We start from the raw sequence: 72089 nt of genomic DNA on the forward strand, positions 1-72089 counted from the left end.
CGAAATTTTTAAATAATATTTTCCATTTTGACTTAATTTATGTATGTAAACTTGCAATTTGAGTAGGTCAAGTTCTCCATAACACTTGGATGACCGCAATGTGTATCTATAGGATGCATTATAGGATGCATTATGTAAACTTGCGATTTAAGAAGAATTAATTATGATATCAAGAAGAGCATTATAATAGTAGAAATATTTGAAATACAATACAATATTTTATAAGAGTAACAATACATGAAATTTTATGTAGTATACTTAAAAGTAGTTATTATTGAATTTGTTTTAAATGGAGTTATATATACTAAAAACATGACGTATTTAAAAGCATTTTTAAATAATAGTTCATACATGAAATATTTTTTGAGTTTTGGAAAAAATTAGTAATGTTTTGAAAATGAAAAAAATTGAGTAATAAATGCTATGAATTAAGAGTCCTTCAATACTATGACTTTACTATAGTTTTAAATAGGAAGTGCCATGGGTTTGGTTTTCATAGCATATTTTAGAAGGTAATATGATAGGCCTGTGTTGGTTATTTTTTGAATTTTCATATGTGCTTGGCACAAGAGTAATATTCCTGCATGGTATGGAACGACATTACGATGTTCTAGGGATGGACGGAAGTAGATTCATCTTTGTGTGAGAGGATCTAAAGTAGGTTTAGTTTCTAAATGTATAGGATATGGAAATCTGTATTTGCATTTGTGGTTTGTGCTTGAGTCAAATAGATTGCATGTTGTCCTACATGTGTGGATTTGTTTTCTCTTTATCATATAGTTAAGCTTTCTTTGAATTGAATTCTCTGGCCATTTATTAAAATCATTCATGTAAGGGATATATGCATCTATCTAGTTTGATACGATCTCTATGTCTTGTTCATCTACCCATAGCATTATGTGTGCATGCATAGATCCTTGATTTTGTATCTCATATCTTATGATGTGATGGTTGACTCTACCTAGTAGTCCTTTATCACACAGAATATATCTTGCTAAGAATTGTTGCAGTCTAACATGGAAGAGCACTGCGCATTCAATTGGACAATCTCTCCATGTGAAGTTCTTATTGAATTGTTTAGCAATGGTTTAATTATAAGACCAAGGAACGTGCCCTTCCTTGGGTTCATATCATTTTGTATTTTGCATATAGTATGTAGCAATTTGAGTTTGGGATATAGAACATAGCACTTTGCATTTTGCACATGGTACTTTGTTTTTTGAACTGTATGATTTTGTATTTTGTACATAGTATTTTTCATTTAGTACATAGCATTGAGCAACCAACATTTTTGCATTTAGCACATAGCACTTTTTATCGAACACATAAATTAATAAACTTAACCACACATTCATGTGGGGGGAGAGTTGGCACATTTCCTCTCCAAAAATTATAAGACCAAGGAATGTGTCCTTCCTTGGGTTCATATCATTTTGCATTTTGCATTTAGTATTTTGCATTTTGCAGTTACTGAGTTTGGGACATAGAACATAGCACTTTGCATTTTGCACATGGTACTTTGCATTTAGGAATGTATGATTTTGTATTTTGCACATAGTATTTTACATATAGCATGTAGCAATTTGAGTTTGGTATATAGAACTTTGCATTTAGTATATAGCAATTTTCATTTAGGTATTAGTGTTAAAATAGCTAACATGCCATATCAACATCTTGGGTCTGTTTGAAGCACTGATTTGGTCCAGATCATGATTGCAAGGGGCAGGCGAAAACAAGGAAAAGAGGACCTTCTTTTGCAGATCGTTTTGTACAATCTTTTAGAGAAAGAGCTTCCATTGTACTTGGACAAGGTTCAACTTCGTCAGTAGATGCTGTCCGAACAGGGTTGCAATCAGCAGCCTCAACCATTCGATCTTCTGCAGAGGCTGGTGTAAGTAAATTTAATACTCTTACCACTAGCATGCTAAATGCAGTGGGAGGGATGACCAATAAAGGCCAATCAAAGAAACCTGGACAAGGATCCAAAGCAATTAGACCACCCATATCCAAATCCATAGAGGTGTGTCCTCAGTGTGGGGCACAATTTTCCAGGGTATCACTTTTGATTCAACACGTTGAAAGTGCTCATAGCTCAGCCAAGAGTGGTATCAATCGGCAAATTGTTGATTTATGTCCAAAGTGTGGGAGGGGTTTTCAAGATCCTATCTCCTTGGTTGATCACGTTGAAAGAGATCATGGTGGCACATCAATGGATCATTTGGAGCAATGACTTTTAACCTTTACATGGTTGAATATCTCAACTCTTTGTCCTGTTGGGGATATTGATACCCCTGTCGGGCATGAAGCATGTGGGTGAGTGGGGAAACCTAGAAAAAAAGGAAAAGGTTTGACGTATGGGCATTCCAATTCATTTATTATTTAAAGGAAATTTTAAACTTAAATGACACTTTGGTCTTTTAAAGTATCTGATAAAATGCTATGGATAACCCCTCAGCATTTTGAGTTCTTGTTTTTTTATTGGATTTGTGCCGTATTATTCATTTACATGAGTAATCGAAAATGTGTATTAACAACTTGGTAAGGATTGACCTAGTTATACGTGTTCACGCATGGGGGCGATCTCTCTTAAGAATCTGAGCTTTAAGTCATCATTTGGATATATTTATACATAGGAAGCACAATAATATTGATTCTTTTCCTACAAGTGCTATTCAAGGATGAACAAGAAGGGGAAAGAGAAGAATAGTTCTGCACACTATGCTAAAATTAGACTTCCTAGGTGGCAAGGGGGGGATGCTATACTGCTTAGGGAGATGGGTTCGTAGGATTCGAATTCTTAGTTTGTCCCATTGGCCTACTGAAGAGCCTTTGGCAGAGCTTGATAATCTTGTGTGTGCATATGTCTATGGATGAACGATGCTGGAAGATGAGAATCTGATTAGCATCGTTATTAAACAAGTATTTGTTTCCCATGCTCATGAACAGTGACTTCTCTTGTATGCAACTTATCTCAAAAGCATGCAGACTACATTTGATTCTAGACACTTGTGCATGTTTGTATAGCGGGATTGCAGAATCCAGAATGAACTTAATCGAACAATCAAAGCTTAATAGTGTATCAAAGTGACATGAGCTTTCACCCCAACACTGGCCACATTTGGAGACTTTGGTTGGTTGTGAAATGCTGAAGTTAAAAGGTTTTGTCCAAAGTTCCATTGAAGGGCAAGTTGCTCCCTCCAAACTGACTGATGTGAAGACCTTGCTGCATAGCTGTTGTCTGAACTGAGGAAAGAAGGGTCAATCTCTCACATGTGAGCCCCCAAACTAGGAGGACAAAGAGGCTCGACCCCTGGCAAATCCTAGCTAAGAGTTTGGGGCTGCCAATTGGGAAGCACATGGACTGCCACGTAGTAGACATGGGCAGATCTACATGCACGGGTGCCTGCCATATGTGCAGCTCCATAGGCGGCCATGGGGAGGGAGACCTATTACAGATCTGGCTACCACATAGGCATATCTGCCAGCCTTGTGTGAGCAGAGAAGAACTGCCACTCCACCTGACCCTGGCACTCTTCCATCTATGTAGGCTCTAACCAGTATGTTGACATCCAAGTGTACCCATGTATAATGGATAGCCTTCTCTCTAGGCTCTGGTGTATCTCAATATATATTACCAGTCCTTCCCCTAGAAAGTCTCAACAAAGTTGCTTGATGAGGATGAGAAGGTACGAGTTCCATTCTAGAAGGGGAAAGACGAAGCAATTGTACGCCTATTTGGAAGGGGATGTGTGCATGCAAGGGCCAAATGGGGCTTAAGTAGGGCATCGAAGCCCTTGTGGAAGAGCCACTTTGGGTCGGCCATGTCCAGGTCGGTCTGGGGGAGCAGGTAGGTTGGCATATGGGGACAAAGGTTGGCCCAGCTAGAGGCCTGGTTGGCCCTGTTTGGAGGACCACGTGGCCAAATACAGGATGAGAAGGTTCCTCACTTACAAAGGGGCCGATTTCTCCCATTCACTTCATCTATTATGGAGGCTCAAGCCACTGAAGCCCTCTAGAGGCACGTGGAAAAGGGAGGAAACATGTTACATAGGGGTTGGACCATATTCCACTTTTGGTGCTCAATTAGAACAGAAATTTTGGCTGTCCACTTGGAGCTCAACATTGATGTTTCACACATTCAAGATTATAGTCATGAAGTTCTGCTGCATACATTACTGAGTGCTCCAAATTTGTGTCTTCATCTACAACTGCGTATGTGTGTTTGAGGGAGATTTGAGAGTCTTGTGATCAATGGGAACCTTTCATTCCATTTCAGGGACAGCGTTGGTATATGCTGACCTAGTATCTCTGACATGATATTTGTAGCCCAAGGGATGTATGTTAGTTATTTACTACACTTGAAGGAAGGAGGTGCTTTGCAAAAAGAAAGCCGATTCCAATTCAGTCAGGTGTGACTTGTTGAGTTTGGTTACAGTGTGTGGTGTCATTTTAATTTGTTACTCCCAGTTTCTTCAGATCCATGGCTTCATGATTTGAATTGCCAACTTCGCCAGGGAGGCAAGTTAGATGGGAGTAATTATTTGCTATGTAAGGTGAAGATTGGGAGCCACTTGGTAGATAGATAATTACTGGTATGGAGCTCAAAACAACATTCCACTCCGATTTATCCACCATTGAATTTTTTTTTCCCTTTGTGTGTCTTGGATCTTCATAGGAAAGAGGTGATAGGTGATACACTGTAAATCACATTTTAACAAACACGACTTTATCACTTTCCATATTAACTCCATCTTTTGTCATTCTGGTCATTGCACCTACATCTTGGAATGTTGTAGTACCAGCTCACAAATAGATGGATCTTCTTATATTATCTACCACTTCTCAAGGTACGACTGCCATTTTGGGACTTTGCATCTATTGAACACTTCTTTAGTGGCTTTACTTTTTTTGTTGGATGTGCTATGACCACCACCACTTGAAGTCACTCTCTTGCCTTTTGCAACATCTATAGTGTACTTTTGAGATTTTAGTATCGGCACTTGAAGCCTTTGTCTTGCTTTGCAATATCTATTCCAAAAAAACCACAATGTCAAAACCACTAGATCATAACTCAAATGTAAGCCCGACATTATATGTCTAAACACAACATGAATATGTTGGAAAGGTGTACTTCCCACTCGTAGATCGTGTACTTCCCACTCGGTGTCCAAAATCCTATATTCTTCTTGTGACACATGCTTATTGCTTGACATTTCAAAATTGTTCTTTGAGAATATGTAGGATCCGTCTTAAATGTTTTCTCGTGTGAGGGTGAGGTTAAGCTCATTGGGTTGACCCATCATTGTAGACAGAGGTGGAACATAAGCAATTGTTTTAGATCAACAAGGATAACCAATTTAACTTTTTTCAAGATATGACTAGCAGCTAACTTTTTCTATTTTTATGTTTGTCTATTGCCTCTATTCTATCTGTTTTCATGGTTTGGATCTTGTAATTTAATCTTTATGTGAATTGAATGTAGGTATTGGACTGCGACAGGCTTAATGGGGTCTCCATATCATGGCCTCACTTCTGATGGAAGCTACCCAGCCCAAGTACGAGATGATACTTGCACACTCAATTCTAAAAGTGTTTTCCCGAGTGCAGACCATAGGGCATATACAAAGACAGACTTATGCTTAGATGATAAATCTGGGTAGTGGGCTGTAAAGCTCTATGAATTTATTGTAGAAGTAAGTATAAAGTATATTGAGGTTACAATCAATTGCATTAAAACAATTGGAGAACATACCATATTTGATAATATCTACCTTATATGCCATTTACTATACTCTTTTGTTGATATGTTTTGGGCGATGTTGTTTAAAGTGTGAGATAGACGACTTATTTTGGACAAGGTCGGTCATTTTTGGGAGTCAAAAGCATCCACGTAAATTGATGGACACCTCAAGGTCTCATGAAGAGGAAAAAAGCACCTTTTGGACGAAATGAAGAGGCCCAAATTAGAACCACATGCCACCCTCTTTCACCGTTTTCCCCCTCTTTGGAAGGCTAACCCTATCTAGGTTGCAAAGATGCACCTTAGAGAAGGGGATAGTGGAAGTGCACATATATAATTTGAAGAGCTAATGAGGCAATTAAAATTTAGAACTAGGGTCCTAATACTCATATCTTGGTAGTGCTTAAAAGGAACATAAAGGCGCATGTTTGGCATACGTTATCTTACCGGCTTGCCATCTTTAGGTATATCAGTAATCAAACATGAATACATAATCTTGTAGGAGGAATCAACCTAAACTTGATCACAACTTCGGTGAGAGGCAAATTAGTTTTAAATGATCTCACATGAGAGGAAGTAATTAGGAGCCAAATATAGCTCTTTGGATGAAACTATCTTGATTTATAGTCTTGCCTAATCAACTAGGGAGCACATTACAAATTGGGATGGGATACCATCTTTCAATGACGCTTTCATCATGAGATTCCATCTTAGTACATGAAATTCAGTTTTCATAACTTTTTAGTTCGTTCCATTTTATTTAGGAGCTAGAAACTAAGTGCTTCCAAACTTACTATGATAATAGATAATGGAAGGTGCTCAAGTAGAATTTAGCTATAGTAGAGGCAATTTATGGAGACTGCCTCTATAGGGCTAGTGTTTATGTAGCAAAACTCCCTAGTGGAACTAGTTAATGGCAAGGATAAGGTTAGGTATGCTGCTTGCTGTGAGCTGATATGTTGAGTGTTCAAAAGGTTAGGTATGTTGCTTGATTGGATATTAGTGTTGGCTTGCCACAATGCTAAGACCGTTACGTTGAAGTTGTTTGTGTAAGTGTCTTTGGGCTGATGACACAGGAAAAGTGTTGGGTGTACAACGGTGGTTCAATGTAGTCTTCCTCTATTAGCTACTAATAGTGACGACAAGGCCTGCAAGAGTCCATCAAAGTCGAGTTTCTCTAAGTCATTGTTACTCAAGAAAGTGTGTATTTTGCGGTAGTTGTGTTTGTGTATGCTTGATTGTGCACTTAGCTGTAGGGGCGTCAATACTGTTGTTGATTTCATAGGTGGCCATGGAAAGTGGAAGCGACATACGTTGCCCTTCTTCTTGCAAGTTTTCTTGTGTTTGTGTTTTTGGATGTCCTTGTTGTTCAATGAAAATTTTGCAAAGTTAGTACAAAAGTATTGATCGACAAACATCATGACATTGACATCGGGAGATTTACAATACGTAGGCGCACCTTCAATCCATAGAAGACCATGGTCGTGTTGGCTGCCCTTGTTCTAGAATCCAGTCATGAAGAAAAAGTCAACCACTTTACCTAGTGTTGAGTGATCTTGTTTCAGAAATCATTTCATTGCTTGGAACTTGTGAACGTAATACCTTGCAGTCATGATTGGGTCGCCACGCACAATTGATTGCAGTGCTTTTGCTGGTGGAAGGGAGTTTTGTTCGGCGTGTGATGGGTTGAGTTTGTGCAAAAACTCTATAAGTGGCTGCCAGTTCTTCTTCGTTGCAGAAAAAGTCAAGAAGAAGGTAGGTGGTCCTAGTTGTCTAACCATCGCGAATAGGTTTTTTTTGAGTTTGTGTTTGTAGTCAGCAGATGTGCAAAGGCATGCAAAGTCACGAAACCCAATGTGTGATTGCAGGAGTCATTTAATGTTTGTGTCTTCAATTGCATATTTTGCTAATATTCTTTGTCCTCGCAATTGTCCTTTACTCATGCGAACCCAAGAGGACGACAACACTTGTGTGACTAGCACTTTCATCGTCTTGAAAAATAAGTTTTCTATGGATAGTGCAAACCGCCTATCTTTGTTGAGGAGCTCCCACCTTGCAATCTCTTGGTAAGAAGTACGGGTTGGTAACTTGTATTGTCGTGGGTGGCCGTAGAAAATCTTTGGTAATGCAGGCTCTTTGTAGTACTTATCTTTGAAGATGCTCAATAGGTTAAAACCCTTAGCAGGTGCGAGATTGATTGCTTTGTCTTGGAAGTCAACCACTTGCTGAGTTGTGTAAATTTTGTGTATGAGCGTGTCTGTTTGGTTCTCTTCTTCTCTTGGATCAATAGAATCTCCTTCGTTTGTGTCCACTACAGCGATGTTTGCACTCTGGCTAATGTGCAAGGTCCAGTGCGGGTCCATTGCCACGTTAGATTCTTTGTACAGTGGTAGGTCTAGCAATTCAACAAGCACTCTGAGTGTCAGTGTTGGACGCGGACCAGACCAGTCGTTTAACTATGTGTGAACTCAAGCTTTTGCTTTAGGGCAACAAAAGCTGTCGAACTATCATTTAAGAAACATGGCAGGATGCATTGAACTCGATCAACATCAGCAAACACGTTGACTATTGCGCCACAAAGGTCAAATTGTCCTTTGTATGTAAGCTCGGATATTTGCACGAATGGAATTCTGATGGAAATCAATCGTGCTTCAAGTGTGTTGAGTTTGTTTGTGAGTTCTTGGTGCTACATTAAAGGAATATTGCTAGAAGCATACTTGGGAACCTTGCTCTTCCTAAGTTGATTGTGATAAAGTTTGCAAAGAAGGCTTCTGGACATGTTGGTTGTTGGAATAATGCCTTGTGCGCACATGGACGTGTTTGTGGCTCTACGGTAGTGTGCTGCATTTTTTTCATGAACTCTAAAAACCCACAGCAAAGGAAGGAGAGTGATGGTGTGTCCGCAACACTTCTAATAAACTTTTTGGCTGCTGGGGATTGGTGTCCAAGGCATTCCCTTGTGGGCCCACTTCGTGGTTTGGAACTTGCCTAGCAATTGTCGTGCTAGGCACATTGTTGTGAGGGTGTGTAAACATTAATGATTTTCATGCTTTGTATATTCTTGCTATTATAGCTTGTATTGAATGTGCGGTGCTAGGGAAAGCAGCCAGGTAACATAAAGCAATGTCCTTCACAGTTGCTTGCAGCATTGTTTGAACGAGCAAGAGCAAAGTAATCTGATGCTCTTCACTCCAGTGATTGTAAGGGCGCTTCCGCTTATGTGTGTGGAGTGGTGATATCTTTGGTGGACTTGCTAGTTCATTTATAAGTAGCGTGATCACCTGCATTGAACCATTCAACAATTGCATTGCAGTATGTGTTCCCGATGCATCTTGTACAAGGACTTTGAAAGAGCATTGCAGGAACGAGGTGGTGCAGACTAGGCAATCATGTATGATCACATAAGAGTTTGAGTTGGATTTGAGAACATGAATGACACGTTCAAGTTCGGAAGTGCTCGAAGGTAGTGACATGGAGTCCGTGATAAAGTCCTTCCATGGAGGAGTTGTACATGCTGCACTAGCAAATGTGATCACAAAGTTCTTGCAACAATGTTTGGTACGTGTGAGTTGTGGAAAATTCAACCAGACATACCATGACATCATAGTTTTGTGGGTGCATTCTCATCAACTTTGTGTGTCTCTCTGTGTTGTACTTTTTTATGTCAACATGTGAAGATATGTTGATTGCTATTACAACATACAAAGTGTAGAAACAAAAGAAGAACAAATGAAACTATGAACCAAAGCCACAAACTAGGCAAACTTTATTGCAAGAAAGGTCGAGCAGATACAATGGCACTCCTCAAGTGTTTGCTTCAAACGCCACCAAGTGACCAGAACTGTTGATAGTGAAACTTCCAATTGGTTTTATGGCTGTGAGCATGGATCGAATAGACAAACACTCTCTGCATACAAATCCAAGAAAGGTGTCTGGAACTGGAGCAAAGCTTCGACCTACGCTTCTTGAATGGTCACAGATACATTGTTTCAATCATGGCAGTAGATTCGCCCCTTCAAGACAATGACCTTCAAAATGAATTGAATTGACTTGCAAGTGTAGCAGTAAGGGTGTTTTGGATCACAGCTAACACACATACTGGCGCAGTTACCACAGTGGAACTCCACTAGTTGGGCATTCAGATTCATGAAGTGTAGAATGCCTGAGACTTGTTCAAAGACAATTTTAAAGGTCAGAAATTTGATTGCATGAACTTTGGAAGGAGAGGGCAATTTGAGATTACTCTTTGGCCATAGCCAAGCTTTGACACTTGAGCCATGAACACTTGTTGAAGGTTTGCTTTCTTGTTGTTGTCATGGATCTTAGCTAAGATGGAGAAGTTGTAGAAGCCCAAAGTGTTCTTTGCTGTCATGTATGAAACAACTCTGAGGGTGTACATGACAATCCCATGTTCATTGTACTCTTGGATGAGGCATGTCAAGATGCTCTTCCGCTCCTTGACAAATGCAAGATGCAACAAATGAGTAGTTTTAGGACTTTGTGTTGAGAGGTTCTAAAGTAAACTCAATGTTTTTGGTCAAAACTTACAGTAGCATAATCTTGGTCATGTGGACTGCCAGCCACAATGATTTGGTCAATTGCGCCTCCTTCGCTATCTACCTTTATGATGACCACACTTATAGTGCCTGTAACAGTTGAAATCGACCCTTCCTTCATCTTCAGTGTCCAGGATGCAATAGGTGAGAAATCGACTATTGTTGTTTTGTTCACAAAGTGGATGGTCCCTTCAAATTCTTCTTCTTTCACCACTAGTGTGGTTGCATCAACATACAATGAGTAGTACGAGCTCCCTCCCTCTCCCAAACCTTTCTTTGTTGGAATAGCACCCTCAATCTTGTAAAAGGAATCTGGCAAGAGAATGTCCTTGTATTGTTGGACAAAGGAATGAGGCACAACTAAGGTAATAGTCTCACAATTGTGGCGATTAGTGAAATTAGCGCACAAGTGTGTCTCGCACTTGGCGTTCTTCACTTTGAAGGTGCCGTATTTGACCAAAAGTTTGCCCTCAAAAGCAAACCTATGTGTGATGTCATCTGTTATTTCACTGATGCATAGCAAGGGCAAACCATTCCCACCCCCTACAAAGTTATTATATGAAGTCACTATAGCTTTGTGCTCTATGGGAAAGTCCTTGCGCTCGACTGAAATTGCTTCATTAGGGTCCAAAGGTTGCACCAAATCATTCTGTGGTGTTTTCTTCAGAGACGATGCTTTGCTTGCTGCAACAATTCATGTAGTGTATGAATTTAAAAGAACGAGGTTGTAGTGTGCCAAATGACACATATTCATAAAGATTTCTTAATGTATTTCAATCAAGATATATTTGACTTGCATGTTGTATTGCTCTTTGTTGGTTTACTTATTAGCATAAAATGTCTTTACTTATTAGCATATGTTACATTTAAACACCTAGGCAACACACACTCAACAACACAAAATTAAAACACAGGAAATAGAAATTCTTGAAACTTTACTAAGTTTAAACAACATCAAAGTCAAACAGCTAGAGTTAATCAATAATAGGAGCAACAACAAGGCTTTTTTGCCCAAAACTATGCAACGAGAGAAGACAGATATTTAGGCTACGGGTGCTCACATCTTCAAGTTCAACTTGACGATTGCACCTATGCAGTCAGATGCATCTGTAGACACTCTGCACTATCTTCATATCGACGTGAATTTCAATGTGGAGGCAGAGAATCCCAATAAGAAGATTGCAATCTACTACGATGAGATTGACATCTCTCTTTATTGGGACAGGCTCCTACCATCTTTCTATCTGGGTCATGAAGATGCGACGGAGCTATAGTTGGAGATGAAGGGGTAGGATACGCCCTTGATAGAGGCCATTACGACAGGCCTGCAAGAGGCAATGAGTAGCGGTAGCAGCCTTTGGCTACAAGTCAACACTGTAACGCATGCTGGGATCAAGATTTGGAGCTGGAAGTCGGGAGATTCAAAGTTCAAAGTGAATTGCGATGTGGAGATCAACAATCCAGTAGCTCAGAGGGGTACCTGACTTCTCTCGAAGAGTTGCAAACTCAAGGTTGTGAAAATATCCCTCTAGAGTTCATCAAGACGATGGCAGTAAGCCCCTATGTGCTGCTACGATTGCAGAGACGAAGAAGCGGTTGGAACGTTGGACCCGTCACCGAATGTCATTATGCATGGCTGGGTAATATCTTAAATGCACACTTGGACACAGAGAATTCACGAATTAACACAGAAAAATTAATGAACTAGAGAATTGAGCCGCACAACATGTGCTCAAGAATTCTCAGTATATGTTCAAACAAACACAGTGAACACTACCTTCTGCAAACGCTTCGTGAGCTGCTGCCTGAAATTGTTTGCGCAAAGAACGTTTAGTATCTTTGCTAATTGGAGAGTTTTTCAATAGGTCGGACTGCTTTGGAGGTCGACCAACACATGACATCATAATCGGGGAACTGAACGTTGGCGGTGACCTTTTGTACTCCGATTTATTCTCAACCGAAGGCACCAAACGGGCTCACGCGGTTGGCTCTAAACATGCATGCACACATATTACTAAGACACAAAGTAGGTAATCCTACACAATAGCTTTAAATATCATCGTATGCGCCAGTACCGTTCATGACGGATATCACGTCTTTGTCGGTTTCTACAGGAGCTTTACCCAATGCATGCTTCTCCATTTTTACACAAAACAACCAACAGTGAATAAATATTTAATCACGAAAAGAAAATGAAAGCGAAGAAATAAAAAATGAAACCACAGGAGGCGTAAATCAACCCCTGTGGAAGGTATTATCTCCCGTGTCCATCGATTGTGGAGAACCGTGTCCTCCATGGGTCGAATTGGTACAAACTTGGTGTCCAGCACTGCCTTCGTCGCTCAATTCACGCGCTCAATTCACGCGCAGCCATAGCCTCAACAACTAACAGTGCATGCAAGATCGTTGCAGTGGATTCATAGTGCATGCATAAACTGGTTATCTTGTAGGCAGCAATGACGAGCCAGATTAGGAAGCGTATCTTCACCCATACCGTCTCGCGTGACTGCTCCATGATCCGCTCCCCCGCCATAGAACCTATCAAAGACCTCGCAGAATCCGCTGCCATCCGCGCCCATACGCTGTCAGAAGAATGGTCGACGAAAAACCCACACAAAATAGGCTGCATGCACAGCCCCAAGCTATTTGTAAGGACGTATGCAAACAAGAGACCACGTGTCAGAACCCTGCCAACCAAGAATTTACATGTACTAACGAATCCAAAAAACACGAAAGAAATTGATATTGACTTGAAAGCCAACCTTCACTAAGGCCTCCCATGGCAGGCCAAAAATTACAAGTGGAAATTCAGAAAAGAGTAGTTAGTAATTCTAACTACTCGTTTAATTCAGAAAAGAGTAGTTAATAGTGCCAACTTAACTAATTAAAAAAAATTACAATTGGAAATTCAGAAAAGAGTAATAACGAGCGAATGCTAACAAATACCAATATTCAAAATTATGATATTTAATGCAATCTATATACACTACGATGAAGGTAGAAACTTGGCTCCTTACGATCAATTGCCAATAGATAGAACCAGCAGCAGCAGCTGGGGTCACGCACGTTCTTCAGCTATGGTCGCCACATCTTCGGAGCGCGCCCCTCAGGTCACTCTGGAAACGTCGATGGGGGCGGTGACAGTCGAGGTTTGTGTAGTTTTTTTTATGTGATACAAATGAATGAGAGAGAGAGAGAGAGAGAGAGAGAGAGAGAGAGAGAATTTAGTAAAATTAAAGTGTTTAGCTTGTCTAGCGTGCTGCAAACATAACTCACTGCTCGTAATTACTCTTCAGCTCTACACAAAGCATGCCCCCAAGACTTGCCGCAATTTTATTGAACTATCAAGAAGAGGTTACTACAATGAAGTGAAGTTCCACCGAATTATAAAGGTGCGTCCCTTTTCAAAGGAGCATGTGCATTTAAAACCTAAAGTGTGATGGGGAACACGACAATTATTTGTTCTCAATTAGAGTTTAGCTTCCATGTTTCGTTGTCTTCATCGAAGCTCTTCCATTCTGCGAGATTCAAACGGTTGCACATTACCATGCTTTTTCGGCACAGAAAACAAGTCTTACATCTAAATATTAAATGTTTGCACATTTATTTTTCTCCTTTCAATGTCCCACTGAATCACTGCCTCATTGCTAGGCTTATAAAGGCTTACTTGTCTTTTTGCATGGCACACTTAAATTACAATATTAGATAGCCAGCTTCAGATAATTTGGCACCTGCAAAGTCCCAAAACAAATTAAAAGCTCTCATTAGGTGTATATAAGCAACTTGCATCTGTAAAAGCGATAGTATTTTCTTTGAGGTCCCAACAAATCTGGGGGAGGTCCCAACATTGGCGCATGTAATTTTTCGGAAGTTCACCATTCAAATTAGTAACGATGCTTTTTGCAAAAAAAAAAAGTAACTATGTATGTGTACAGAACACCACATCCGTATTTGTTTGCAAGTTAACCACCTCTCCTTCCCATGATCCCTCCTGCCCATCAATGCATTGGATTTTCCTTCCCTTCTCCCTCCTAGATGGTCTCTTTTGATGAGCATTGTCTCCCCTCCTGCCAGCCTGGACGTGTCCTCTCCTTCCAGCCTGTGCCCTTGTATCTCCCCTGCCCCCCCTTCAAACTCCTCTTTCTGCGCGGCCAGCCTGGACTTGTACTCTCCTTGTCTTTGTACTTCCTTACCCAACCTGTGTGTCCTGCTAGCACCTTTTGTCCGGGTGTATTCTTGAAGAGAAGGCCAGAAACTATGGTGAATTCAAAAGCATGGCAATCGATGAGAAAGAGAAGAATGCGAATCATGTTTGGGAAGAGGCACTGAACACTTCATCGTATGTCATAAATAGAATCCTGACAAAGGAAGGGGGAGATATGGTGCCTCAATGTATGGTGTGGACACACACGCAAAGTTGCATACTTGACAGTGTATGTGTGACCCTCCATGTGAATTTGCTGGATCTACATCAGGAAGAGAGAGCAAAAGTGCGACTAGATGGATGCAGATGAGCAAGAACCTCCAAGATGATTCAGGGGGTATACAGTTAGATAAAATGGAGCAGCTTAAACTCGATTGTGAGCAGCTAGCTTATGTTCGGGGAGACTCAGAAGGAAAGGATGCCTAAATGGTTTTCATAGACACTTGAGGAGGTCAGAATTGAAAAGTTACTTGAAAGAAGCCATGGGAAGATGATGGTCGAAGTCATTCTGTAACCTGAAGCAATTTGTGAGTGATGTTCGGAAATTCTCTCTCACCATGTGTTCCTTTAGGGAGTGGTACAGAAAATGTTAACAGAGCTTTTATGTGCAAGATCATGGATGGGAGAGAGCCGAAGGGTTGCCTGGATGCTTCAAAATAAAAAATCGTAGCATGCCATGAAGACAAAATATGAGTACCTGGAAGTAATATTGTTTGCATAGGGTTTTTGTAAATCCAGAGACAAATGGTATCATGGACAAGCAGAAATTAAGGAGGTATAAGCTATTTTGAGACTGCAGTAGTGGCTGAAGGTTACTCACAGGAGGAACGCCTGGACTATTTTGAGACTTTGGACCAGTGGCTAGGCATAGTAAATGCAAGATGGCCATTGCATTAATCACCCTGTGTTGGTGGAGTCATCATCAGATGGATGTGAAGTATTGTCTTCTTGATCTTCCACCACCAAGCTAGCTGGCTGCTCCATGTATATCTCGCCCTCAAGGTCACCATTAAAAAGATAAGTTCTGCAAGCCCATCAATTGTATGGACTGAAGTAGGCACCTAGATGATGATAAGCTAAGATAGATGATTTCTTTCAAAGCATTACTGAAGAGCAAATTTGAACAAAACAATTAGTCAATGAAAGGCAAGCCGAGGAAAAATCTTACTAAATTAGATCATTTCCTAGAAACAGGTTCAAGGTTTGCTTACCAAACTTTTCAGATACTGGCAAAATTTCATAAATATATTGTGTGTACAGGTACACACAGTTTTCAACTTGTGTAAATAAGCATACTGTGGTGTTTAAATGGTCATCACATGTGGTTGCAATGTGTGTCATTCCACTGGGGAGAGAAAGGAAAGGAGAAGGCTTCATTCTGTACAAAGTGGCAGCTTTGTCCTCATTCATGGAAAGCTTTGGCTCCTCCTCAAGTAAGTCATAGAAAATTTGTGGATATAGGAGTTGAGTGGGGAAAGGGCGGGTGTGGGGACCTCAAATTCTTTGCAAGAAGCCTTCAAGGGGGAAGAGGGAAGGAGGGGGGGGGGAGCTCAAAGGAGGGAGAGAAAACACAATCAATGAGGGGGGGGTAGCTGAAACCAGCAAGAGCGGAGGAGAAAAATGAGCAATTGTGGAATGTTTTACATCTTACAGTGTGTCGGATGCTTGACTTATTGCAGCAAAACCTTTTGTCAAGAAACATGTCAAGGGTTGCTCAACAGCTAAAACATGTTTTTGGTGACTTGTTAGTTGATTACCTCTTGGACATTATGGTGTGAGAGAGAAAGAAAAAGAGAGAGAGATTTATTCACATCTGCTGAGGGCCAAGACGAAGGAAATTGGATCCAACATGGGGGTGTCTTATCACACCTCCTGGAAAGTACTGATGCAAAATGAAATGAAATGAAATTAGGAAAGCGAAAGGGAGCTCCGAGTGTTCGGAGGATGATCCATCAAGTCCTGGCCTGTCGTGTTCTGTCCTACGTCGGTGGACATGAGTAGTCTAAGCTGTGTGGGCCTGACGAGGGTCTTATCGATCTTTGGTGTCTATAAAACATATTGGAGATCAGTTCGTTGGAATCCTCGGCTCCTCTTTGTGGGCTGTACTTGTGGGTGACATGACACGGCATGGCGTTGAAATGTTGCAACGATGGTACCCTAGATGGGATGGATACTTGTGGTAGTCTTTGTTGGCCTGCATCTATGTAGCCAAATTGCGTGACTTGGTCCAGATAAGTAATGATTTGGAATAAAGCGTCTGTGTGAAGCACTCTCACTACAAACTTTGCTAGAATAATATTGTGTTGGGTGCATCTCCTCCCCTGAATCATGCCTGACAACATCATGACGTGCAATCACTAAAATCACCCTTGGAGAGATCCACTACCCAAAATGCACCCACATATAGAGCTGCTGGTTGAACTAGTGAGTAAAGTTGAGGGAAGATGTGTGGTGATATTCACCAATATGATTGGCCTCAAAGTACCATTAAAATATCCACATGGAGATTGACTTTGTGTTCACATGCTAGAATTGTGCCTGGAAACACTGTCCCTCCAGCATAGTTGCTAGCCGAAACAGAAACGGGAAAAACCGGGGAAACGGAGTTTCCGGCCCCCCCGTAATGGAAACGGAAGAAACGGCAATATGGTACAATTTATGTATAAAAATGTATTTTTTATACATAATACAATTATCAATAGAGTGCAAATTATACATAATACAATTATCTATGCTGGAAGCATCATTCATGCTTCTATGATTCTAAATTCCTATGATGATTGATCTATCTAGTATCATCTATTATCCATGAATGATGCTTCAACAATCAACATGCGTCATGAACTAAGTTCTAAGTTCTAACTTCTAACAAGTTTGAAGTTTCAACAATCTGAAGTTTGAGAGGGAAAATGGAGAGGTGAGAAAGGATGGAGAGGTAGAAGGAGGATGGGGAGATGAAAGAGGATGGAGAGGTAGAAGGAGTCAGAGGAGGATGAGAGGTAGAAGGAGGATGGAGAGGTAAGAGAGAAGAGGTAGTGGAGGGATGTAGAGCTGAGAGCAGGCTGAGGATGGAGACTAGCTACCAGCTTGTAGGATGGAGGGATGGAGAGGAGAGCAAGTTGTGGGTGCCAGGGCCTAGGAATAAAAGATGGAGAGGTTGGAGAGTAGCAAGATGGAGAGCAACAATACGGGAGGCGGCGGAAACGATGACAGGAGGCGACGAATCGACGAAAAACGTTTTAATCAAAAGAAGGCAAAAACAATTTAATCAAAAGAAGGCCATCCACCCCCCCCACAAAAAAAAAAGACAGTGATTATGAAACGGCGTTTCTAGAAGAAACGTCGTTTCCATTTCGGTGTTTCCGTTTTTAGGCAAGAGTCGGCCGTTTTCGGTAACTATGCTCTCTAGTCTCGACAAGGAAGCATACCCTCTAGTAACTAGTGCATAGCTGCCGGTTTCATGGTAAAACTTGGGGCCTGTGAAAATGAATCCCATGTATATGTGAGATCTAACTATCTCTAGTGGTTCTTTTGCGAACGTGAAGGCATCTTGTTGGATATGGGTCTCGTTAGTGTTGAAGAGCATAACCTTGGTTTTTACCCAGGTTGACTTTCGTGTTGTAACTCTCATAAAAAGCATAGAGAGCAATCAGATGCACCTGTAGGCCCTCTGGCGTGTCTGAGATCATCACCACATCATTTGTGTATAGCAATATGGGGATGACCGACTGTGCTAGAATTGATCCTTGGCGTACTATTGTATCCACAACCACCTCCTCCATGAGGCTCCATCCCCTGTGTGCTGTGCATTCTGGCTCTCATATGAGCCGTGATCGCCCACGTGTGTTCCATATCCAAGGCTCGAAGTCATGCGGTACGTGGGGCTTGTGTTGTAGAGTTGCTTTCCACAATGCCTCTTGTTTTGCGTGATGGAACAACTGGCATGTGTGTCTTCTTGAATTCCCCAAGCAGGAGGTCTGGATGTACTCATAAAGTACTGGGAACAGTGAAATCTGCCCTTTCCTTGATGTTGTCCTAGTTTGTGGAGGTAAGTAGAGCATGTTGCTATGTAAGGGTTTGTGAGTTGAATATATATTTAGTGGGCATACTCATCCATACCAATGTTTGTGGTCTGTGCTTGAAGGTGGGATTGGAAGAGGATTGCCAATGATCCTTGCAACCCTCCGTCTGTGTGAGTCAGCCCATTTGCCCTTTTTGCTGGCTTCCAGATCTTTTTGATACCCTCCTTGTGATGCATAGTGTGAGGTCTTCATTAAGGAAGAGCGGCATTTCTCTTAGGCTTGCTCTCTTTGTGAGAATTTGCTGTCTCACCGAAGCATCCTTGAACTTGACAAATAGGGGTTTCTCGTTTGTCTCATCCTTCACCACGTGTTTTCAATCTGATTTCTATCTATCCCAAACGTGGTCATTGAGGTTTTTCCCCCTAACCACAGTCCAATCCCTAACTACGGTTAGTGAATAGGATAGGGTTTTGTCACTTAGAAAAAACCTCTCACTCTCATTTTTGTACTTTACTCATTCTATTCAGATGTTCAGCTTCCACTCTTGCTCACACTCTTGCTCTCTACTCTCCATTGTTCACATTTGGTATTAGAGCAGGTTCTTCTTGCCCGACCTTCTGCCTCCATCCCGCTCCGCTCGATCTTGCTCCAGCTCGTGACCTTCAGCTGCCATTCCGTACAGTCTATATGACTGCACGGATTTCTTTCCTCCTGCCTGTACACCCGTACGGTTTCGTACCGGTCCAGCGTCGTCATCCGTACTGCTGTTGTGCAGGTCGTCGTACAAGTGTGCACAGTCTGTACTAGCTCGTCATACAACGCCATATGGATTTCCCCTGTTAGCCGTACAGCTAGAATCAGCTCATGCATTCCGTACCGTCCTTGCATTCTGTACCAGTTCTGCCGTACAGCTCCTGTACCCACCATTCAGCTCCCGTACCCACCATTCTGTACAAGCATCCAGCAGCAGTCGTTGTCCGTACATTTGTATGGCTTCTGTACAACCGACTGCATTTTGTCGTACAGCTTACGTCAGCTGTCCGTACAGCCGTACAGTCCGTACTGTATGGAGGTCTCCAGAGCAAGGTACTTTTGTAGGGTACTCCAGCAGGGTGGTCATTTGTAGAGTTTTCTTTGTAGGTGAACTTTGGAAGGTGTTTTTGGTAGACATTTTTTGCAGAGAGCCATTGTTTGGCCTGCATTCTGGGAGCACATTTGGGGCTTTTGCATTTTTGTAGAGAATTGTAAAAATTTGGGGATTTTAGTTGATTTGCCCCTTTCAGGTGCAATTTATTGCAAAAATTAGGGGCTTTTGCATTTTAGATGCAATTTGGCAGTTGAAAGAGCATTTGGGAGATTTGCAAGCAGTTTTGGACTCAGTGTAAGTCAAATTGCAGACTTTTGCCACTTATTCTTTGTAGATTTTTGGGCATTTGCAGAGCATTGTGGTGCATTTCAAGCCTTTGATAGGCTGTGACAGTAATTGTCACTGTGGGCAGAATTTTTTGGCAGACTCTGGTTGTGCATTTCACATCCCAGGAAGGGATTTTACCTATTTAGTTTGCTGCATTTTTTTGAGTTTCTAGCAGAAATGGCTAAGAACAACCCCAATGAGGTGTTTGGAGTCCTCACACATGAAGATTAGTTGGATGGCACCAACTACTCCTTCTGGAGTTTCATGGTTCGCAACATCTTGGTTGGTAGACATCTCTAGGATTATGTCAATGGAGATGAGGCAAGGCTAGAATCTATAGCTACACCTGTCACTCTTACAGCTGGAGGCAGGTGTAGAGGTCAAAATGCAGCACAAGTAATTGGAGCAGTTGCTACTCTAGTGGCTCCCACAACAGAGCAGAAAAGATGGGATTCTAGGGATGGAGGTCTCCAGAGCAAGGTACTTTTGTAGGGTACTCCAGTAGGGTGGTCATTTGTAGAGTTTTCTTTGCAGGTGAACTTTGGAAGGTGTTTTTGGTAGACATTTTTTGCAGAGAGCCATTGTTTGGCCTGCATTCTGGGAGCACATTTGGGGCTTTTGCATTTTTGTAGAGAATTGTAAAAATTTGGGGATTTTAGTTGATTTGCCCCTTTCAGGTGCAATTTATTGCAAAAATTAGGGGCTTTTGCATTTTAGATGCAATTTGGCAGTTGAAAGAGCATTTGGGAGATTTGCAAGCAGTTTTGGACTCAGTGTAAGTCAAATTGCAGACTTTTGCCACTTTTTGCAGATATTCTTTGTAGATTTTTGGGCATTTGCAGAGCATTGTGGTGCATTTCAAGCCTTTGATAGGCTGTGACAGTAATTGTCACTGTGGGCAGAATTTTTTGGCAGACTCTGGTTGTGCATTTCACATCCCAGGAAGGGATTTTACCTATTTAGTTTGCTGCGTTTTTTTGAGTTTCTAGCAGAAATGGGCAGGTGTAGAGGTCAAAATGCAGCACAAGTAATTGGAGCAGTTGCTACTCCAGTGGCTCCCACAACAGAGCAGAAAAGATGGGATTCTAGGGATACACAAGCTCTTTCTGTTATTTCTCTTTCTGTCAAGAGGTTCATTATTCCTCACATTCGGTCATGCAAGACCTCAAAGGCAGCTTGGGAGATTTTAGAGAGCATGTTTGCAGCAAGAAATGATGAAATGATGCTAGAGTTTCCTTCTTGAAGAGAGAGCTATCTCATACGCATATGGATGAGGGAGATTCCATGAATACTCACCTCACAAAACTTCAGGATTTGAGGGAACAGTTGCTGAATATAGAGGAAGCAATTTTGGATTCAGAGATGATTACAACCACTCTGAATTCTCTTCCTGAGTCTTATCTTGGTTTCCACATCTCACTGAATTTGTCATTGAGGGGGGACAGCAATCCTCTCTCTTTTCACGAGTTGGTAGGACTTTTGTTGCAGGAAGAGCAGACAAGAAGAAATACGGCAACACGGGCTGACGAGCATGCCATGCTTTCTAAGGTCAAACACAAAGGAAAAGGGCAGCAAAAGCAACACGCCAATCAGCCCGCACATCAGCATAAAGCTGATTCATAACCGCCCTCTTATAAGGCTAAAGGTGATGCAGATAAGCCTAAGAAGAAGGGCATTTGTCACTACTGCAAGAAGCCAGGTCATTATATTGATGAATGCAAGAAGCGCATAGCTAAAGAAAAGAAAAGGGATTCATGTATGGCTGTCTCAGGTGCATCAGCTCCTAATGCACATGATGGAGGAGATGTTACAGCCAACTTTGTGGAAGAACACTATGTCTTTTTGTCTTGCATTTCAGATTTTTCAGTGGATAGTTCAGATACTACAGTCACTATTGAGGATGATCCATATGCTTTCTTGACTTGCAGTTATGACCCTTCAAAGGATGCATGCTCTCTCAGTGTCAATGAGACACTGAACACTTGGTATTTTGATAGTGGTGCTTCTAAGCACATCACTTCTAAGAAGAGCCTTTTTGCATCTCTGCATCCACCACCTACTAAAAAGAAGGTGACATGTGCAAATAATTCTTCTTAGCCAAGTATAAAGAAGAATTTGGTGATGATTTCAGGTCATATTTGATGATGCTAAGTGTGCAGTCCGAGACAAAGAGAATGACTATGCTTTGATGTTATCTAGTACTTTGTATCGGGGTCTTTCTCAGCTTGACATTTATGAGAAAAGATCCGATCTTGCACTTTCAGTGAACACTTCCACTGCTGCGATGCAGAATGCGGAGTAATGGCATGCTAGATGAGCTATGGCAGCTTGATGATACTTCGGAAGCGTGCTATGGTTGATGCATTGCCTCCTTTGGAGTCACCTCCTCTTCATGCATGTGAGGATTGCGTCCTTGGCAAGATGGATAGAAGGCATCAAGCATCAGCTTACAGTGAGGCTTATACCTCAGCAAAATGGCAAAGCTGAGCGCAAGAATCACACTCTTATGGAGATGGATAGATGCATGCTTAATAGTAAGAAGTTGCCTCACAGGTTTTGGCTCGAAGGCCTCGTGTGTGAAAATTATGTTTTGAATTGGGCTCCCACAAAGGCTTTGAAGACAATCACTCCCTATGAGGCATGGCATGGGAGAAAGCCTCAGTGGATTACTTCAGAGTTTTTGGTTGTGTTGCATATGCCCACGTGCTTGTGGAATTTTGACATAAGTTGTCAGATAAGGCACTTAAGTGCATTTTTGTTGGGTATAGTGAACAAAGCAAAGGCTATCGTCTCTACAATCCTGCTTCTCGCAAGATTTTTGTAAGTAGAGATGTTATTTTTTCAGAGAATTCAGCACATACATGCTGAATTTACTATTCCAGCTTCTTCAGATGATGTTTTTGAGGGGATGCTTCCTATAGCATTTGGTTCCCCAGCTGAGGCTCACGCTAAAAATCAGAATTTACAGCAACCTCCTCTTGATCCACATGCTGATTTTGTACCTCCACAGGGTGTGGATGAAGTTGTCAGGCAAGAGATTCAAGAGACACATGCAGACAAAACAGTTCCGAATTGGTTGCTACAGATTCTCAGGGAGAGTAGGCTTGAGGCACCTTTGTGTGGCAGGACTCGTAGTGCAGTAAGGCACGCAAGGGGGGCTCTTTCTATTGAGAGAGCTTATGCAGGTACTCTTCTTGATGAAGAAGAACCTAACTCGTTTGAAGAAGCCAAGGATAATGTGCATTGGATGCTTGCCATGCACAATGAATTGCAGTCCATTGAGAAAAATCAGACTTGGGATGTTGTGGATTTGCCACTAGGGAAGCATGCCATTGGTACCAAATGGGTTTTCAAAGTAAAATGGAAGCCAGATGGGTCCATTGATAGGTACAAGGCAAGGCTGGTTGCCAAAGGCTATGCACAGAAGAAGGGCATAGATTATGAGGAGACTTTTGCTCCTACATCCCGGATGACCACCATAAGGTCAGTTATTGCCATGGCTGCAAATTTGTTTTGGAATGTCCATCAGTTGGACATAAAAACAGCTTTCCTTAATGGGGACTTGCAGGAAGAGGTTTATGTCAAACAACCTCCTGGATTTGAACTTTCTGGTATTGCACTTCTAGTTTGCAAGTTGAATAAAGCTTTATATGGGCTGAAACAAGCCCCACGTGCATGGTATACCAAGTTTGATGCATTCCTGGCATGTAAATGGTTACATAATAGTCCCACGGAAGGGATACACGACATTACTGTGGAAATTAATAGAGTGATAATATTTATAGAAGCTAGATGCACCCTTTACATCAAGAAGGATGGGGGGGATATTTTGGTCATCATTCTTTATGTAGATGACATGTTGCTCACAGGGTCAAATGAGGGAATAATTGCAGATTTCAAAGATGAGTTGAAAGTTGAATTCGACATTGACAGATCTGCATGTTAAATTTTCATTTGGGCATCTAGTATATACAAGACAAGCGTGGCATCATTATGTCTCAATCCAAGTATGTGCAAAAGCTCTTGGATAGGTTCAGCATGCATGATTGTAAGCCTATAGCCACTCCCATGGAGCCGGGGCTAAAGCTTACTATGTATGATGTAGGAGAATCAATGGATGTGTAAACTACTCGGTGCTTTCTATCAATTCAAACAACGGATTTTGTAGAGGCATTTGAATGAGATGATTGCGAGTTGCCAAACACATATACTTGAACTTAAGAGTTTGCAATTAAGCTGGAATTAAGACTTATACAGCTTAAACACAAAGTGACATCATTGGAAAATGCAATATGATTGAGGGGCCAAGACGGCCCCCCCCCCTTATCCAGGCTCACTTTATTCTTGAAAATGGAGATACAAGACCAAGGTGCAATGCACCTTCCAAACTGATGCACTCAGTGAAAACCTAGGACCTAGATACAAGACTCAAGAGCATATGTACAAGGTAGACAACAAAAAGGAGGACTCCAAGCTCAGGTTTCAACTCTTGGCTTGCCCAATCCACAAGGAAGAAGCCTGCAACAATCACCACTTACATCCAACATTAGAGACAAGTACTAGTTTCTAGAAAGATAGTAGGAACAACATGAAATAGTGCTGTAAATGAGATAAACTTGACAATACAGGCTCCCTTCGTGACTTGACCCTTTTGTAGATGAAGTCCTTGATGCCTTTGAAGCTACCTTGGGTGAGGAGAGTGTGGAAATGGGACTGGAATGAGAACAGCTTAGAAAAACAGCCTGTAGGCTAGAGAGAGAAAGCTTTTATGCAGTGATAGTTGTAGAGAGAGAGTGCCAATGCTGATCCCAAGGGAGGAGATGTAAGAGAGGAGCTGCTGCTGTTCCAGAGGTGCATAGAAAGGCAGATTTTTGCAAGGGAAATGGGCTGGAACAGTAGAGAGAGAAATTCTGCAGTAGAGAGAGAAAGATTGCAGCAGGAGAGAGAAAGGGGCTGTGGCTGCTCCAGGTTAGGTGAAGGAGAGAGGATGCTGCTGCTGTTCCAGAAGAGCTGAGAGGGGGCAAATTTCTGGAGAGGAGGGGCTGGAACTGTAGAGAGAGAATGTGCTGTTGTAGAGAGAGAAAGTGCTGCTGAGGTGAGAGAATGGCCTGGGGAGAAGCTGGCTGCACCCAAGGAGCTGGAGAGGTTCTGCTGCATCATCCAAAAGGAGGGAGAAGAAAAGTGACGAAATTTTCATGTGTGGAATGAAGTGGAGAGGCCTTCTTTTATAGGCTCAGCCCCCCCCTTAGGCCTAGAGTGGAAGGTGGACACTTGTCCCAGATTTTTGGTGGGCTGCAGTCCCAAAGAGGACAGCCCACAACCTGCCCCAAATCTACCAGATTTGGGGCCAAACACTTGGACTGCATGCCTTGCCACTTGCCATGCATGCTGCCACATGTGTGGGACAGGTGGACTGACCTGCCAGCTCAGATTCCATGTGGCAGTCTGCCACGTGTCAGCCTGCCACGTGTCAACTGCCACATCACTCCCAAAAACCCTAAAATTTCAAAGTTGTCAGAATTTAATTCTGATCGCACCCACGGGTTCCTAACAGCTTAGACTATCTATTGACGTACTCTAAGGTCATAATTGAGCCATACTGAGCTCATTTGTTTGTCGTCTTATCTTGTATCTCCATTACTCTTGGCATGCTGTCAGGCCCACACCCAAAGCTCAGGGAACATTCTCTTGAATGATTCCTAGGTCGGTATGCAATCTGTGCATTTGATTGGTCCCATGTTTGGGTACTCAGGTGGGGTGTGGTTTCTAGATGTCCCTCTCAAAGAGAGGCCATCACTCTTGTGGGCCACTAATGCCCATAACCCCAAGCAAGGGGGTCCACCTTCAAATGCTAGACCTAGTCCCCATTGTCCGTAACTGAACAGTAGGAAAACATTTCATTTCTTAATAAGCATACTATTGAAAAACAAAAAGAAATAGTACCAAGCAAGTGGATACATGTTGAAGCAGGATGACATTCCCTCCGTCTTTCATTCGGTTGTCCGCAACTGAAATGCTTCCTCATAAGCATCTAGGATTTCAGGACACTCCTGAAATGTAGCTCTGTCCACCCATTGGGCATCGGTGGATGGGAGCCCTCTGAACTTCAAAAGGTACATTTTGCGAGTCGTGCCTCGACGTTGCCTCGACGTCCTGTAGTGAAGTTATGCAAAATAATTTGCTGTGGGATCAACAAGATCTCAGTGTCCTCTACTTCAGGTGCATCGTCCAGTGTGGGCTCTTGAGGTGGTTCCCCAATGAAGGGTTTCACCAAGCTTATGTGGAAGACATTGTGGATCTTCCAATGCTCTGGAAGTCTCAATCGGACTGAGACATCATTTATTACCTGCAATACCTGAAAAGGACCATAATATCGAAAGGATAGCTTGAAGTAGATGCGCTTTTTGCCCACTTTGGTTTTTAACCGGGCTTTCTCAAATTTCAATAAGACCCATTGGTCTTCTTTCACTGCAAATGCCCTCCGTCTTTTATTTGCAGCTGCTCTTTGTTTCTCCTGTGCCTTTTGAATGGCTGCTCGAACTGTGGCATAAGTAGAGTCATAATCCTCCACGAATTGATTAGCGGCAAAGATTTTCTCTTTTGTTTGCATGAGTGGAGTTGGTAAAGATCTACCATATACAATTTCGAAAGGAGCTTTTCCAGTGGAGGAATGAATTGTGTTGTTATAAGCAAACTCCACAAGAGGAAGGAATTTCTCCCAAAAGGTTTGCTGGTCATGTACATAAAATTTCAGCAAATCCAAGAGTGTACTATTTGTAACTTCAGTTTGGCCATCCGTTTGAGGATGAAAAGCTGAGGAGAAACTTAGAAGAGTTCCTGATACTATAGACTTGGGCATGCCGTGGTGTCTAAAGATGTGTCTAATAAATAAATGGGCAGCTTCAGTTGCCTTGAGATTCTTTCTGCAAGGAATGAAGTGGGCTTGCTTGCTGAATCGATCTACTATCACCCAAATCATGTCATGATTTTGATTGGTCCTGGGAATTCCTGTAATGAAGTCCATGGTGATGTGTTCCCATGGTCTCTCAGGAATGGGTAGTGGCTGAAGTAAACCCTTGGGTTTTCCTCTCTCATACTTAGCTTTTTGACATGCGAGATTCAGTTAAGAGGGTTTGGAAAAAGATGCAGAGAATGAAGAGAACGGAGCTTAGCCATTTCTTAAGAGGAAAGGAAGAGAGCTTCAAAATGGAGGTGATGGGAAAGATGATGAGGTGGCACTACCAAAGTGGATTTTCTAGAGCCTACTAGCTCTGATACCAAATGAAGAGGAGTGAGGGGTAGAAGAGATGCATCATGGCACAAAGAGTGAGAGCACAAGTGAGGCAAAATCCATTGTATTAGAATGAAGGAATGACCTCCATTTTATAGAAAGAGAGGATGGTGTAGGCACCTCTCCTATATCAGTGGCAATCAGCCCCTACATCAGTGGGACTGGCCTAAATCAAAGGAACCTTCCATGTGGGGACCTTTGGCTTACATCATCACTTAGGTCATACACTAGACACATCATAGCACTAGATGTGCCTCTACAACACACACCCACACACACACACACACACACACATGTGACTCCCCTAGATGCACACATGCACCATAGAGCAAGCCCTTGATCACACTTATCCCAACAGTGTTGAGTTAGTCGACCTAAAAATATAGAAGTAGACAGCAAACAATGCGACCAGCAATAATGATAGTATGGTGAATCTATGCGGACAAATTTGTACACAGATCCTATATGGCCAGAAGTGTACGGCAGTAGAAGATTGTATGGATGACTGTGTCTAAATCCATAAGGTGCGGTGCGGCAGCTGTATGAAATCGAATGTATGACGCAATGTCTGTATGGAAATTGATGTATAGACAACTGCACATATGAGTTGTGTAGACAAGCAGCAATGACAGACAATGGCATGTGTGAGCGTGTATATATGGGCAGCAATTGCGTAGAAGAGCTACACAGAGCATGAGGAAATAGGCATTAGATGCAAGCAAATCTGTGGAACGAGATGAACGGCAAGTCTCTAGTGTATTACGGCACAACCCTTGATGAATGGTTGCATCAATAACGAAAAGCCACTCCACCCTTATTCCATCTTGCATTGGGCCAGCTCCTGTTTTCACGTATCAAGCTTCCAACTGGTGTGGCCATCTCCTCGTGGAGATTCTTAAAGTGCAGGCAATCTTGCCTTTTGTGGCCCTAGACATGACAATAAAAGCAACGGCTCTCTTTGCTATACTTTGTCCGTGTCTCTGCATCCAAGAAGCCTCCATAGCCATTGTTGTCCTTTGTGGTCTACTTCTTATTGGACAAGTGCCCATTCCCAAACGTCTTTCCGGTCTTGCACATGACAATAAAAGCAATGATTCTCTTTGATGTACCTGGCATGTGTCTCGGCCTCTATAGCCATTGTTGCCCTGTTAGATTATGAGTAGTGTGGTGTGAACCAACCTTGGACATTTTTCCTCTCAATTACGAGTTTCCCCCTAGGTTTAGTATTAGGGTTAGTTTCGTTTTATAGAGGATATATTCGTCATGATGGATATTCGTTGTAACACAACTCATGCATTCTTGATACAACTCCATATTTTGGTGCTCTCCTCTCATTTCCAAACTCAACGTTTGGTATTAGAGACTTACAGCTTCCTTTCAACAAGCTTGACAGGTGAAGATGGCCGATGCACCACTGTGTCATACATTTGATTTTCATACAACCGTCACGCCTTAAGAAATTAGACAGGGTTGTCCATACACTCTTCTGCTGCCATACACTGCTGGCTGTATAGGATCTGTAGTACAAATTTGTCCATAGGGATTCATCGTATATTGTTTGCTGTCATCATTGCTTGTTGTATTGTTTGCTGTCTACTTCTGTATTTGTAGGTAGACTTGCTCGACACATTTGGGCATTGGCATTGCAGTTTTTGGGGCTTTTGCAGATTTTAAAAAGATTTGCAAATTTTGTCCAGTTTAAGCTACTCAGGTTGAGTGAAAATTTGGGACTTTTGTGAGTTCCAGTTATATTTGTTTGTAAAATTTGGGGCTTTGTCCTCAAATCTGTGTTTTAAAGACAAATAAGTTCACATTTGCAAGAAATTGCAGAAATTCACAGTTTTACAAGTTTTTTTGCAGACATCTTTTTCGGGCTTTTGCCACTGTGCAGCTTTTTGAGTCTGGTGTAGACTCAGGGCAAATTTTTGCAGCTTTTTGAGTCTGGTGTAGACTCAGGGCAATTTTTACTCGTACGTGGACATAGTGTGAGTCAGGTTTCTGTGACGAATCACAAGCATTTTTTGACTTTTGTTTGCAGAATATGGGTCAGCAGGGAGGAGATAACTTGGGGGTTTAGATACCGGAAGTCAAGTGGGATGAAACCAACTACACCTTATGGAGTTTTATGGTAAAAAATCTACTGGTTGCAAAGAATTTATGGGAATATGTTAGTGGGGATGAGCTTCGTCCTATAACTATTACACCTGCCACACCTATCAGAGGTAGACAGCAAGCTGTTGAACAGTAAATTGCCGGACCCCTTCAGCTTCCACATAAGCCTAGAGGAGGTGGAATTCACGTGAAGCTCAGGCCCTAGTTGTGATCTTTATCTCAATCAAGAGATCCATCATTCCTTATGTCCGTTCATGTAGGACTTCGCAGTGTGCATGGGAGATTCTTGAGACCATGTATTAGGATAAGAATGAGGCACCAGTTAATTTTCTTGAGCATAAGAATTTGGAGATGCATGAAGGTGGCAACATGGCTGATTATGTTAAAAAAACGCAGGATCTTTGGAAAGCACCTCCTAAATATTGATGAAATCATTCTTTAGAAGGAATTAACTTCTAGGACTTTGTCATCGTTGTCAGAGACATACTTGACTTTCACTTCTCTTGCTTTGTCTTTGAGGGGTAAATGCACACCCCCTTAAGTTTGAGGAGGTAGTAAGTTTGTTGTTGCAAGAGGAACAAACAAGGAAGAATAAATCTTCCTTAATGCATGGCAATAATCAGGCATTTGTTGCCCATGACAAGGACCAATGCAAAAATTCAAGTGCTTTATCGTCAAGGGCTGCTTCAAGATAGCAGTCAAATAAAGCAAAGGTTGAATCAAGGCAGCCTAAGAAGAAAGGGAAATGCTACTATTGTAAAAAGCAAGGTCACTATATAAGTGAATGCAAGAAGAAATTGGCCACACAAAAGAATAAAGAATCAGATTTGGCTGTTGATTCCTCTACTACTGCTGCAAATAAAGATGATGACTCAGCAAACTTTGTGCAGGATGGGTGGGCTTTCTTGGTTTGCGGTCACGATGCATCATATGAGCACATGTCCCTGAATGCGAATGAAAAATAGGTCACATGGTACTCTGATAGTGGAGCTTCAAGACACATCGCCTCCAGGAGGGGTTTGTTAGGTCTTTTAGGGCTGCTCCACCTGGTAGGAAGGTCATTTGTGCTAATAATTTTGCATATCCAGTCAAAGGTTTGGGTGGAATAACTCTTAGTGCAGCTGATGGTACATATTTGTACATTTTATATGTGTTGTTTGTGCTAGGTATAAAGAAACATCTATTATCTGTTTCCTCTTTTGCAAAGCAAGGTCATGCTATAAACTTTGAGGATGACAGATGCACGTGTGTGGAACATTGGATCAGGGTTTGTATCATTTGGACTCTTTTGAGAAGAGGGGATAGAATGCATGTATGTTTGCTACAACCTCTACATTTGCCATGCATGAGGCAGAGTTATGGCATGTCAGGTTTGGGCATGTGAATTTTGGCACCCTAATGCTGGTACATAGGTACAGAATATGGCTCAAATAGAGCTGCCACCAAAGCATGTGTGTGAAGGGGGTGTCTTGGGTAAGATGCATAGGAATGCTGCTCCAAAGGATGGGTCAGTAAGAGCTGTCAAGAAATTGCAGCTCATTCACAGTAATTTGTAGCCCAATGAAGCAAAGTCTGAAGTATTGAAGTGTTTTCAACATTTGTTTTGCAATGGCTGAAATGAATCAGGTTGTAAGGTGCAGACCATTTGTACAGATGCGGGAATACTTGTCAGATGATGTAAAGCATACTTGGTGGAAAAGATAAAGCATCAATGTACTATTCTATACACACCACAGATGAATGGGGTTGCTGAAAGGAAGAACAAAACCTTGATGGGGCTGACTCTCTTTTACAATATATCATGTACCTGACTCTTGACTCTTGAGTTTTACCAATTATGTGTCAGGGCTGAAACCTCAAGGCTATAGGCATGGCCTCCTTCTCTAATAGTTTGCATATAATTATGCACTATGATATATAGTTACCAGTAGGATGTATCATCCATCCTTTATGGCATAATGCAAACATCAATGTGCATTTCTGTGTTAACTGATCTAGGGATTTGGGCAGTGAGCCAAGTCGACCAGCAGCTTGGCACGAACCTAGACCTTGCCTATATTGTGCCTCATAGATGAGCCTAGGTGGCTCTTCAAATGGACTCCAAAGTGACCCTTTGAAGCAGCTCAGTCTGAGAAGCGTATGCCCCTAGATCTTCTGAAATTGGGCTTTACAAATGGAGAAGATAGGGCCAACCTAGGATACATGTGGAGCCTTTGACTTCCAGCATAGTCCATGCAAATATTATGGTTATTTGAGGTTGCCTTTGGTGTCAGGGGGTGCAAAATGAGTGGTTTCGATTAGTTGATATGAGGGAAGTTTCACTATCAAGACTAGAAGATTTATTTGATTGGAGAGGCATCTACTTCCTATTGCATCTTTTTTAATTAGGCTTTGCATTAACTTAAGTAGTTGTCATGTATCTAGAAACGTGCAGTATAAATGTATCATTTTCTCTGTTTTCTCTCTTTGCCACAACTGATTTATTCTTTGTGCTTCAGGATTTCATGATACAAGGGGGAGATCCTACAGGGACTGGAAGGGGTGGTGAGTCAATCTATGGGTAATGCTCACACTTTGTTACCATTCTCGTCAATTTTAGTAGTAAAAAGTAAATGATAAATGAATTTGTTTGTAATTCCTTGTTGACATTCTATATATTAATGCACATACTTTTATCTAGCTGTGGTGGTTCGTTCTAAGACATAATGTGGAAGATTTCTCTGACCATTTCCAATGTTTTGCTATCCAATGGGAGACATTTGTGAACGTCTAAACACTTGTTCTATATCTGCACATTTATCATGTGGCATCATCTTGCTACATCAATAAAGGCAATTTTACTTCGAAGTCAAGGAACTAAGCTCTCACCATATTTTTGTCTCATGCTGCAAATAACTATTATTTACTATGATCAGCCTTTTATTTGGCAACTGTCCTACTATAATTAATAAAATGACAGTTGGTGCCACAGAGGAGCATGATCAGAATGCGGAAAAGCATAATCGGCCCACATGTTGCAAGTGAAAACACCATATTGATGTGCATTAAAGATATACCAACGGTCTACACGGGCTCGATAAGCAGAGTGGGCCTTATTCTGAAAAGTATAACTAGGAAGCAAAGGCTCCAGAGGTCAATGAGACCAAACTGAGAGAGTAATTGAGTCCATTTTGCACTCTCTCAGAGGCAAGCCTATGTGTATGGACCGATGTGTTGTCTCTTGGCTGAGGCGCATTATTAAAATTCCCACAAAGAAAGGCATTTTGCCTGCACAAATAATTCAGCTTATCCGAGCAGATCAAAGCTCTATGGTGGGCGGATTGCAGAGCATAGACCAAGGCAAATTCAAATATCTCTGCCTACACAAGGCATTGCACAATTATCCAATGACCAGCTTGGTCATTGCCACAACTGGCTGAAGATCATGTTTCACAAGAAGATTACTCTAGAGAAGGAGTTATGACCAGCATAAAATATGTCATACCCCGCAAAGTGTCTTGTCTGGCCTGCATAACCATGATGGTTATGCTCCTGCAAGGCTACTATATGAGGCTGCAATCTATTGATACATGCCCATAATCTTCCATTTGCGCAAATCACACAACCCCAGTACATTATATGTCAAACACTGTAGTTTTGGCAACATATTATACAGATCTACAAGTATGTACAAACCTAACACCCAAAATAGAGATCAAGATTGCATATCTACCTCAGGATCTAGGGAATGATCTTGAGGGCCAGGCAATAAGAGGGCAGCTTCATTTTCTGGGAATAGAGTGTGGCTTGCAGTGACTGCCGCCCAAGTAATATCCATGCATGAATTTTCAGTAGGAGTGTGCCCATTGGAGGAAGCACCCGTCCAAGTACAAGGTGGAAGTAGCCTCCTAGCTGAGATAATTGTCCTCGGGGTTTTCCAACCTTCATTGGAGGATCTACTTGTGGGTTGTGCTTCTAGTCTGATGAGCATGGAAGGAAGGTCCCCTAGTGTGATTTGTGCCTCAGTAAGCTGACAAGTTTGACGTGTCTGTGACTTTGGCTTGGGTCCTCGTAGTCACAACCCTCGTGGGTCTTGCTGGTCGGTACTATCTGTCTGGAAAAACTCAGTGATCATGGAGTCCAGCTGTGTGTCTTGATCTGCCCTAGGTGCCCTGAGCAACCACTTCCTGTGTCGCACAGCCTCAGAGATGAAGGCTGCGAAGCATCTCCTGGGTAGGACAGGATACTGGATAGGGATCTGAAACCATCTCTGAAATGGCAGTGATACCGACCCCTGATTTTGTAGTACAGAGGGCATGTGAAAGTGAAATGCTCCTTTGACTCGATCTCCTGAGAGTCGCACAAGGTGCAGATGCGACCCTAACTAGGTGCACCCTCCGTCCGACCACTCTTTTTTTTTTTTCCAGAGAACCGTCCGACCACTCTCAATACGGAGATGGTGTGATGAGACCCAGAACTGGCAGATCGACATCCTCATGGAGTGGGAGAGGTGGATCCGTCTGTATCCTGGTGGGTCGATGAAGCCCTCTTGCTGAGATTTGTAGGCAGTGGTCTCTGTAGAAGCTAAGCTTCCTTGGGAGCTCACGAGGTGCTAACCAAGTCCTGAATGTGTGTAACTGTAGGAGATCCTCTCGAATGACCTGGTTCACCTTGTGATATGTGAGCAGAATAAAGGGGACCTCAACGCCGTACTAGAAGGGAGGTAGCTTGTCTATGTGGAGCCCCAGACTCTCAAACCATCTGCATGTATGTGCATACCAACACCTCGGGTCACCCTCTGCTGCCAGTGCCATGGAGAGATAAAGCCAACCAAGGAAGCCTACGTCACCTTGCGGTGCAATATTTATACTGTCTAATGTGGTAGAGATATGTGATGACCTGAAATCCTGCATCGAGTTGTAGTCCCGAACTCAGCCAAAACTATTTGGTGTGGGACTGAAGGCTTATCACGCGAATCATGTGTGAAAGCATGAGAACTTGAAGCTTCTCAACTTGTGCCCACTCTGTCACTGATAGAGCTGGCCCCCAACAAGGGCTGCCATACATACTTGCTGGTCGTACCAAAGAGTCAAAGAGAAGACTCTTGGTCTGAGGGTTTTGAAAGTGAGAATGAAAGCATTGTCACTCGAGTCTGGCCAGCTTGGCGTACCCCTTGACCAGTCGAGCCTGTAATGCTAGTCACATCGTGAATATCGGGCCAAAGAACAGGACCCCTAGGTATGTGTAGGATGCAATTATCTCCAATGGCAACCCATCCAGGGTAAAATGCTCTCTCTGTACATGGCTGCCCGGGATGTGTTGAAGATCATGACCTTGGTTTTACCAAGGTTGAGCTTCAAGTCATGTGTCTCGCAGAAGGTATGAAATGCATCTAGGTGTCGCTGGAGTCCCTCTGTTGAAGAAGATAGTAAGACCACGTCATTTGCATATAGGAGAGAGTAACCAGCCCCTCCTAGGGTCCTAATAAAGGTCTCGAGCTCATCTATGTAGAGGCCGAACAAGGTTGGTGATAATGGACAACCTTGTTTGACCCCAATAGTGCTCATGATCTCCTCTATCCACCTTGCATCTGTCCGAAGCCTACCCAAGACTCTCTCATATAGTGCCATGACTTCCCAAGTGATCTCTTGATTGTATCCCAACTCCTGTAAGCATCCGATGAGTCGGGCTCTCGGCACTATATCGAAAGCCCTGTAGAAATCCACAAAGCATACTTGGAGGCCAGCCTGTCCCATAGCTTTGAATCCTTGAAGCTCTGCAACCAGTCCTCTGTGTCAAGTATTGATGCTTAGTTAGATCTTGGACATGACATGCCCAATCATAATGGCCTTGTAGTTTTCCGGGCTCATGGGATCTCCTGCCTTATGTATGGGTGTGATGGTGTTAAGGGTCCAAGTGTGTGGGAGGCATGTACAAACAGCTTCATTGAATAGCTTCGCTAAGATTGGGGCCAAGGTATTTATCCCATGTGCAATGAAGTCAGTACGTAGGCCCTCAGAGGGCCTTCATGATCTTTCGCTCAGCTGAAGAGAGAGAGAGAGAGAGAGAGAGAGAGAGAGACGAGGGGGGGGAGGGAGATTCTAAACACCAAGGGAGAGCCAAATGGTGTATAAGAGAGCACTCATATTGGTTTAAGAAAGTGATTTTATTGTTTACTGTATGCAGCACAAAGTTTGAAGATGAGATCACTAGAGACTTGAAACACACTGGAGCTGGGATATTGTCTATGGCTAACTCTGGCCCTAATACGAATGGTAGTCAGTTTTTCATATCACTTGCTCCAACTCCTTGGCTTGATGGTAAGAAATAATTTTGTTTGGTTCTCTTTCAAAGGAGCTTGGTGCTGTTGCTGTCATTCTGTAAAGATGTCTTCAGGCTGCTCACTAAAATTTCAAGGTTTTGAGTAAAATTGGCTCTCTGCAGGAAAACACACTATATATGGCAGGGTGTGCAGTGGAATGGAGGTTGTTAAACGACTAGGAAATGTCCAAACCGATAGAAATGACAGGTGTTGAAGCTATCAACCAGAAATGGATTGTATTTTTCTTTCTTGAATTCCGAAGTTGCAATGATTGTGCATGAATAAGTTAATCAAAATGACAATGTAGCTTCTTTTCCTTACTGTAACATTGCGTCTCGGGCGATTTTTGTGTATCTAGCCTATTGGCTATCCCAGTCACAAAGTCATGGCTGAGAATGGTAGATTTTTTGTGGCCCAGATCTTCCATTAATCACACACTCAGAGAAAATTCAGTGCGCGATGTATGTGACATCATCTGTCTATGAGGAAACTTCATAGAGTCTAAGCTGTTTACAGCTATGTATGATGCTATGCTGGTGTCAAATTGGCTGCTTACATTACAAGATCACGTAAGGATACAAAAAGTAACTGTGCTTCATACTCTTGCTTTCCACATTAATTCTCACTTTGCGAGTGATAGTGAAAGATGCATGTAGCTTCAGTCTTGGAGAGCTATTTGATTTTTCCTTCTCTTATATTTGTGCTCTTATATTTGTGCATAGAGCAACAGATCTATCTGTTATGTAAAGAGTGGTAAATGTCACATACTATCATAGAGTGGAAACATAATGACGTGAAGTGGTTGTCCTCCTTAGTAACGATTAGAAACATGAAGAAGCCATCCTTTCATATATTAAAAGCGGGTACAGTTGAAATTATTGACCTTGACTGCTTCCTCCTAGCCTTTGTATTTTAGAGCTAGCATCCCTTTTCTCCCACTTTCTGTCTGAGGCCAGGCATTTATCTGCCAAGTGTGCCCTTATGACACTCCTTCCAGCATCATTGCAACTGTGCACTGCAAGTACACTATGCTATCGAACTTTTAGTTATCCTCAAAAGAGAATCCACAGGAGAGGCAGGTGGAGCATGTCAGGTGCTAAGGCATAATATACTCATAGTTTTGTTAAGAGTCGCTTACAAACTCCCTTGTTCCCTTTGTTCTTTCACTTGTATTAGAAAAATTTTAGTTTGTAAGATTGGATATGTTCTAGTCTTATGAAGGTATCAATAGACATGCCGTGTGATCCTAGCCGTTTGGATATCGTGTGTACTGGCACCCTCAGCTGCAAAATTGCATAGATGATGAGAGGGCCATGCATGGTAGTCCCTGCTAATTCAGCCAAACTGTCTGACTCTGTCTAGCCAAGTAATGATTTGGAATGAAGCATTTGTGTGGAAGGGTCTCGCTGCAAACTATGCTAGGATAGTGTCATGTGGAGTGCACGATCATGTGAGATAGCAACATGAGCTGAAGTCTCTCAAAACCAGTCCACTCATCGTACATGTCTAGCAAAGATTTCATATATTGTGTGACAGAAGATCCAATGTGTGTCCTCTCTTTTGGATGAACTCTCCAAGCTGAAGGTCTGGTAGTATCAAGGAATCCCCTTGAAAGCTGGAAGTCCAAGTCTCTCTTGTGTGTCCCTGGTCTTGGCATTGAAGTCCCTAATGAGTAGACCTCACCCTGCTGCGTGTATCTTTGGATATCCTGACAAAGTACCAAGAACGTTGAGATCTGCCCTCTCCCTAAGGCAGTCCTCGCATAATCGGATGTCTGTGGAGGGAAGTAGCACGCTGTGATGTATATGTTTGTGGTCTGTGGTCTCTTGAGTTAGATGCACATATGGCGGGAAAGCTCATCCGTATTAGCTACTGTGACTATGCCTATATATGGGAGCAGGAGAGAACTGTTACTCCTCTTGACCCTCATACCTTGCCATCTGATGGGTCTTTGATCGTCAGTATGCGGACAACTACTGGTGTTCGCACATGCTTCTTACCCCAATTGGAAAGGGGAAGAAGGGGGGGGGGGGGCGCTCTTGACTCCAGGGTTAAGGATTGTAATCTCAGAAGATGCATAGGCAGTGTGTTATTTCCGAGATGGTTACACAATGGTCCCTCTTAACATTTTATAGTTCTAGACTAGGGTAAAATTAATAATGTATATGGGATTGTTAGTTAAGAGCCATGTGGATTCCCAACATTGATTTACAATTCGTTTATGGGATCAAGCCACATGGAGGTCTCACAATAGCCTACACTAGAATGCCTATAACTAGAGCCCTGGTGCTCAGATTGACATGTTTAATACATGGAGGTCTCACAATAGCCTACCCTGGAATGCTTATAACTGGAGCCCTGGTGCTCAGATTGACATGTTGAACACACTAGAGCCATCTACATGAAATGCTTCTTTTAGACATATAGAAGAGCTATTGCTGTTGCAGTTTGGTAGCCACCTTGTTTTTGCAATTTACGAATTTCAAACTTACTCTAAGTCACCCGAAGGGTAGAGGGCATACAAAATATTTATACCAAAGGACTAAGGTTAGTCCATCGTACAAAGGTAGAATTATGGAGATCATTGCAGAAGCGTAAAGAAATTGCGTAGACTACAAGACACGTGTGTTTGTTATTAGAAGTACCTTTTTTGAGTGGCTTGACCAACAAACTTGACAGTCAAATCTTGCAAAGAGCAGTTTGGAGGATGGGATTCTTCTACACAAGAAGCTCTAGTGCACGGAAACTTGCCCAAGATCTTACTTGGATACTAGAGAGCTACAAAGGCCATGGAAATACTTCAGTTTCATCTTGAGGAAACCATACCTGTCAGTGGCTAAACTTGCACAAACTATGGAGCAAGACTAGTTGTTGAGAAAGCAAGGGATAGAAAGAAGGTTTCGAAATAAGTCTACATTTGCAGGATGAGATGATGCAGGCCATTAGGCCACTTATCACACTGCTGCTACAATTAAATTCAGTAGCATTAAATTGGTTTAAAGTAATTTTTCATTTCTTTGAACCTCTTTCACAGTAGACACTGCCGCAAGTCTTACTAAAACCCCACTACATTTGGTCTACCTATGCCATAGTTTCCCATTATCCTTTTCGGAAAATTGATACCTGTTTTCAGTATATTGAGCCTTCCATACTGATTTGTGGAAGACCCTTGACAGAACCATGGTTGGGTGGGGGTCTCCGGCCATTCTATTTATGCGTTTTCTTGGAGGCATGGAGTTGTAAATCCCTAAATGCTTCAGAATAATTGATGAAAGCTATGGTCATTTGGTAAAATTCAGTAGGCTCTTTCATGTTCTTTTAAATATTGATGTTAGTCATCAGTAGCACATAGATATTCGTTTATTTCGAGTTTTGTTGTCATGCTATGTACTGACATTGTTATGTTGACAGACCTGTTCATGATGTGAAAATTTTGAGGACAACCGTTGCTGACTAATGTGATACATTCTGAAAGTCTCCAAGGAATTCATTGGCATTGAATATGTGACTGTCAGGGAGCACACTGATCTCAGGTCACAAAATGTTGTTGCTGGAGTATTTGCATGTCCTATCCACACCATAGAGAACTGAGGGTTGAGCGTGCACACTTTCGCGATCATCATTGTTCTGACTTGATCTGCCTCCATTATGCCAGCAAAAGGATGAAAAAGGATGCTGGGACCATGACTGGATTTTGTTTTTTACAACATTGCTGTTTTGTCTTTTGTAAGTTGTAGCATAACTTTTTCTAGTTGGGACTCAGTGGAACAATTTCTCGGTGTTCCGTATATGAATTGTTCAGTCAACAGTGACACTGATATTGCAACCTCAGAGATATTTCAAAAAGCTTAAATTCTCAGTTGAGAAGATTTTTAAAAGACCGAAAGGAACTGAAGATTGACGTTCTACATGTCTATCAAAAGGTTCAGCTTCATAAGCTCTAATAGGCAAGCCCGTTTGATAACGTTTCCACTTATCCATCAACTATGGCTTGTCTCTATAGGAGTACAACGTTGAGAATCAACAAATGCTGCATGCGAAGCAATATGGTTTAGGAGACTACTTTTAGAACTTGAAATTCTCTTAGGATCAATGCTCTATTCCATTAGCATGAGGAGCATATGACTAAGCAAGAATCCAATGTTTCATACCAGAATAAACCATATTGAAGTGCCTTACCGCCTCATAGAGACAAGGTTCCCAATGAAGAGAGACCCTTGTTCATGTTACCACACAAATTGCACTATGCCTAGTGCATGCTTTATAGAGGACCTCAAAAGTGCATAGTGACTATGCAATAGAACGAAAAATACATCAGTGCAACTTAACGTCAATGCCACGTCTTAAGTTGTAGTCTATTTTTACAAACACCAAGTTGTGTAAATAAGAGGATTTATAAAAGAAAAGTGGCTTGTCTGCATCCTTGCATGGTCAATTTCTTTCATAAAATACCGTGTTGCTACTAGCTTAGGATATGATATTATCAATCCCCTTTTTCCATGCATTCAACAATTGCATAATTCACAATCAACCAATTCTTATACAGCTTGCTTTGTAAATGTTGACATGAGCATGGCTTAAAACTAGCTATTGAAATGCCTCTATAATGTTGGTCTCAGTCAATGGAGAGTGTCTTAATGTATAGTTTGTTTCAACATTCATGCTCAGCAACACTAACATCGGAACAAAATTCCTAGCAGTATATCGTTAATTTCTTGCAACACCAGAATTTCTTCGTTGACCAAATGAAATTGCATTTGAAGTTTGTTCACTATTTCTTGCTTTATTATTTGATGAACAAAAATGTTTGCAACTCAATCATCACCACTAATTTGCTCTACCATCCTCGAATATAACTCTTGCACCATCAAGTTTGATATATTTACATGGACTACATTCTCCTATGATCTATTAACTACAGGAAATGGTGAATATACTCAATGGACTCAAAAGTGTAGCTACAATAATATTCATCATATATACACGAAGGAAATACTACTATATACATAAGCCTAGCATGGCACGATGCAAATTGACAACCAGAAAGGCTTTGTTGTAGCATTGGCTAATATTATTTTCAAGAGTGCAAAAATAATACTAAGCTCCAACAGTGGGATGTAACTAGTAAAAAAAGTACTTTACCATCGAGCACACATTGTAGTGACTCAAAATCTAGAACCACCATCAAAGTTTCCATCTCATGTGCACATTCCTAACATGCAATCGAAGCAAACCCATAAATTGCTCCTAGCGAATGTACCTATCTTGAAACGACCATATAAACCACTTGTGACCTCATGGTAGCCATGGGTGCCAAGACTAATGAGTAAAATAAATGTGTAAAGGTCCTCTTGTTGGTTAGATGGCAAAGCAGTCTTCTCTTAATTGGATCAAAGAGGTGGTATGCCTTTGATTCTTCATTGTAGATTATGAAAATGAATTTGCTAGATTTCATATCCAAATTGTTTTTAAGTTCATGTGGTATGTTGCATAAACACAAGAGCCAAGAATTACACTCTTGCGAATTGCGTGAGGTTGGACATCATTTTTTTTTGAAAAACTCCAAGCCAGTCGATGGTTACTTGTTCTGTGTATTCAGAGAAGCAGAGAAGGCCTTTGTGACATAAATTCAAGGGATATATCGCATGCTCTTCTTCAACCCAATGTACTCTAATTTTTTAGGGAAAAAGGGTTGCATATCATTGTCAATGGCCTTATTGATAAGGCACCACAACTGAGAGAAAGTATTTAGCTCAAAAACCTGACACAATGTGCACTGCTCGGCACTATTGTAGTCGTGGAACAACCTATTAGAATGGGGGAATCCTAAATATTCCAACATATAGCCATTTGGAAAGACAAACCTATTTATTGTTGATAGTGAAGTTGTGTGTGTCTGCATCATATGCCTCAAGCAATTCTTCTACAATCTTGACATCACATCTGTATTGTCACGATATGTTGGCAAATGCACATAGGTCACTACCCTTCAACATCTTCTTTGTCATCTCTAGATACTCGATAAGGTGAGGAGCTAACATCTTTACAATGACCTTGTGATGCTTAGTGGTTTCTCTTTAGGTTCAAAGCAAGGAGGAGCAGATGATGGGATACTAAGGTAGAGGAAAAAGAAATATGGAGGATAAACAGGGCAGGTTGAATGTCTTGAAGACACATTGTGAAAAAGTATGCAACCAACCATCGGTAGGGGTCCGCCATTGGAATTACTAATGCATGTGACACCTCAACTAGAGTATTCTCTTTTATACAATACCCATGTTATGTGCTATTATATATTGTCATGGGCAAGTCTACAAGAAAGTTGATATCTGCCACCATCGAGGTAGTCACACACCATAAAAAAGGTGACTTTGTTGATAGAATGCATTACATTAAATGACAAGTAGTGGATCAAAAAGATGGCCATAGCTATGGGTGGAAAGTGTGCTACAACTGCATGTTGCTGCTCAACCACTTTTTTGGTATGAACTCACGTCCATCACTATCAACATATACACAAAGATAAATCTACATGCATTTATGGTAGTGAGTGTCCAAAACCTAATTTCTACCATTAGGGGGCAACCTGCAATCCAAGAAGTGGACATTAGACTCTACCTACAATTCAAGTAGAGGAGATTCAGTCTATACCTGTAAGCAAAGGAGATTCATTCTATGCCTACAACTCAAACATAGGAGATTTAGCCAATACCTTCAATTCAAGCAGATGAGATTCATTATGTACTTTCAATTCAAGTAGAGGATATTTAATTGACACTTGCAGTTCAAGGAGAGAAGATTCAGTCTATAACAAAAGAATTACAGGCTCTACATAAAGCACCACGGGACTCTACTTCATTGTGAAGCATGTAGATGGCTGCATTCTGAAGTAGCCATACATGGCCATATTCTTGTAAGAAAAAGAAAATGAATTGACTGACCATGTTGTTTTCTCATTTATATTAAATGTGTAAATACATGAGGGGTAAATTCTCATGATGTTTAAGGAGGATAGAAGGTGTTTGTTAATACCATTACAAATTATTGTGGGATTTTAGCAGTGCTTATGATGTAACTCTGGCTTTGTTGTAATATCATGCTATTCACTTTTTTGATGTAATGTCATGCTATCCTAGAGGATGTGAAAGTCTTTATAAGATGTTATATTAAAATTTCCATTTTTTGTGCTTTCAAAATATTACAAAATTATCTTACCTTTTTGCTTTAATTTTTTTATTGAGAGTGGGATTTTTAAAACATTTTATCCAAAAGTACTTATAAAAATGAATTTGGAGAGTGCACCAGTCCAAAATTAATGAAATATGTGTTATAAAAACTCACATAGAAAACTGTAAATGCTAAGTCAGGGCGCGTTGTGAGCATAGAGTGAATGACTCCACCTAAGACTTCATGATAAACATATAACCAGTGATACATGAATGATAGGAAGTGCCATCATCATAGCAAACATGGGAGTAAATATCACTACTATGTATCCATTTCCACTTCTATTCGATGATACATTCTTGGTTGGACGCTATCGTTAGACATGAAGTGTATATTTCTTGGATGAATTCAATGGGTGTAATTAGATCCAAATGGTGGAGGAAGACAAGGATAAAACATCTTTCATTATCGATGGGGGGTGTTTGTGAGCATTTGATGTGATGTAGTTTGAAGAATGAACCTTTGACATTCCAAAGCTGGATACAAAAAGTCTTTGCTCCATTTTTGACAACATTCATGTAGGATTTTTAGATGATTTTAGTGTGTTTGAGAAAAAGTGTGGGCACATTTTAAAGATCAAACTGTATTTTGAGAAACATCGATCATCTTGATTAGGTCTTGAATCCAACAAGTGTGTGTTTGCTATGCACAAGGGTGTCCTATTAGGTCATATCATTTTCAAAGATGGAATGGCAAGTCATCCTCAAAAAGTGGAAGCTATCAAGGCATAAAGGCACCTTATATTATCAAAGAATTGATACAATTTGTGGGTCAACTAAAGTGACACAATTAGTTGCTAAGGTATTTTGTCATAAGTATGCTATTCTCTCACATAAGCATTCTCTAATGAAAGAAGGATTCCCACTTGATTTAGATCTACTAATATTTTCAGCATCTGCCATTTCACCATAGCTTCTAAAATTTTTTCCAATGAATAGACAAAATGGGTGCTGATAAGAATCATATACTATGGTATCAATGACATGGCCCTCATAGGCAAACCTTAAAATAAACTCTGTGATAGTTTCCTTGGAAATCTGCTATTCGTCCCAGGTATGGCAACAAGAACTTACATAGCTCCTTATTAGTAGGATCTCCATCATAGTGGGATGGAGTGATGCATGTTCTAGGTGGGTTCATCAACATTGCCCGCACAAACGTGTCATCTATGAGTACTATGTGCTATGAATCAAGCTCAAAGCCATGCCTACATGTTGTGGTAAAGGGCTTCAGGTAACACAAGCCATTTGGTCATGTTGGATGGCAGTATTCTTAAGAAGTGCTGCATTCTTCTTGCAAAAAATTGAATTTACATCAATCCACCATCCCCTGTCCTCTCTATCAAAGCCACCAAGGTCTCTACATTCCTCTTTGTCATGCTACGCCACATAGCAATATCAAAGTAGGTCATCAAGCCGAGCCGAAGACACAATGTGTGATGCAAAGTAGTGAATGTACCCCCTTCGGCCACTGGAGGAGCATTCCTCCACCACGTCTTTAGCAAGATGCCATTTATATAAAAATAATCAGCTTCTTTAGAGGGGTGACATTTTCAGTAGCACCTATAAGGAAGGATAGAAAACAAAGCTAAACACATGGCAAGCTAACAAAAACTTTATTGCGAGCAATGTAGATAAATTCATGAAAATTAACAAGTGTAGATACGTGAAAGGTAACAAGTCTTAATACATGAGAAGTAACAAAAAACTATAAGAAGGGTGTGCAAATAAAAATGTACTATGCAAAATAAGCATGAAACTATCTCAAAGAGCATTTCATTAAAAAATAGGAGAAATAAATCAAATACAATGTATCACTACTTTGAGAATCTTGTCCTACGCAATGGGGTTGGGAATTTTGCATTCTCAGTCATAGAATCTCTAGGATTCTTTAGGAAACTAAATTTCCAATTCATTAAGCTAACTGGTAGAAAGCTACCGGGTGGTGTGCCATCTAGCATGTCTTCATCTTCATAGGCTGAGCTCAAAATAGCAAAAATAATTCCAGCAACCTCTGCGACCTTTTTGTTTCTATCCTTCCCACTATCCTTCATCCCTTCTGGGATGCCCTTTTGGCTGTCCATCATCCCTTCTGGGATGTCCTCTACCAAAACATCCTTGCCCAAAAGCTTCACAACTTGGTCTACAATGGCATCCAACTTTTGTACATCCTCTTCAAAACTGCCCGAGTCTTAGTTTCCCTAATTGCAATGTCAATTAAAATCCAATTAGCATAGATTAGGGATACAATTGAAATTAAGAACATATAAATATAACTACATAACCTTGTTATCTTTCATCTTCTTTCCTCTATACAAGGATCTTACAGCATTTCTTTATTTTGGTTCTACTCCTCCCTTCATCAAAATAGCAGCTACATCCTTTGATGTGATTTTATCTTGTGAAATAGATAACAAATTACAATGAACTTAATACGTTTAGTCCATATGTAATGAAATAGGAAAGACGCTAAAAAAAAGGAAGAATCCAAACATCATACCTTTCTCCCGTCCCTCTCCATCTTTTGGGTCTAAATTCCCCTTTATAGGCTTTCTCTCAATTGATTCCTTATGCCTTCTTACCTTCCAGCACAACATCATCATTGTCCTCCTCACCCCCTCTTGCAGCACCAGCAACCAAGGTAGAATTTGGAATATTTACATCCTCCATGGGGTCATCCTCCTCGAGGTTCTCACCAGACATGAGATTTTCATCTACCATGAGATCATTGGTGGGTTTACCACATGAGGCCTGTGCAAATCCATGCTGCTCTTTCTTCACATTGGGATTCAAACTTGTATTGCTAGGAGATTCAAACATTTCATCTTGGACATGTACATTTCTAGACCTCTCCATAGCTTGAGTAACATGAAATCCAACTTCATTCTATTCAATACTATAGGGAAACAATTTATCAAAATAAACCAACTATACCATTTTAGTTTTAACAAATAGACCAATTGTAATAGAGAAACATATAGTACTACAATAGAAGCAGATTGCACTATATTAGGACTACATTAGTACTATACTATAGAAACTAGATCAATACTATTAGCGCTCTACTATATTAGTATTGTAAAGAAACAGATAGTACTGTATTAATGAATTGCTTCTAGATTGGTTTTTGCCATGATGAACTTCTTCTAGACTAGTTGTGGCCATGATGAACTACTTCTAGATTGGTTTTTGGCATGATGAACTACTTCTAGGCTGGTTTCTGCTATAATGAATTGCTTCTAGACTGGTTTTTGCCATGATGAAGTGATTTGAGGTTGCATTCTCACTGCTATGTGACTTCTTGAAGCCATGTAGCCTCCAAGTTAAGGAATCACACATTGAAGTAGATCTTCTATTGGATTGCTTTGTCAATGCCACTTGGTCCTCTTTCATGGCCGTGTCACTCATGGCTTCTCTTGTATAACTGCTTTGAGAATGGTTTGTGACTAGTTTCTACTTGTGCTTTACAGTGTGCTTTGCATGTGCTTTAGCAATGTTAGAAATTTTTAACATATGCCTAGCAATGTTTGTCACTTTAGAGGTGCTTTAGGGATGTCTTTTCACTTTAGAAGCTTCTATGGTATTGGATTCATGCTCAGTGTGACTGGTTTACCACTGCTTTCTTTTCAAAAACTACTTTTTGACAGCTTGATTTTTTGACTGGTTGACAGTGCATTAGCATTGCTTTGTGACTACTTTGGTAGTGTTTTGCATGTGTTTGTTACTATTGTGGTAGTGCTTTATGACTGCTTGTCCTTTTCTTGACTGCTTTATGAGTGCTTTTCCATAGCTTTCTACTTGTAATGTGCTTTGCATGAAATTTACAAGTTCTCTTTATGTGCTTTGTAACTGCTTTGAAAGTGCTTTAACATTGATTTGTGGCTTCTTGTCCATTGCTTTCTATTTGAGGAGTGCTTTAGATGTACTTTTTAGTGCTATGACAATGCTTTAGTGGTGCTTTGTCAGTGCTTGCTTTTGTGATTGGTTTGGTAGTGTTTTAGCAAAGCTCTTTATGTGGTTTGCCATGTTATTTGCATGTGATATTGACTTCTTAAATTTTGTTAAGAATTGCTCAGTGACTACAGCCCAGCTTTCCTTCTAAAAATTGCTTTTTAACAGCTTGATTTTTTGACTAGTTGTCAGTGCTTTGGTAGTGCTTTGCCTGTGCTTGTTATTGCTTTGGCAGTGCTTTATGATTGCTTGTCCTTTTCTTGACTGCTTTATGAGTGCTTTTCCATAGCTTTGTACTCAGTAATGTGCTTTGCATGAAATTTACAAGTTCTCTGTATGTGCTTTTTAACTGCTTTGAAAGTGCTTTAACATTGATTTGTGGCTGTTTGTCCACTGCTTTCTATTTGAAGAGTGCTTTACATGTGCTTTGGCAGAGCTTTACATGTGCTTTGGCAGTGCTTTGCATGTGCTTGTCACTGCTTTGGCAGTGCTTTATGACTGCTTGTCCTTTTCTTAACAGCTTTATGGGTGCTTTTCCACTGCTTTCTACTTGTAATGTGCTTTGCATGAAATTTACAAGTTCTTTATATGTGCTTTGTGACTGCTTTGAAAGTGCTTTAACATTGATTTGTGGCTGCTTGTCCGTGGCTTTCTATTTGAGGAGTGCTTTACATGTGCTTTTCAGTGCTATGACAATGCTTTAGTGGTGCTTTATCACTGCTTGCTTTTGTTATTGGTTTGGTAGTGTTTTAGTAAAGCTCTGTATGTGGTTTGGCATGTTATTTGCATGTGCTTTTGACTTCTTAGATTCTAATAAGAATTGCTCAGTGGACTGCTTTAACACTGGTTTACAAGTTCTTTGCATATGCTTTGTAACTGCTTTGAAAGTGATTTAACACTGATTTGTGGCTGCTTGTCCACTGATTTCTATTTGAAGAGTGCTTTACATGTGCTTTGCATGTGCTTTGGTAGGTCTTTACATGTGCTTTGGCAGTGCTTTGCATGTGCTTGTTATTACTTTGGCACTGCTTTATGCTAAAGATAAGAATGCAATTGGCTGCAAGTGGGTTTATAAGACGAAGCACAATGTAGATGGTCTGTGAACAGATACAAGGCAAGATAAGTTGTCAAGGGGTATGCACAGACATATGGCATTGATTATGAAGAAACATTCAGTCCGGTTGCAAGGATGGCAACCATAAGAGTAGTCATTGCTATGGCTTACATCAGATGAATGTAAAGAATGCTTTCTTGCATGGTGATTTGCAAGAAGAGGTCTATATGGAGTAGCCACCAGGTTATGTTCATGCTGTTCATCCTAAGTTTGTTTGCAGGTTGAAGAAAGCCTTGTATGGCTTGACGCAAGCACCCAGAGCATGGTCTGACAAGATAGGACAATATCTTGTCACTATTGGCTTCAGATTTCCAAGGCAGATTTCTCACTTTATGTGAGAAAAATAGAGAAAGGCATTATGCTGCTTGTCATTTATGTTGATGATTTGATCATCATAAGTGATAGTGATGAAGATATCCTTCATGTGAAAATGCTATTGAAGCAGAAGTTTGAGATGAAGGATTTGGGAGAGCTGCGTTACTTCTTGGGCATTAGGGTGATTAGATCCACAAGTGGGATATGGCTCTTGTAGAGGCAGTATGGATTGGACATGCTATCCAAATATGGGATGATAGCCTGTAAGCCTATTTTAGTCCCTTTGGAGCAAAATGTGAAGCTGAGCGCAGATGCAGGTGAGCTTCTGGAAGACCCTACTATGTACAGATGCATAGTAAGAAGTTTGATTTATATGACTATTACCAGGCTAGATTGGAGCTATGCTGTTGGGTTGGTAAGTCAGTTTATGTAGGCTCCAAGGAAACCGCATTTGGATGCGGCTACACGCATACTGAGGTATGTGAAGTCCACATTGCAGTATTGACTATTTTATGAAACTGGGGTTTAGATACAATTGCATGGATACATTGATGCTGATTGGGCTGGTAGTATTTCTGATAGACAATCTACCAGTGGATATGTGTTCTCGTTTGGGAGTGCTAGAGTCACTTAGAGCAGTAAGAAACAGCCTACAGTTGCCTTGTCGAGCACCGAGGCTGAGTACAGGGGTGCAACAATGGCTGCATGTGAGGTAGGTTGGTTGCATAAGCTACTTTATGATATGCATCAGTCTATAGATGGGCCAGTTGTCATTTATTGTGACAACATGAGCAGTATACACTTGACAAATAACCTAGTTTATCATGCTAGAACAAAGCACATTGAAGTGCATTATCACTATGTGCAGGAGAAGGTTCTAATAGGTTTTATTGATCTAGTTTATGTTAGCACAGAGGATTAGGTAGCTGACATATTCATGAAGGCATTGGGTGCAGAGAAGCTGCGCAAGTTCAGAGACCTGCTTGGTGTGCAGGAATTGGGATTGAGCTTGAGGGGGAGTGTTGAGATATCGAGCTCCACTCGTGATATGCCAAGGTGACCGTTGTGCATTTATGTCACCGACTTGTTAGCTGTAGATGCAGTTGCTACACCGCCCATGAATAATAGCTAGATGACAGCTATCTTTATGTGCTCTATTTAGTGGCTCAGTTAGTATGCCACCTTAGTTAGCTGAGTTTGGTTTGAGACCCACATATAGGGTTCACCTATTCTTTTGTACTAAGAGAGTTCTTTTGGCTTTCACAACTAAGAAGAGGAAAACTATTTTCAGCCTCCACCTTTGTGTATATTCCCCCATTGTGTATGTGAGAAAGCTGCAAGTGAGACTCCTTCCTTCTCTCCCAGTCTCTTCACAACTACATCCACAGAACATGCCAAATTTCAAATGGAGATTTTATCTCGGTGGAAAAAACACATGCAAACTAATGCAAGAACACATACAGTAATCATGTAGTCATGCACAGACAATGCAGAAACAAAGAACTACTACTAACTGAACACAGTGGGCCATTCTCTTACCAGAAGGTCGATGTCTATAAGCCTTTGAGGGTTCTTCCCAACCATGCTAAGACAATGAACGTCATGAAAGTCCACAGCAAAGAGGGGTAGACGTGGAGTAAAAAAGAGAGTGAGAGTTGCAACAACTGAGCTAGAGGACCTACGAGGGAAAGTAAATGGAGGTAGAGCTCAAAACCTGTGAGGGAGAGGATTGAGCTGTGCTAAGGACTTGTGAGGAAGAGCAAAAGGCAACAGCCTCTAAGGAAGTAGTGCACAATAGAGAAGCACCTCGAGGTAGAGAACCTGGGAGGGGAATGAGAAGAGAGCTAGAGCTCAGACCATGCCAGGGAGAGGATTGAAGGACCTGCTAGGGAGAGGATCAACCGAGCTGGAGGACCTATGTGGGAAACAAGGGAGATGAGGGAGATGGGGGAGACAACATGCGAGGGATGAAGCAACAGTTACAACGGAAGTAGTGGTATCATGAAAGCTTACAAGCTTACAAGTGTCATGGGACACATGTGCAAAATGGCCAATCATAATTTTCATGGCTGGTGAATATGTCACAAGCAAGCACCTCTTGAAAAGTGCTAAAATTGTGCCTTTTTAGCACATGCTTTTAAGCACAAAAATCATACCGACCAAACATGCTTCCACCCATAGAAATAGATAGTACTATATTGATACTAGAATAATGTTATATTAGTAATATATAGAAACAGATAATACTATATTAGTGGTAATATTAGTGTTATATTAGTCTTATTAGTACTATGTTAGTAGTATAGTAGTAGGCATTAGTAGTCTTCTATATGAATACTAGAATAGTCTTATTAGTGTTAATATTAGTACTTTATCAGTACCATATTAGTGCTTGAATATATTACTACTGCAATAGAAATAAATAGTGCTATGTTAGGAGTATTAGTAGGAGTATAGTGCTATATTAGGAGTATATTAGTAGGCTTTATAGTCTACTATATTTGTATTGAATAGAAACATATAGTACTATATTAGTATTAATAGTACTATATGGTTACTTATTAGTGCTCTAATATATTAGTACTAGAATAGAAAAGTGCTATGCTAGTATTATGTTAGTAGTATATTAATAGGCATTATAGTCTACTATATTAATACTTAAATAGTGTTATCTTAGTACTATATTAGTGCCAAATTTAGATCTAATGCATCACCATTAGTATACATAGTACTAAAACTAGTACAATCTACATAACGCTACTAAATTTAGTCTCAGCATATATAGTTCTGAATGATACAATTAACCTACAATGCTAACATTATTAGCTGTTAGTATGATTAGTAGAAGGCATACTAAAGAGTACATTCATTATCCTAAAATGCTAACATAGTACTTTTTAAGCTTTATAATAGAATGTATTTTATGTTACCAAGTACTATATTGATATTTACTATTCTTCTATATCACAAATTTTAAACATTACTTAAAAAAGTGTAATTTTAACACACATAATTGCAAAGAAGGTGTACTAGTTTTTTTTCAATCCGATGGTAGCCACCCATTCTTCTGTAACACTCTTCTTGTAGGGTAGAAAAATGCAGGCGATATGCTAAAAAAATGAACTGCTATTCTTACCGTGCGGTATGTGGCAAGAAGGATGCGAACGCCACATCAAGAGAGCCTATATTTAGTCCAAGCCCAAACACTACACACTTGCATATGTATAGAAAGGGTTAGTACATATGAACTGCAATGACCTAGGCCTAGGATAAAACACGGATTATGTCGATGAAAAAGTTCATCTTACTTTTCATTGACCACCAGAATACTTGTAGAGCTTTTTGGATGCTGTATTGGTGCATGGATCAGAACTTGCAACCCATGCTTTGTTAGCTCCTCTATCAAGTGCTGCATATGAATGTTGAATGCAGGTCCTACCTCTAACTACTCTACAATCAAGACAAGGTGCATTCTTGACAAATTTTGTGGCACATTCTTGCTTTTTTACACATCTGCTAACAGTTCATCTTGCATGGTGCTACTGGCATTCTTGAGTTTGGTACGAACCCAGTTGGCTACGTGTTTAATAGATTCGATGTGTTTTGTGGCTTTTGACTCACTTGCAACAGTCATTTCAAGTCTGACATAAATCTTTGTTTCTCGTCCCCCACCATTCTCTTCCAATCAGATAAGACTACTTCTTGATGCTCAGTCAGTGTCTTGCACAACATAGTACTTGAGTCCATCTTCATAGGGTGTTCCCTTGTAAGGCCCTCCAACGGGGTTCTTGTAGCATGCTCCTATTCAATATAGGTGCTATCTAGAATCTCCTCACCTTGGTTTCTTGATGGTGGATAAAATTCTCCTAATCCACCTCAGTGCCATGAATAGATGCAACATGTGCTTGGGCCAATATAGTTCCCACTTGATTGTTCATGACTATACCAAGCTTGTATAGAAATAAAGTCTTCATAGAATTATTTCTTGAGGCTTCCAATGCGATAGCCTCATTGGCTTGCCTTGTCCTAGGTGTCTTGCGTCCACTCCTCCATGTCTTGGTGGTGGTAGACTTATAGCCTAGCTTTAAGAAAAAACTTCCACCTAAGCTTCACCCTTGCTAGAATTGAGCGCGTTTAAAGTGCCTTGCCCTTCCCATTTTCCTTTGTTATAGTTCTTTTTATTAGAGACAGAGTTTGAGGCTCTCTCTTGGATTTTTTGATCTTTCAAACCTCACTTTTGTAGTTCACAAAAGCTGTATGTAGAGGTAAAAGTCAAAAAAGAAGAGGAGAAAGAGAGAGAGAGAGAGAGAGAGAGAGAGAGAGAGAGAGAGAGAGAGACTCAAATAGTCGCCTTTTGGTTTAGACCCCTCCAACTGACATGCACTCTCTAACCCAGGTGTGCTTATTCTTTTTCAAAAGGAATGAAAGCTTCAATAGTTCAATTGGCCGATGTGCTAAGGTGTTTCACAAAATCTTGAACTAGTGAGGAGGTCACAGTGGGAATGAGGTGGTTGATGAAATCCTAGACCTACATGCACCTGAGAATGAAATCCAGGACCCGTAATGATTTGAAAATATTTTTCTTTTGAACATATCTTAAGTCTGTCTCACATGTGCATGATAATCTCTGCATGCATTAACTTAAGCTCTTTAGAAATAGTACTCATATATAGAACTACATTTTTGCCAACAGTACATACACCATAGCGTGCTTTCACCCACTACTCAAATTTGATCCCTTCTTTGGGCATAACATGGCCGATTAGAATAACAAATTTAACACAAAATAAGTATTTTTCCCAATTAAGGGAGATTTTCATTTCACAGGAATTTCATAAAGACCTTTTTGAGACAAGAGCGGTGGCTATATTCCTATGTATGGGCATGCAAATTGTCTAAATAAGCTAGCTAGAAACTCATTTACGTACTCCCTGAATGTTTCTACCATGAATTAAAAATTTTTGAAAGAACATTACTTAAGCCAAAGGAATGACTTTATATGCATCGGCTCCCACTAGATGATGCATGTAGTCTTTTAGTAGTGCTCTAGTATTGTGTTTGATATCTAGTTGTACCCATCCTAGCCTCCCATCACTACATGGTATTGGCTGCTTTCGATGCATATTTTGACAAAAAGCATATTGGAATTTTTTATTTTTTCCATGGGAAACATCGATATGGCCGTTGGTATGTCCGATCAAAAAACCTTGTTGATATTTGTATCTGGCCCCGATGGTAGCTGACAACGTCAGTATAGACCTTGGGCCTTGATGTTGTGTGTCTTTCTTTTAAGATTTATGGAGCAAAATTGGGCATCTTTAGACCAATTCTACCCCACTATATATCTTAGATTACAAAATTCCCTTCAAGATAGGTAACACAAAAATGAGTACATGCCATCCGAGCTATGAAATTGTAAAATGGCCAAAACTTTCACATCATGTATTACAAAAGTTCCAAACTTGTGACCAAGTCGTACAAGAAAATCCTTTTAGAGTTGGCCTATGACATAGTATTTTTTACATTGGTCTTGGTGTGGCCATGTATCTAGTATATTTGTGTCAAAGGTCAACTGCATGCAAAGGTCAACTGCATGAGCTGGCTCATGCAAGCTATGATGCTAGCCCATTTGTCATCCTTGATGATTTCCCATGAGTCATAGACTTTATATGCCAATAATATGCCAACTCTATACCTAAGAAAAGCCAAAAGAGTGGATGGTGGGCCTAGGGTGGCCATGGCAGTGGGATGGGTGGCAAATGCAAGGGTGGTGGAGGTGGGAGGGTGGCAAATATGGTGGTGGTGGTGGGGATAGTGGTGAGCTATGTTTTAGTAGAAGGGACTTGGCTCTTTGATGTACATACTCATTAACATCATCTGAGGCCCCTAGAATGCAACATCCTCTCCTATGATGATGTTGGCCACCCACCTGATGTGAAGAATGTGGGAGAGAAGTAAGGAGTCTCACTTGTAGCTTTCTCACATACACAATGGGGGAATACACACAAAGGTGGAGGCTGAAAACAATTTTCCTCTTCTTAGTTGTGAAAGCAAAAAGAACTCTCTCTAAGTACAAAAGGAATAGGTGAACCCTATATGTGGGTCTCAAACCAAACTCAGCTAACCTAGGTGGCATACTAATTGAGCCACTAACTAGAGTACATAAAGATAGCTGTCATCTAGCTATTATTCATGGGAGGTGTACCAACCGCATCTGCAGCTAACAAGTCGGTGACATAAAGGCACAATGGTCACCCTAGCATATCACGAGTGGAGCTCGATATCTCAACACTCCCCCTCGAGCTCAATCCCAATTCCTGCACACCAAGTAGGTCTCTGAACTTGTGCAGCTTCTTTGCGCCCAATGCCTTCATGAATATGTCAGCTACCTGATCCACTATGCTGACATAAACTAGATCCATAAAACCTACTAGAACTTTCTCCCACACATAGTGATAATGCACCTCAATGTGCTTTGTTCTAGCATGATAGATAGGGTTATTTGCCAAGTGTATGCTGCTCATGTTGTCACAATAAATGACAACTGGCTCATCTGTAGACTGATGCATATCATAAAGTAGCTTACGCAACCAAGCTACCTCACGTGCAGCCATTGCTGCACCCATGTACTCAGCCTCTATGCTCAACAAGGCAACTGTAGGCTCTTTCTTATTGCTTCAAGTGACTGTAGTACTCCCAAAAGAGAACACATATCCACTAGTAGATCGTCTATTAGAAATACTACGAGCCCAATCAGCATCAATGTATCCATGCAACTGTATCTGAACCCCAGTCTCATAAAATAGTCCATACTGCAATGTGGACTTCACATACCTCAGTATGCATCTAGCCCCATCCAAATGCGGTTTCCTTGGAGCCTGCATAAACTGACGTACCAACCCAACAACATAGCTCAAATCTGGCCTCGAAATAGTCATATAAATCAAACTTCCTACTATGCGTCTGTACATAGTAGGGTCTTCTAGAAGCTCACCTGCATCTGTGCTTAACTTCACATTCTGCTCCAAAGGAACTGAAATAGGCTTACAGCTTGTCATCCCATATTTGGACAGCATGTCCAATCCATACTGCCTCTGTAAGAGCCATATCCCACTTGTCGATCTAATCACCTCAATGCCCAAGAAGTAACGCAGTTTTCCCAAATCCTTCATCTCAAACTTCTGCTTCAACAGCATTTTCACATGAAGGATATCTTCATCACTATCACCTGTGATGATCAAATCATCAACATAAATGACAAGCACCATAATGCTTTTCTCTGTTTTTCTCACATAAAGTGAGAAATCTGCCTTGGAAATCTGAAAGCCAATAGTGACAAGATATTGTCCAATCTTGTTAGACCATGCTTTGGGTGCTTGCTGCAAGCCATACAAGGCTTTCTTCAACCTGCAAATAAGCTCAGGATGAACAGCATGCACATAACCTGGTGGCTGCTCCATATAGAACTCTTCTTGCAAATCACCATGCAAGAAGGCATTCTTTACATCCATTTGATGTAAAGACCATCCCTTTGATGTAGCCATAGCAATGACTGCTCTTACGGTTGCCATCCTTGCAACCGGACTGAATGTTTCTTCATAATCAATGCCATATGTCTGTGCATACCCCTTGACAATGAATCTTGACTTGTATCTGTTCACAGAACCATCTGCATTGTGCTTCACCTTATAAACCCACTTACAGCCAATTGCATTCTTGTCTTTAGGCAAAGGCACCAATTCCCATGTAGCATTTGCTTCCAAGGCATCCATTTCTTCATCCGTGGCTTTCTCCTATTTTTCTTTTCCCATGGCTTGCTCAAAGGAAGTGGGTTCTGGTTCATGTATCACTTTGACCATATAGGCATAGTGAATGGCTATAAATCCATCATATTTCAGCCTATCCATAGGATACTTAACTCTTGTAGACCTGCGCAAAATAGGATCACTACCAGGTGCTCCCAAAACATCCCTTGTCTTCCTTGCTCTAGGTGTAACAATAGAAGGAATACCCAACCCATCATCAAGGCTCTGTTCTGAGCCACTATATTCACCATCCACATAAGAGTGATGTGCATTCACATCAAACATGGGCTGATCTACTTTCTCTTTTCCATTTTGTGATACTTGCACACCACTATTTGAATTGCTTTGAGGAGATCCTCCTGATCTCAATCTGCCTGTCCATGGTGAAGTATGTGAACCACTGCTAGAGGACACTATAGGTCCACTAATATTTTGTGATTACTGCTGTGAATTCTGTGTAGCATTACCATTTTGTGCATCTACATCATCAATCACATTTGTCCAAACTTATGACAATAGTTGCATTGGATGTTTGACACGTTGGTGGATGCGTTCCCTCTTTGCTGCAATTTTCCAGTCATGATGTCATTCTGCTTTTTATAGAAGTCTTTAACCATATGACTCATTTTACCACACTAGTAGCATTCAACATTGCTGTTTGCATTTTGGCCTCTTTGCCATCCACCACGACCTCTTTGGCTCCCCCTGCCTCTAAAGTTACCACGTCCTCCTCCATAGGACTGGTTTTCTTGAATTTGCTGCATATTTTGATTTCTGCCACGGCCTCCAGGGCCTACTCTACCTCTGCCTCTACCTCTTCCAGCATTTGAGTAGAAGACAGTTTCTTTTGAAGTTCCTCTTGAAGAAGATGCACCACCATTTCTCTGGTCTTCAAAAATTAGAAGAGAAATCAATTCCTCAAAACCAGGAAAATTCTCACGGACAGCAATGGAAGTACAGAATTGTGCATAATCCTTTCCTAGATCATTAAGGGTCATAGAAACGAAATCATCATCTTCCACTGGCGACCCAATAGAAGCAAGTGCATCTGCAATCTTCTTTACCTTCATGTGGTAGTCATTGATGATCATATTTTCTCTTTGGACATTATGCAACTCCTGCTTGAGTTGCATTTTCTTGGCTTGCGTATTTGTGCTATACATTTTTATCAAAGTATCCGATGCCTCCTTCGGCGTGCTTGCATCCTGAATATGCACAATCATAGAATCTGAAATACTGATAGACAACTAGTACATAACTTTTCTAGCTCTCTCATGCCAGCCTTTAAATGCCTGCAACTCCTATTGATTGGGAACATTAGGAATAAATGGTTCTTGTTCAGCTCTAGTAATGAACTCCTAATAGCCTTTTCCCTTAAGGAAATTCGTCATTCTAAACTTCCATGCTTGGAAGTTGTTCTTGTCAAGCTTTTCAGTGACTATCTGTGAAAGAGCATCAGACGCCATTATAGAACACTGCATAAATATTCTGTCACTGCAAAAAACACAACTTCTACCTCACAAGGGCAAATCTGCAAAACTGACGAAAGTGGTATTTGACCACATAGTCACTTCCTAGTGACGATTTTGCATCAACAGGCAATAAGAATGATTCTGTCACTCCCAATATCTCTGCGCACAGGCATACGATGCAATTTTTGTGGTAACTTTTCATCGACATGTGGAACAGTGGTCGCATAGCAAAAACATGGCGCTTTTCTGAGTGCCTGTGGAAAACTTCCGCCACCAAAATGAGCCCCGAAATGGCCTTGAATCAAAAAAATAATGTCACCAAGGGCTTTGCCCTCACCTACAGCATATACTGCCCTCTCACCACACTGCGAAGGGCGTCCCAATCTGGTGCACTCTTGCACTTTTCGGCTGTGCTACCTGCAAAGACTTGCTCCCAAACTCGAAAAAGGAAAGCAACTCTGATCCTCTTACCAAGACATTGCGAGCTTGGTTTGCTTTCTTGAGCTCCTTTCCACGAACCGAGCTCTAATACCATGTGAAGAGAGTGGGAGAGAAGTGTCTCACTTGCAGCTTTCTCACATACACAATGGGGGAATACACACAAAGGTGGAGGCTGAAAACAGTTTTCCTTTTCTTAGTTGTGAAAGCCAAAAAACTCTCTCTAAGTACAAAAGGAATAGGTGAACCCTATATGTGGGTCTCAAACCAAACTCAGCTAACCTAGGTGGCATACTAATTGAGCCACTAACTAGAATACATAAAGATAGCTATCATCCAGCTATTATTCATGGTCGGTGTACCAACCGCATCTACAGCTAACAAGTCGGTGACATAAATGCACAACGGTCACCTCGGCATATCACGAGTGGAGCTCGATATCTTAACACCTGATGATGCCTCACTCTACGAGGCAACCCCTTTCCACGATGAGGTGGATTTCCATATGGAGTCAAAGGAGGTGTATTAGTTGAGGTTTGGAGATGCCTCTAATCTTGAAGGGCTTGCTATAAAGACTCTAGTTGGTCAATGGTCATGCCAAAGACCATGTTGGGCATCTCACTAGGAATCATTTGCAAGATCCATGACAAAGTGGGATCTAGTTGACTAATGACTAGACCCATTCTAACCCACTATATATCTTAGATTACAAAATTTCCCTTCAAGATAGGTAACACAAAAATGAGTACATGCCATCCGAGCTGTGAAATTGTAAAATGGCCAAAACTCTCACATCATGTATTACAAAAGTTCCAAACTTGTGACCAAGTCCTATAAGAAAATCCTTTTAGAGTTGGCCTATGACAAGAGTATTTTTTACATTGGTCTTGGTGTGACCATGTATGTAGTATATTCGTGTCGAATGTCAATTGCATGCATAGGTCAATTGCATGAGCTGGCTCATGCAAGCTATGACGCTAGCCCCTTTGTCATCCTTGATGATTTCCCATGAGTCATAGACTTTATATGCCAATAATATGCCAATTGTATACTTGAGGAAAGCCAAAAGAGTGTGGATGGTGGGCCTGGGGTGGCCATGGTAGTGGGATGGGTGGCAGATGCAAGGGTAGTGGAGGGGGGAGGGTGGCAAATACAGTGGTGGTGGTGGGGCCAGTGGTGAGCTATGTTTCAGTAGAAGGGGCTTGGCTCTGATGTACATACTCATTAACATCATCTGAGCCCCCTAGAATGCAACATCCTTTCCTCCTATGATGATGTTGGCCCCCACTTGAGAATACCTCACTCTACGAGGCAACCCCTCTCCACCATGAGGTGGATTGCCATATGGAGTCAAAGGAGGTGGATTAGTTGAGGTCTGGAGAGGCCTCTAATCTTGAAAGGCTTGCTATAAAGCCTCTAGTTGGTCAGTGGTCATGCCAAAGACCAAGTTGGGCATCTCATTCGGACTCATCTACAAGATCCATGAAAAAGTGGACCTCTAGCTTGACTCTAGCTAACCGATGACTAGACATCACTATTACATTGAAAAGATACAAATAAACAAATAGAAAAACTAAATTACTATGAGAAATTCATTATACAAAAAGATGAGTTGCAAAATGAACAAAACTAAATTAACAAAAGTGAATTAACAAACAAAATAAACAAAGAGGAAAAGATAAGAAGGGAAAAGAGGGGAAGGGAAGGGTTGAAAAAATAGAAAAAAAGAGGGAAAGGGAAGGGTTGAAAAAGAGAAAAAATGATGGAAAGAGAAGATTGAAAAAGAGGGATTTAGTAGAAGAGGTCACCATTGCAGGAGCTATTCATAGTAATTGGATGTTTTTCCTTGATCATTTTATGAAAACTTTAAAGGGATTTTGAAGGTAAAAACCAAGACCCAAGGGAAGAATGGTAGAGGGTTGGCTTGTGTGAGAGTAATTGGTATATATCATTGAGTTTCTTGCATCCATGGATCTTGATATGCCACTCCAATGGCATAACAAGATGTTAATCATATTGTTAACAAGGTTGCTCAAATAAAAGAGATTCAAAGAAAGATGAGGAGATTGAAAAAGAGGGATTTAGTAGAAGAGGTCACCATTGCAGGAGCTATTCATAGTAATTGGATGTTTTTCCTTGATCATTTTATGAAAACTTTAAAGGGATTTTGAAGGTAAAAACCAAGACCCAAGGGAAGAATGGTAGAGGGTTGGCTTGTGTGAGAGTAATTGGTATATATCATTGAGTTTCTTGCATCCATGGATCTTGATATGCCACTTGGATGGCATAACAAGGATGTTAATCATATTGTTAACAAGGTTGCTCAAATAAAAGAGATTCAAAGAAAGACGAGGAAGAAAATCATCAAGTTTTATATCCTCAATAGAAACAACATTCAAAAGTGGATTCAAAGATATTAAGAGGACAAAATAGAGAGATTAAGTCCAAGGATGAGATTTGGAATCAGGCATAGGCCAATGCAACTATATCGATAGGATCTTACTCTTCTCCCCAAAGACATGTCACATGCTTGGCTATAACAAGCCGTTCATCAAGTCAAAGATGATGGAGAGATCGTAACTGAGCGAGAGTGAGAGTGAGGGTTTGCATGAGGATGTGATCTACATGTAAGTTTCTTATGTTTGATTTATTTAAGTTAATCATGGTCACAATCATTAAAATACGTCCTCAATTTTTTTTTGGGATTCCCTTTATAGTGCAAAATGTACAGTGCATTATGCTCATATGGATGGCATTTTTTTGTGGAACACATTGATTCCAAGAGAGCCACATTTGATTTTGGATTCATGGCCATAGTTGAGAAGGCACATCTAATACCAATTTCCTTTCCTCATAGTTAGATTATTGTGGGACTATATGTACTATCTTAGAAGTTTAATGTCAACAATTTAGTGTTTTATTCTTGATATAAAATGGTTGAGAACTATTTACAAAGGTCCCAATGCTACCATATTAGGAAATATGTTTTTGCCATAGAATCCACCAACCAATGAAAGTGATACTTTGAACAATGTGAACAAGTACATACTAATGAGATAAGGTACATACTAATGAATTAAACTAAATTTATTTAGAAAAATTTGTAATATGTTCATACTTAAGCATAAATTGGTATAATTAATGGGATTTTCATCTTGAACATAGGTGTTCTTTCATCCAGATCATTTTGATCCAAGATGTAGGTATGTGGTTTGAGTTTATCCTCAAGTAAAATTGACTTTCAAAGGTAGGGATATGGATATAGAGATGGCAATAGAACTAGGGAGCAAGATAAAGATCACAATATGGGAGAAGAAGGTGGAAATAATAACATCGTAATAGAGGAAGATGGAGATCATGACAATAGGAAAGAAGATGGGGATCATATATCACCTTATATTACTGAAGAGGGTGCATTAGAGGATCAAGCCTTAGGTAGTATAGATCCTGATGAGATATAGGTTAGTTGGGAATAGAACTAGACATAGACTTATTTGGCATGATGGACTTGGTTGAACATATAGCCTTTGATGCAAATGCTACTAATTGATTCTTTTGTGATCAAGAGGGCTCCTTATCCTTGAACCTTTCACTTCTATACTTGCATTATGTCAATTCTTATATTGAGTTAATCATGAACATATGAGTATTTGGATCCCAAACTTGGTGCACATATACCTGAAATTTTTATCTTCAAAATCATTGGTCAAAATGATTTTGGGCTTCTTGCAAACTACTTTTTGTAATTTTGTCCAAGAATGCCAACATTAGTATAGGTGTCAATATATAAATCGGTATCCAATACATATATAATTGATGAATTTAATGCCTGCAAATGCTACCAACGATTTGCTAGTTGTAGTGCAAAAAAAAATTCTAAGGCCCACAAAGCATTGGGTAATAACTGCTAGAAGTGGAATCCCATGTTAGCAGTTCATTAATGAATATAGCTCATAAGTGGAATCCCATGTTAGCAGTTCATTAATGAATATAGCTCATATAGCTCATAATTGGCTACCTAGTCTAGGATGCTTGTGATTGTTGACACAAAATTGAAGTTTCCCATTTTGTGGGACCACCGTGATAGGGATCAACCAATCATTCTCATCAATCATAGCATTTTTCCTTGGCAACATGGAACAATTGGATTCTATGTCGATAGATGGTGGGGCGTATACCTCTAAAGTTGATATAGTTCCATTCAAACACATCTTGAAATTCACAAACAACATCTTGATCTATTGTACACCTAGGAAGGGGTCATATGATCTAGTTCACTTGGACTACTTGTGGTGCCTTTTTGATTCCCAAGTCGAGGTCCTCTTTGTTCATGCCTGATTTCTACCCCTTTTCTACCACTTCTATAGTATTATATCATTTCTCCATTATACTTAGTGTTCATGGCAATATGAAGTATGTATTAATATATTAGGTCATATTGATTTTAATAGGTACTCACGAATGTAGTATTTTTTGCAAAGATTTCCAAGATTGATTCCATGTAGCTTGAGAAAGGCTTGTTTCAAATTTTTTTTATTTGGACCAAAATTGTGAGTCTTGAAAAAAGTGGGGCTTGGCCACAGATATTCCCAATTTTCTAATATGGTCTTTAGTGCATAATTGATGCATATGTTTGATGACCACATTTCCCATATCATCTATAGATATATAATTTAAACAAATCACAATTTATGGAAGAACTATAGATGCTTAAGAATCCACATTGCCTTGCACACCACTTCCACCACCAAAGTAATGATGTCATTGATACTAGTCTCTGGCTTTGATATTCTATTAAAGCCACTCTATTTACAAGGCTTATATGGAAATGACTTTGTCTTCTTTTCACTCCCCTTAACATTGTCACATGAGCCTCTCTCTCTGTTAATAGATTGGTTAACAATATGCCACCACTGGTTAAGTGATGTGGTTTGATGGATAGTGGCAAGTCCGTAGAGCGAGGATTGTGTCTTGGAGCTAGATGGGCCCAAGAGGATGGTAAAAGAATGAGAAGGGAGAGTGGTATAAAGAGATAGGGTTGGACCCCCTTCAAAAGTTGACTTGTATAAAAGGCCAAATGGTTGACTTTGGTCTTCATTGTTAACACATTGCAACAATCTGGAGGCCGCTTGAGTGACACTTGCGGATGGCTCATGCCTTGCATTGCTCTCACAAGGAGTAGCTTGGAGTGGAGGCTCCATCGACATCTCTTCAACATCCCATGACACGTGAGTCACTGCCAAGACCCACACATTTTTGGCACAACTGTCGGGGAATGGAGGTATGCTTTTGCATTGCACTTGTCTTCCTTCGTTATCTACCCATTACACAAGGCTTCAAGCTTAACTTGGAGCTTTGTTAGTGGAGTTGTAGGAGAAGAAAGAGTGAAGAAGTGAGAGGTTTGGATGGAAAAGTTAGGAAAGCTATCATTTTCCGTTGGAAAGTCATTGTGGATCATTTGAAGCTTGTTTTGAAAGGCTATCCTGCCGATCGTTGCTTTAGCCCTATCTCCATGGGTCATCGCCATAGCTCTATCCCACTAACTTGCTATCCTGCTGACCGTCACCTTAACTCTATCCCACCGACTTGCTATCCGCACGGGTTGTTTTCTTAGCCCTATCCCCATGGGTTGTTGCCTTAGCCCTATCCCCATGGGTTTTTGCCATAGCTCTATCCCGCTGACTTGCTATCCCATTGGCCGTTGCCTTAACTCTATCCTGCCGACTTACTATCCCACCGGCCGTTGCCTTAACTCTATCCCATTGACTTGTGATCCCCACAGGTCATCGCCATAGCTTTATGCCACCAATCGAATAGGAGTTGACTCGTTGCCATAGCTCTATCCCATCGGTCGTTGCTTTAACTCTATCCCGCTGACTTGCTATCCCATCGATCGTGAAAATTGGGACCACGAGCATCAATAAATGATGAAATTTGCATGTAAATTGCATTGAAAAAAAGCTTGCCAAGATGTTGTCCCTGGACCTTGCCCTGCTGTGGCGTAGGGAAGCCACAAGGGGCTACTGTCTCTTGAGCCCACCTCGAGGTGGACTCAACCTTGAATTGAGGCCTCAACCATGCCAATAAACACATGATCTTGAGATCACGAAAAGTCCTACAAGATCACCTTGAGCCTAAAGATAGTGTCTCAAATACCATCTTGTCGACCTCCATACCTAGCTTGGCATCCTCAAGGCCACCGCCCAATCCATCCAATCAGGTACAATGGCCAATACAAGGAGCCACATCAGCCAAAATATTCCATTACCCTTGCCAGTACTATGACCTCAACCACCACCTCCACGAAATACTCCCTTGAATCAAGTATTGGTGGAAGAGCTACCTAGTGATTGGGGAGACCCTAGACCTACCTTCAATGGACACAACTATCCCCAAAATGGTGACCATGAAAATAGGTCTAGCATTATAAGTCACTACATTATACAAGGTGACCAATACATTTTCGTCTACCAGACGGCACCGATTCCTCAAAAAATGGGGTATATGAACTTGACCAAGACACAATCCATTCAATGCCATACGTGTCAAGGGCCACACACAACCAATGAGTGTCCATATAAGGGCCAATCTAAGCAGCCAATCACATGTGCACCAGTGTCTAATACACCCCTGCCATTGTGCATTGGGTGTGGTGTGGACCATCTTTTTAAGGATTTCCCAATGAGAAGGCCATTTAAGTCCACAATGCTTAACTTATTAAGCATTGACAGAGGCCAAGTGTCACCAGTATCCTTGAATGTAATCACGAGGTTACAAGCTAAAGCCCTTAATAAAGAGCTTTGCAAACAAGCCAAAAGGGATAAAGCTAGTAAGTCACAGCCTAGAGAGGCAACTAAATTAGCATGAGTAAGCACCAAGGGTGCAATGAAGATTGGGAAGGGAAAAAATAAGGTCATGATCCAACAGGCAGTCGATCAAGCGAGTGATGTTGAGCAAGCAGGACCAAATAAGCGAGCGAGAAAAAGCGAGCAAAGTAGAAATGGTTGGGCTACCAACACATCATCTCATTGTATGTATGTACTCATCATTAATAAATATTATAGTGCTTCCTCAACATTGAACATGATTATAACATAATATTGCAAATGCACATTAGTAATAGTGTTTTATATATTCTATGAGATGAGCTTAAATAGAAGTACTTTGGCTATCAACAACATGTACTATATAGTTGAAGTGCATCACTTGAGAAAAACATAACCTCACTATATGTATGTACTGATCGTCATTTATAAAGCTTTGTAGTATCACCATAATTTCGAAGATGATTATAACATAAGCTTGTAAATCTACATTAGTGATAGTGTTATTTATTCTCATGAGATAAGCTTGCATAGAAATGCGTTGGCTACCAACAAGTAGTATATAGTTGAAGTATATAGTTAAAGTGCATCAGTGAATAAAAACTTCAACATCGAACATGATCATAACATGTTATTGAAAGTCTACCTTGGTAAAAGTATTCTATATATTTTCATTAAAAGAACTTGCATAGAAAAAATTTGATTTTTTTGTCCCAATATGTAAATAGAGTTCTAACATGCTCCTATTACGAGTGGCCTTGCTCTAACTTTAGTGCAAGAAACTGGCAAAAATTCCATTAAAGTCACATTTTGATGAATGAAGTTTTACTAAATGGTGCAAAAGGTCATGATAATCATCTAAATCATCCCTTGCCATTCGTTTTGATGTGTAACATGACCCCATTTGGATTTGTAAATCAAAAGATATAGGATGTCGAAATTCTCATCTTTTGGGCAAAAGAGGGAGTGCCCCAACAGATGAGAATTCATCCTAAATTCTCATTTGTTTTGCCCCAAAAGATAAGAATTTTGACGTCCTGTATCTTTTGATTTACAAACCAAATGGGGTCATGTTACATATCAAAAGGAATGGCAAGGGATGATTTAGATGATTATCATGACCTTTTGCACCATTAACTAAAACTTCATGCATAAAAATGTGAATTTAATAAACAATTAGTTGATTTCTTGAGGAAAGTTTACCTAATAGGGACCATGTCAATATGTTGTCTATTTTGGCTTCTACCATTGATTTCTATAAGCAAAGATTGATTTGTTTTCAAATTTAATTCATTTTAAAGAAATGGATGTACCTACTCTTTAGATTTTTTTGGATTGGTGGGATGCAAGAGTGATTTATTAGGGAGGGTTTTTTTGCAAACAGAAAAACATGGGTTTTGTTCCAAGAGTGAACAGATTTTCAAAACCAAGCATTTGCACATGCATGTAATGTGGACTATTCCATTCAAGAAGTCCTATGAAACTTTAGATTTGTGTGGAAGATTTCATTGGTGATCTCACTTATGTTGGTGGAAAGAGAGAATTGATTATGGAGGATTAAAAAAAATTGAATGACTAAAATTGAGCGAAGATAGGGTGCATCTTTACTAATGATGCCTTGGCAATGACATAGGTCCAACTCTCTCATGGACTTTTGAAAAACTTAGAAAGTTGCTAAAATAAGGATTTGTCAAACTATTATTGTTTTGTTTTGATTGTTTTTTTGGCTCGCTTACTTTTTCTTACTCGCTTTTTTTGGTTCGCTCACTTTCCTCGCTCGCTTTTTGGTAATCCTCATGCAAGATGGGTCGGATGAAGATACAGCCTCCCTAGCAACATCATCTTCCTCTGGTGATACTCTCTCAAATGGTACCAGCAACCACCACTCGCATGAGGCAAATGAGGCAACGCTAATGGCTTTAACCCATGGCCAAGCTACAACACCTAGGGGTCATGGTGAATATCCCAACCCATGGGTAGGAAAGCAAGGTCTCACCAAGGTGGATAAATTGGTACGAAAGGGCCAAGAGGAATGTGAACAAAGTCTCAAGGCAAGCAAGAGTACTGATACACTTCATCCTAGACATGAGATAAATGCTCGAGCCTCAAAAGCCTTGCAAATACATGAAAGGGTAGAGGAAGAAGGTATGTCATGCCCTTTAACAGAGGGATCCACCCTAATGCAACGGATGTTTGAAGAAGACCTTGCCTTGCAATAATTAAAGGAGGATGACAACATGTCCTTATATGGCTTAGAAGAGTCTAAATCAATAGGCATGGAATCTATGATTGGTCCTCGAGACATCGCATGATTAGCCTCATTCTTGTCCATTGAGATCAAGATGCCCATCACGACACTATTATAGGGTAATCCTACTCTATGGAGAGATCTCTCGGATTGGATGAATGGGCAAATAGTGACATCCCAACCCACAAATCCTCATAATGTTGAATCTCTCAATCATGCTCAAGACCTTCAAAGGGTGCCAGTCAACAAATTGGGCCAATATTTTCAGTGATGACACAAATGTAGTGTTACCCATCTCCTTTCATGATAAGAAAGCTATGGAAATATTAGATAGAGGAGTAGGTGTTAGCATCATCACGAAACGATGCTAGGAAAAGTGGGGAAGTCTCGACCGAGAGAGTACTTCCTTGGTAGTTAAATCAGCTGATGGAGGCATGGTTCATCCCATAGGAGTACTCAAGAACATTAAAATCAAAATCTGTGGTCTCACATATTGGGTGTGCCTTGTTGTAATGGATTTCCAAAACAACCATGGGTATGAGGCTATTCTAGGGAGACCTTTCTTGCGTATGGAAGGATTGGTCCATGATTGGTGCTCCAACAACATTTATCTAAGGAAAGATTAGCAAGTTGTGAGGGTTGATCTCTAAACATGGAAGGCACATACTGTGTCCGAAAATCTATTTGTAGCTAAATCGAATACCACTGATAGGTTTGTGTTGATAAAGCTGGTTAAAAAATATGAGAAAGAGGATAGTGACTCAGAGTCTTGATGAACCTTGGTGTGATCCTTTACCAAATATAGAAGACTCAATTGATTGGATGCATACATTGGCAGCAATAGATCCACCAGCTACTGAGGGCACTCAGACGATGTACCTTAGTGATGAACAGCTTAACTCCATTACACCTTTTTACACCATAAGAGCGGTACTACCTAATCAAATTGAATTAGGAATTGACAATTCCCTTGATCCTAATGAGGTAGATATGACTCCATCTCAACTTTGGGTAGAGCTAACATCAGCAGGTGCAACATGCCGAATACAGGCCAGGGTAGATGGGCGAGCAGGCCTTAACCTCATCTCCTGGGAGACATTAAAGCATCTCGGCCAGGTATGCCTTCAAGTATGTGATTCTAAAATTCAATCCATAGAGGGTACCTCTATTAAGGTTATTGGTACTTTAATGTTGAATGTTTCCTTGGACAATTACATTGTGCCTTGCAAGTTTTTTGTAGCTCCTATAGATACCTTAACGGAAGCTGCCATTCTTGGTAAAATCTGGATCCAAGAAACTTACAAAGGCTTATTTGGTGATGAATCATCCCATCAAGATGCACTAATTGCTAGCTAAGGATCAACATCAGCAACTACTTCCACCTCCCCACCCCGACAAGGACATCACCAAGTAAGAAGACGAAGAAAAAAGGCAACCAAGCAAATATGCGTCCAAAAGGATCTATTGAAGGCTTAAGGATACTTTGAGGGTGAATCATATTTTTTAATTCCAAAGAAACCTCAACATATAAAGCCACTCCCTCCTCTAAACAGCAAGCCTCACCATCCCCAGCCACCCCCTCATGTAAAAAATAAACCTCAACATCAAAGAAGAAGAAGACACCAACCAAGGAAGGTACATTACCAATGGGCTCCCACAAGACTACTCGAGGCCCAGGGGTATTACCTTGGCAACTCTTATATATGGGTACCCAAGCCTCGCCAAAGCAATCAACAACCCATTCATGCCTGCCCTAAGCCTAAATGTACACCAGAACCATCGCAAAAGTAGAAGCAAAGCCCCAAATCTATCAATACAAAAGCATCAATGAGTGCAGATGCACCAATAGTAGTCACACAAGAACCTACTCTATAAAGATGCCAAGAACAGCAAGAACCTACTTGCAAGGACAAGGGAAAAGCACCAATGGAGGAGGATCATATGCAAAGGAATTCATCTACCTCCTCTCATGTAACTAGTTACACAAGAACGTGTCTCAAAAAGGGAGACAATAACACAAGAACCTGCTTGATCGCAAGTCTATCAAAAGGGATGTCAATTTATTGCATCATCTTCAAGGCAACTAGCAGTAACACAAGAATCTGTCTTGAAAAAAGAGATTATAACACAAGAATCTACAAAGAAAAAAGCTGAATCCACATTGGGAGCCTCATAAGAACCCTCCTTACTGAGAAATTGGGCATCTATCATTAGGGTAGCTACACAAGAATCGGCCACATAAGTAATGCCCATCACAACGGTGTGAAGAGAGTAGGAGAGAAGTAAGGAGTCTCACTTGTAGCTTTCTCCCATAAATAATGGGGAGATACACACAAAGGTGGAGGCTGAAAACAATTTTCCTCTTCTTTGTTGTGAAAGCCAAAAGAACTCTCTCTAAGTACAAACGGAATAGGTGAACCCTATATGTGAGTCTCAAACCAAACTTAGCTAACCTAGGTGGCATATTAACTGAGCCACTAATTAGAGTACATAAAGATAGCTATCATCCAGCTATTATTCATGGGCGGTGTACCAACTGCATCTGTAGCTAACAAGTTGGTGACATAAATGCACAACGGTCACCTTGGCATATCACGAGTGGAGCTCGATATCTCAACACTCCCCCTTGAGCTCAGTCCCAATTCCTACACACCAAGTAGGTCTCTGAACTTGCGCAGCTTCTCTGTGCCCAATGCCTTTGTGAATATGTCAGCTACCTGATCCTCTGTGTTGACATAAACTAGATCAATAAGACCTACTAGAACCTTCTCCCGCACATAGTGATAATGCACCTCAATGTGCTTTGTTCTAGCATGATAGATTGGGTTATTTGCCAAGTGTATACTGCTCATGTTGTCACAATAAATGACAACTGGCCCATTTGTAGACTGATGCATATCATAAAGTAGCTTATGCAACCAAGCTACCTCACATGCAGCCATTGCTGCACCCCTGTACTCAGCCTCTGTGCTCGACAAGGCAACTGTAGGCTGTTTCTTGCTGCTCCAAGTGACTGCAGCACTCCCAAAAGAGAACACATATCCATTGGTAGATCGTTTATCAGAAATACTACCAGCCTAATCAACATCACTGTATCCATGCAACTGTATCTGAACCCCACTCTCATAAAATAGTCCATACTACAATGTGGACTTCACATACCTTAGTATGCATCTAGTTGCATCCAAATGTAGTTTCCTTGGAGCCTGCATAAACTGACTTACCAACCCAACAGCATAGCTCAAATCTGGCCTGGTAATAGTCATATAAATCGAACTTCCTACTATGTGTCTGTACATAGTAGGGTCTTCCAGAAGCTCACCTGCATCTGCGCTCAACTTCACATTCTACCCCAAGGAACTGAAATAGGCTTACAGCCTGTCATCCCATATTTCGACAGCATGTCCAATCCATACTGCCTCTGCAAGAGCCATATCCCACTTGTGGATCTAATCACCTCAATGCCCAAGAAGTAACGCAGCTCTCCCAAATCCTTTATCTCAAACTTCTGCTTCAATAGCATTTTCACATGAAGGATATCTTCATCACTATTACCTGTGATGATCAAATCATCAACATAAAGGGCAAGCAGCATAATGCTTTTCTCTATTTTTCTCACATAAAGTGAGAAATCTGCCTTGGAAATCTGAAAGCCAATAGTGACAAGATACTGTCCTATCTTGTCAGACCATGCTTTGGGTGCTTGCTTCAAGCCATACAAGGCTTTCTTCAACTTGCAAACAAACTCAGGATGAACAGCATGCACATAACCTGGTGGCTGCTCCATATAGACCTCTTCTTGCAAATCACCATGCAAGAAGGCATTCTTTACATCCATCTGATGTAAAGACCATCCCTTTGATGTAGCCATAGCAATGACTGCTCTTATAGTTGCCATCCTTGCAACCGGACTGAATGTTTCTTCATAATCAATGCCATATGTCTGTGCATACCCCTTGACAACTAATCTTGCCTTGTATCTATTCACAGAACCATCTGCATTGTGCTTCACCTTATAAACTCACTTGCAGCCAATTGCATTCTTGTCTTTAGGCAAAGGCACAAATTCCCATGTAGCATTTGCTTCCAAGGCATCCATTTCTTCATCCATGGCTTTCTCCCATTTTTCTTTTCCCATGGCTTGCTCAAAAGAAGTGGGTTCTGGTTCATGTATCACTTTGACCATATAGGCATAGTGAATGGCTATAAATCCATCATATTTCAGCCTATTCACAGGATACTTAACTCTGGTAGACCTGTGCAAAATAGGATCACTACTAGGTGCTCTTAAAGCATCCCTTGTCTTCCTTACTCTAGGTGTAACAATAGAAGGAATACCCAACTCATCATCAAGGCTTTGTTCTGAGCCACTGGATTCACCATCCACATAAGAGTGACCTGCATTCACATCAAACATGGGCTGATCTACTTTCTCTTTTCCTTTTTGTGATACTTGCATACCACTATTTGCATTGATTTGAGAAGATCCTCGTGATCTCAATCTACCTGTCCATGGCGAAGTATGTGAACCATTGCTAGAGGACACTACAGGTCCACTAATATTTTGTGATTGTTGCTGTGAATTTTGTGCAGCATTACCATTTTGTGCATCTACATCATCAATCACATTTACTGGTTTTTACCAGCTGCTCATCTCATAAAAAACAACATCTCTGCTTACTGTAAACTTATAAGTAGAAGGGTTATAGCATCTATACGCTTTCAGCTACAGAGAATAACCAATAAAGATGCACTTCTCAGCTTTTGGATCCAACTTGGATCTCAACTCATCTGGCACATGAACATAGGCAATGCAACAAAAAACTTTCAAATGAGAAATATTTGGTTTCCTGCCAGTATACCTCTCCTCTGGCGTCATGCCATGTATTGCTGCAGTGGGAGTTTTGTTCATTATGTGGACTACTATAGCAATTGCTTCAGCCCAATAATAATTTGGCAGGTCTTTTTTGTTGAGCATGGCACGAGATAACTCTGCAATATGCCTGTTTTTCCTTTGTGCAAGTCCATTTTGCTGGTGGGTATGACTGCATGAATA

At 40.8% G+C, this 72089-nt stretch overlaps 1 protein-coding gene and 2 pseudogenes across 1 annotated transcript; all 3 read left to right on the top strand.

The window, feature by feature from the left end:
• Window positions 1–1681: 1681 nt before the first annotated feature.
• On the top strand, window positions 1682–2230 carry LOC147890984 (zinc finger AN1 and C2H2 domain-containing stress-associated protein 16-like; annotated as a pseudogene).
• Window positions 2231–3821: 1591 nt separating this feature from the next.
• Window positions 3822–11828, top strand: LOC147890985 (NDR1/HIN1-like protein 6; annotated as a pseudogene).
• A 1487-nt stretch (window positions 11829–13315) lies between these two features.
• Window positions 13316–39546, top strand: LOC147890986 (Cyclophilin-like peptidyl-prolyl cis-trans isomerase family protein). Its single transcript, XM_087389525.1, has 6 exons — window positions 13316–13445; window positions 13593–13688; window positions 31838–31899; window positions 35505–35638; window positions 35763–35847; window positions 39052–39546. Exons 1-6 carry the CDS (start codon window positions 13374–13376, stop codon window positions 39095–39097), a joined length of 495 nt encoding a protein of 164 aa, XP_087245651.1. The 5' UTR covers window positions 13316–13373; the 3' UTR covers window positions 39098–39546.
• The last annotated feature ends 32543 nt before the right edge of the window (window positions 39547–72089 follow it).

Source organism: Dipteris shenzhenensis, chromosome 18, assembly GCF_047967505.1.
Source record: "Dipteris shenzhenensis isolate YYH24624 ecotype China chromosome 18, Dip_SZ_1.0, whole genome shotgun sequence".
Classification (NCBI taxonomy): Eukaryota; Viridiplantae; Streptophyta; class Polypodiopsida; order Gleicheniales; family Dipteridaceae; genus Dipteris; species Dipteris shenzhenensis.

Coding starts and splice junctions, on each gene's coding strand:
- LOC147890986 (XM_087389525.1), top strand. CDS start 13,374: ATGGTCGCCACATCTTCGGAGCGCGCCCCTCAGGTCACTCTGGAAACG. Junction 13,446..13,592: donor TGGGGGCGGTGACAGTCGAG/GTTTGTGTAGTT, acceptor ATTACTCTTCAG/CTCTACACAAAGCATGCCCC. Junction 13,689..31,837: donor AGTTCCACCGAATTATAAAG/GTGCGTCCCTTT, acceptor TTTGTGCTTCAG/GATTTCATGATACAAGGGGG.